A 54,535-nucleotide genomic window follows, 5' to 3' on the forward strand; every position below is an offset into this window, starting at 1 on the left:
ACTATACATTGTTTGCACTGTTTTCTAAGACTATACTGCATATTTTTTGTATTGTGTATATATATCTTGTGTATATTTCCTATCCTCTCACTGAGGGTACACTCTGAGATACTTTGGCATATTGTAAAAAAAAAAAAAAAGTACCTTTATTTTTAGTATAACTGTGTATTGTGTTTTCTTATGATATTGTGCATATGACACTAAGTGGTACTGTAGGAGCTTCACTTGTCTCCTAGTTCAGCCTAAGCTGCTAAGCTACCATTATTTATCAGCCTATGCTGCTAGACACCCTATACACTAATAAGGGATACCTGGGCCTGGTGCAAGGTGCAAGTACCCCTTGGTGCTCACTACAAGCCAGTCCAGCCTCCTACAGACCTGCTGCAATGTTATTGCGCGGCAAAGTGGGTTGTCTGGGCGAGCAGTGGTCAGGCTGTACCAGGGCCCAGAAAAGGAAGACCGGGGTCATCTTTATTGCTTTATGAACGATTCCTGCGCTCCTTGCAAATAACAACCCAGATAAAGAAGCGTGTCCGCGGCCTCCGAGAGAAAGACGCAATAAAACACCCTCTTTCTAACATTTAACTGCAGCGCCTGGAAGGGCAACGCTGCCCACTTCGTCGGCGAGGAGAAGAGCTGGGAACGCCGTGACGTCACTTTAGCCTCTCGCTGGCAGCGATGTGACGTCACTTCCACGTATCACAACTTAGGTGAGTTGTCAGTCCTTTTGACTTAGCCACCTTCACACTCGTCACTCTGCCTGGTAAATAAGTGCAATTTCAATTCTAATGGCAGTGTATTTTTCCACACTTATATTCGGACTACAAGTACCAGAATGCAACGGAGACAGCAGGAGTGCGTTTACTACTCACAGGTGCCTATAAGTATTGCAAACAGGTCGCTCACCTTACTGGGCCCCCCACACAGCTCAACACCAGTGTTTAGTCAACGACAAAAAAGTCACAACTTCAGCCAATCGTGTACAGGTTTGACAAGAACATACTGCGTCTCGGGGCTTTTAGTTTATTTTTTAATAGTGTATGCGGTTAAAATCCCACCATGTAAGAAGGGGTGTTCGCTAAAGAGCCAGGACTGGCAGAAAAAGCCAAACAAACAGCCTCACGCTGCCTCTAGGCGCCTCAAGCTTGGCATCTCTGTCGCACAGACAGGACAACAGAGAATGCCTCATAGGTTAGGGTCAGAGGTCATGAGACTGAAGAAAGGAAGGGGTTAAAGATAAAGAGAAAAGAAAGCATACTGTTCTAAAAGGAGAGAGTGAGGCAGAAATGCTTCAGTCTCATGAGGCAAACAAGAAGCCAGAGAGAGTCATGTACAGTTTCGCTCTGTGACCAGTCACCACAGGCTTCGCTATCACCGTCCCACTGGTGCCTCGCCGCAGTTAATATTTAACACCACGTTATAGATTAGCACGAGAAAAACACCCAAAGAGATGGGGCGAGACGGAGGAGGTGGCCGGGCCCAGCGTCGCTTGTCCGCACGGGCGCGAAGGCCAAGCTGCCACACAGCGCAGAGACCCTCACGGGGAAGGCATGGAGGGCCCAGACGTCGCAAATAGTTTAATCCCCCCCCTCCCCACACGGTGACCCCAAAGAAGCAGAACGACAAGGTTTGTACGAGGTACCATTGTGAGATTCGCGAGCAGAGGGGTGGATGTTTGGATGGGGTCCTGAAGAAGGGTTGGGAGAGGCCGAAACATGTCAGTGGTTGTCCTGAGTAGGTTTGGGTTTGTCCAGGTTTGTACTGCACTTGGGGCTGAAATCCGTTTACTGGACAACAGCAATAAAGATCTTTTGCATGTGGGCCTCTAATTCCAAATAAAAATGCCCCTTTCTATCTGATGTAACGCACTCCCAACTGCAAACACGAGAATGAAACAAATGCAATAAATACATTGGTTTGCATTGGAACACGCAGGTGGGTCAAGTGAAAAAGATGGATTATAACATAGTCCTTCGGTCAGAGTTATTCATTCACTCCACTCACGGTGTCCTGTCTGGATGTGTGTTCAAAAAACAGTTTGAAACTTTTTACTTCCAGTGTCTGTTTATTGTTAAAACGCAAGGGCACAGGACAGTGCGTCACTGAGCCCCTTAATCGTGTTCCTTGGAGCCTTTAATAAGCACAAACAGGACAAAAAAACTCACATGTGACGAGGACAGAGCTCCGTGAAACACCCAGACACAACTGCGTCGGTGCCTCCACTTTAAAATGTCTAATTCTGTTGTAATCTTCAACATAATTACACGAATGCTATAATTATTATAATTAATATTGTATTAGTACTTGCATTAGGATTAGAATTATTGGTAATATTATTCTTGTTGTTTTTTATTTTTAATAATGCTCAGTTACCCTGTGCAGTGAGAGCTCAGGTTCGTCCACCCTTCTCTGTTTGTAATTGTAATTGCATTTATACAGCGCTTGCTACCCATGACGAGGCGCAGAAGTTTTTTTCGGCGAGTAGCTCGCTACTCCGGAACCCAAAGTGGATTAGTGGTGGATTAGTCGAGGGAAATCTAAATTGTTAATCCGTGGGGTGGACACATGAGTCTGTTAATTGGATTTAATAGGACAAGGGAGGCACAGAGGAGAGAAGAGTCTAGAAGGTGTCATATCATAGTAGTAAAATTAGATTTAAGATGAGTCAAATGAGCGCCTTAAATCCCCGTTATTTCGTATTTTGTTGCTGGCAGGCCATGACGCACTAACAGATAAAGGTCCCCCAGAAACTGCTTACTGTATTTTACGGATGATTTCTAATGTCATTTTTTGGGCTTCAGTTGGTGGCTTGCTTCGTTTTTAGCAGGAAGAGTTCATATGTTGCACGCACACGTTCATATAGTTCCTGTGTGGGCATGCCATTGGCAGGCCCTGTGCTGGCGCGGCAGGACGTGCACCCACGTGTGACGTCACGCACCCCTGGAATCACGATGCACTTCTTCGTAGCTGCACACTGCAATCATCCAGTGTCCTCTTAATCAAGTGATGTCACCAGGCGGACTGCCGGTAAAGAATGGACGTCACAGTAGGGTGCGTTAATTACACCTACATCATCATGGAGAACCACCTTTAATTATGTGACATCACAATAGGAGTTGCCTTTAATGCAATGACATCACTATGGGAGAAACCGTTAATGCTGTAATGTCACTGCGGGCTGCCTTCAATGATGATGTCACTTTGGGGGCTCCTTTCTGTCATATTACCTTGTAATAAGGGATTACTGAATGCAGGGATGTCTTTATGGCTGATGTTGAGATTAAATCTTTAATCGTGCCCACACTCACTCTTGTTTTTTTTCTCCTAGATTTGAATTTCTTGCCTCTGCTTTTCAACAGCCCCACGGTACATTCAGATGAGGGGGTGACTACGGGTGAAAGATGTGTGGCACATGGTTATAGGACTTGGTGGAATGCGTGGCTGGTGAGTCGCAGGGTGAAGGACTCTTGAGAAAGCACTCAGTCTCCAGGGCTGAGGAGGACAGGCAGAGGCGGGTGATGGCCAAGCAAGAGACAGCCCAGGGCGGGGCAGCGAGGTGGTCCTCTCAAATGTGGCAGAAGGTCTTCGGCCAGCCCGCCAACTCAAGCTCATCCTTTGACTACTATGACAGGTCTGCCTGTGGGTCCAAAGACCAGATGGGGTCCACCCACCTGGAGCCCATCAGACGCTTCATCCCTTCATCCTGGAAAACCTTCTTCCAAAGAACCAAAGAGGAACCGGAAGAAGTAACTTGGGCCAGATATTCGACTAAAGGCCTAAAGTGCTCTCCTCCAGGAAGCCCCTTACTAAACCCACAGAAAGGCCCTGTGGAATATCACAGTGCATCCGACAGTGACTGCAAGACGTCTTTAATGGTCAACAGTGAGGATTCAGGGAAGAAATCAGGAGCTTCCCCAGCCAGCTCCACGTATGACCTCCACGAGAGGAGAAGTCAGGCATCCGTAAGTTACAGGGAGAAGGTCGAGGCTTACAATGCGAAATACTCCTACATGAAGTCCTGGCCCGGTCTCTTGAGGATCCTCGCCGGCGTCCAGCTTCTCCTCGGAGGGATGGTGTTTGCCTGCGTCTGTGCCTACATCCAGAAGGACTACCAGTGGTACAACCTCTTTGGTACCCAGATACAGACGAGCTATGCTGGAATGGGTGGGGGGTACAAGTACTATGGCCCAATGACACCCTTTGTGATGGTGGTCACAGGTCTTGCATGGATTGTCACAGTCATCTTGTTGGGCTTGGGGTTCACCATGTACTACCGGACCATTCTCCTGGACTCCCACTGGTGGCCCGTCACCGAGTTCGCTATCAACATCATCATGTTCCTGCTCTACATGGGAGCCGGCATCGCGTACGTCAACGACATCAACCGCGGCGGCATGTGCTATTCCATCTTTTCCAACAACCCCCTCATCGTGGCGTTCTGCCGAGTGGAAGGGGGGCAGATAGCGGCCATTGCTTTCCTCTTCGTTAACATGGTGCTCTACCTGATCAGCTCCCTGGTGTGCCTGCAAATGTGGAGGCAGGAGCGGGCGCGGCTGCAAAGAGAGGCCGTCGAAAGGCAGGTGAGTCGGGGGGTTCCATGCACTCAGGGCTGAGGGTGGAAATACTTCCCTGGAGTGTAGGAGTACAACACCGGGAACGTATTGTGGTGCACCCTCCTAAGGTGGGGCGTAAAGCAGACAGGAGGGTATAACACCAGTGCAGGCTCATGAACTAACATACAGGACAGTACGTCACATGGACTCTACATACAAGATACAGTAATGGAACACATATGCAAGGGAAAGAGGTGATCACATGCCCGGGGTTTAGCAATGGTATCAGTTGGACAGAGGACTATATTGCCCTGGGTTCCGGTGTGGTATTGGCTGGGGATCATGGCACTGGATTCAAACATGGCATTGGTTGGTCAGTAAAATGGATCACTTGTCCTGAGTTCACTGTTGGTATCAGTTGGACAGAGGAGTGAACACTTTCCCCGGGCTGAGGGATGGTATTAGTTAGGCAGCAGAGTATTCAGTCTGTCCTGGATGCCACACTGTGTTGTCCACGTTGAGATTTTTTGATTATGTTTATGGTCCTGAGCAGGCGTAGGTTGGTGGAAGAAAAGATCAGGAGTTCCGCTGGGATGGAGTTCACTACAATCACCCCTTGCGTGATCGTCGTTCTGAGAAGCCAATAAGTCTTCATAGAATGTGGGTGGTTGGGGCCCGTGGTGGTGGACTAGATAAGGGACGTCTGGTGGCCAGTGGTATATGTCAGATCTCTTCCGTTATTCCATGCCTGTTAAGTTGGCGACAGCTTGTTTGTTGCTGGGGACTGGTCCAGTAATGGGTGATGAACATCATCTGTAGCGGTTCTCTCTTATGTGGGCATTACGGGCCGAGCAGTACAAGCGAATGATTATGCAGCCTGTTTGAACTACAGTCAGCTGCACAACCACTGAGCGTTATAGTATTAACAAGAGCACAGAGGATTATATATAAGTTTACATTAGTATGTAATATTCAGGCTAGACTCTGGTCAGCCCTTTGCAATTTAACTAGACATTGAAACTTGTTAGGGTGTTTGCAGATGCGAGGACAGTGCAATGTTCCATCTATAGACCCAGGAGTGTTATTGTTCAAGGTTTAATCCCCTTGGAAACAGCCATGTTTCACCACTTATCTGAACTGGACATGATCGTGGCTGCTGGGGATCTTGCCTGGTAGTGAGTTCCAGAGCGTGGCGGCTTGTACTGAGAAAGCATGCCTCCTAAGGACTTCTTATAGTAAGGTGGCATCATCATTTGTGGTACAAGCCTGCCCCACAGTCTCCTATTTTGCTTATATTGCTTGAATTTAGATTGTAGGTTTAGTGGTTTTTTTCCTCCTGATTCTCTGCGGACAATTTGAAATGCCTTCAGCATCGATCTTCTAACTATAGGTAGCAAGTGGAGTGGTTGCAGGATTGGGGTCATGTGTTCTCTTGGCTGAAGTGGCAGCGTTTTGAATGAATTGCATAGTCAAGCTCAGATATCAAAAGTGTATGTAGAGATTGTAGATTTTCTTGGCATGCAAGGCCTGGAAATAGGAGTTCGAGTTTACATTTTGGAGAAGGTGCTCTTTGCGACCTTGCTAACATGTATGAAGGATATGTCTGAATCCATGTTTTGCCCTATATGTCTTACCTCTCTAGATGTGGCTGAAGTGACATCACATTTTTGGGCCATCTCGTGATAGGCTGGTGTTCGCGAAGCTGTCCACAGGTCGTGATCAGTCTTTGCAGTATTGTTTTTTTGGTGGGTGTTCATCATCTATACATGCACGGCACAGAGTACACAGTGGTCCAGTGTCTACTTGGTAAGACAAAGTCTTTGCAGTAGCATGAGGTGGTCAGTGTCCAAAGCCGCGGATAGGTTCAAAAGCAACAGGACAGCCACTCCGTTGTTGTGCACTATGAAGTTTAGGTCATCCCATGTGGAGGTAAAGGATCTGTGCCTGGTCTGACTCAAGATTGTGGCTTTGCCATCAAGTCATTTTCCTCAGTAAACGTGGAAATCTGAGTAAAAAAACAATTCTTTCAATTATTTTATCTAGGAACAGGCACTTAGATATGTGTGTAGTTTGCTGAGCTGGATGGGTGGATGTTCTATAACACCTTCTTCAACTCGAAGACAAACAGGCACGACAGAGGAATGTAGCAACTCCAAATTCAGGCGAGTTTAAACAGGCCATCCAGAGTGCGGAACTGCACACCTCAAGCTCAGGGACATCTCAGAAGGGCTGGGGCTGACACAGCCGCACTGACATTTGATGGTCATGTGGGGTTGAAGGGCAAGTTTAGTCTTACGCTTGTGGGGGTAGTCTAGGAGACCCCAGGACAGTGGCTAGTTATCAAGGATCAGAGATTCCTACAGGCCCAATCTGCAGAGGTCTCAGTCTTCCAGCAGACAGGGCACACGCAGCTCGAGGTAGCACAGACAGAAGAACAGTAATCTAATGGACATTGATGGAACAGTCCTTTTCGGGAATCATTCCTTGGTGGACTTTATTAGGTCGAGAATAGCAGCGTGCACGCGCTGCTTTTCTGATGTGTTGGTATGTATCTGAGCTTTTAATCACACCCACCTCACGCCCATCACTATCACTCGTTCGTGGGCTTGCCCTTCAAAAATCCTTTGTTATCATCGGTAAATGCTTTATGTTTGTCACTCCTTGGGGCGGTTTGGTTACCGCCTTGGACATCGACCCTGTTAAATGGATAATTGCACAACTGCCAATATGTTTGACTGCGAGCTAGCTTCTGTTTCCTTTTGTGTGTCTCCTTCACGCTCACGCCCATGGCAGCAGTTGACTTGCTTATGTGAAACTGTTTTACTTTTCATTTTCAAATTATGTGGCAAGAAAAGTCTGGTTAGGGGTTAACAACGCTAATAGCTTTAACTCGAGAAAATGCGAAACCCGTTGCATTGCAAATGCTTGTTTTTACTTATCCTCTTATGTGTGTGCTAAGACTGACACATTTCCGTTAGTAGGCAGGTAATAAGAATTAGATGCAGTTTGCTCCATGAGATGCCCCGCAGATGCCATTCATAAAACCATTCATTCATGCCTTTACCATTTTCAGAATAATGCTGAAACTTGCAGATGCGAGCAGAGTGCAATGTTCCATATATAGACCCAGGAGTGTTATTGTTCAAGGTTTAATCCCCTTGGAAACAGCCATGTTTCACCACTTAATCTGAAATGGACATGATCGTGGCTGCTGGGGATCTTGCCTGGTAGTGAGTTCCAGAGCGTGGCGGCTTGTACTGAGAAAGCATGCCTCCTAAGGACTTCTTATAGTAAGGTGGCATCATCATTTGTGGTACAAGCCTGCCCCACAGTCTCCTATTTTGCTCCCTATTATTCCTATTATTTCTGTGTTCCCATGGTTCTTGCTTTTTGATTCCTTACAGAGACCGATTCTTATGCAAGAGAAGCCAAAACACATCGCTTTCCAGGATGAGGTGACTGCATCAGGAGGCTTTTCTGGCAAAGTCACTAAAACCATACAGTTTTCTGAGCCCGGGGCTGCGTCGGAGCTACTCAATCAGCCGGTCCCCACAGGGCACATCCCAAAGCCTCGTGTCTTGCCAGACTACGTACTGTAAGTACATCTCTTCTTTAAAGAACTATTTGGGGTTTGGGAGGTCAGTGTTTAGTTTAGTTGTAGTTAAGTAGTGCACTAGGAAGTGTTTTTCGGTGCCGTTTGACAAATCTACATGAACATTTCTGAAAAAAGATCACCCACCTCAGTTCCTTCCTGAAAGGTTTCAGGGTGATCCATCAAGTGGGGGCCAAAACACAATTGTTCCATGCAATTTCTGTAGGGATTTTTTTAAAGGGCTACTGCCCAAACAGGTGAACCAATTACACCAAATTTAGCAGAAAGCTAGACGTTTACCCAGAAAACATGCTTTTTGTGAATTGGTGTAAATCCGTTCAGTAGTTTTTGCAACATTAAGGTTAAAAATGTATGTATATCTGGACGGTTGGATACACAGCGCTCCAGCAGGAGCACAGGCATGCAACTTGAAAAAAATGGGGCACTCTGATTGGCCAAGGGGGCTTTTTACCCAGAATTTGTATGGCTTCCATGATTTACCCTTTTATTTGAGAAGAACATGTGTGTGCGTTATGAATGTCCAGCCCTTATGTCCTCAATGTTCTTCCACCAACTCATACCATCTGAGAAAGAGTCTAGTGTCCCTTTTTCTCTCCAACTTCAATATTTTCTATGTTAAGATTTTGAAAGTTTTGACACCAAAACTTCCATTAACATCCTGTTTGCCTTGATTAGGGACTCTAGGAGTACATGTATCTCTTGCTCTCTTAAGTAACTTGGGATTTTCTGTGTTTTTGGAAGGAAGTACCCCAAGATTTCCTGTTTGGAAGAAAGAGAGAGGTATAAAGCGGTGTTTAACGACCAGTACTTCGAGTATAAAGAACTATTTGCTGATGTTCGGGCTACTCTCGCGAAGTTTAAAGAACTGGATAGCATGATGGGCAAACTGCCCCGACAGAGCGACAGCGCGAAGGTCAGTATGCGAGTTGTGGGCAACTCCATCTGTAAAAAGCTCCTCAAAGAACAATTTTTCGCAGGTCTGAAATTATCCTCTTTCCTCTACAAAGTAATTTGAAAGTATCCAGACAGCACTGGCTAATAACCACTTGTTTGTAATTTGAGAAAGAGAAACACGTGCTGCTGCTTCCTCGTGGTGTATTGGATGGCGTATGTTAGAGAAGCTTGCATACCTGCTGCTGGTGGTGTGCTTGCTATGTACAGCCAAACTCTAAATGACCCCCTTAGTCTCTGCTGGTGCCACAGCAAGTCAGCATTCTGTTACCTTTTCTTGATTTTCAGGCCTGTGTGTTACTAAATGTTAAATGAAAATAAAAATGTTAGTGAAGGTAATTGTCTTTTAAATTATTAATTTAAAGAAGGTTTACATGTTGTTTATTTTGATATGTATAACACATTTAATTTGAAGAGTTAATGTTCTGTAAAACGCTATTTATTATTTCCAGTTAAATAATAAATATTTGAAATAATTTACATTTATAATATACGTTAAAATATTTGTATTTGTTTTAAAAAATAAACTTGATTACATTTCTCTGTACTGGGGCAGTAGATGATTGCCTCCCCTAGTCAGTAGAATCCCATCTAAGCAGCTATCCATGGTATTTCCTTATCCCACCACTTGCAAAGTCCCTGGACTGAGACCCTGGTCTCCATCTCTACACGCCCTCCTTTCTCCCCCCACACTGACACTGTAGCCCCATATTCCCCTGTGCCACATCACATGCTCTAACCCCCTGCATGACCGCACCTGACCCCTCTCTCTCCCTATCTGCCATATCTGCAGAAATGTCAGGCCTTTGGAGGATGCAACATTCTCCAGAATGGAATGCATCCCACCTTTACCTCTCCAAGATCCCTTTTGATGTTCTTGTTGCGTTTAGTTGCATTAGCCTTCTCCGCAGGCCAAAGCTTTCTCTAGGCAGACCTAAAAAGGTCCTGGCCACTAGGAGGTCTCACCAACAATAAATCGAAGGGTCAGGAAGCCTCACCCACCAGGCTGGCTTTGAAGCAGAGCCAGGGGAAGCTGTCACAGGAAGTAGCCCTTGTAGAAGTCAAGTGAGTGCGCCTGGAATAGGCTCTGACCTCAACAGCTTCCCTTTCCTGCTCCTGGTGGTCCAGGAGGAAATGTGAGCTTCAGCAATGTGCCCTCACTCTCAAGTGCCTAGGAGAAGATGTCTTTTTCTGAGAGGGACTGGCCTACAGGGAAATCGGGAGTTTTCCCGGCAGGACAGACCCGCAGAAAGGCCATAAGGGCTGGGCTAGAGGTGGCTTCATGTTGGGTGCAACCAGATATGGTACATGCCAGGTATGGCCAGACCAGCGACTGCCCCAGCCTGACAACTCTTCAGAGGCACAAATTTGTTTGTGATTCATTTTATACCTTTTTAGGGCATTCCACGTCTATTCCAACTTACCTTTTTGGGATTTTTGGCACACTAGGACACATCTCCTCTCATTTGGCAAAATGCCCTTGCATGTGCCAATCCTCATTCACTGCTCCTCCCACCAGGGCCCATCATCTTCCACCGAGCCTTGCACACTTTCCTGCAAAGGATGTGTCTTCCCACATGGCTATTCCTACTTCATTGTTTTTTACCATAATTTAGCATGTTGGCCCCCAACTGCAATAACAAGCATGTACAAAGCCAAGAAGTCCGGAGTTGGCGAGCCTACGTATTTGTATTTACTTTTTCAAACATATACAAGAGGCTTTAACATTTTAATATCAAAATTAAGACAAAAATGGAAGCAGAGCTTGGCCCAGCAGCCCTGGCACTGAAGTGGACTGCTATTAAACCTCATGTGCATGGGTTGCGTAAAGAAACGCTGTGACAAGGAAGAGAGCCATTGGTTAGATTGGGCTGACCCATCACTCTCCAGCAGAAACAAAACGTGAATGACACGTGTACAGACCAATGCACGAAGAGGCCACCCACGGAGAGTTGGCAGGAGGCCAGCCCCACTGCACATGGCCGAAGACGTGCTGAAGCCTGCCACCATCTCTGGTGAGCCCGGCCATGGACTGTGTACTATGCGCCCATGACGGTTTGGGCACAGGGTGGGGTCTGCCCCTGAGACCAATCCCTTGGTGCACTGGCAAGGCTGTGAACTGAAGGCGTGTGTGTCTGCCATTAACGGGTGCAGAAGCTGCCCTGCCACCTATCCCTGTTCACATACCCAAAGGCCGAGAGCAGCTGTGGGTGGGACGCAGGGCCTGCAGGCTATTCATGCTTCATGTGGCCTTCAGCAGTGCGCAGCAAGGGTTGGGTGCCCAGGGCGTGTTGGGCATACGGGCTGGTCCGAGGTTACGCCCTCCATCTGACCAACCTCCTGCACAAGGCCAAAGGCTGAGCCCTGTGGGTGACGACCACCTACAATGGGTTGGGCGCAGGGAGATGAGGTATAATCCGCAGGTCACCGTTTGTAATCCTAGAGGTGACGTGTGACCTGCGGGCCACTGTTTCTGATCCTTAAGATTTGGAGTCACCTCCAGACCACTGCAGATTTCATCTGGAGGCGGAGACCTGAGGAAAGGCGCCTGAGTAGCTGGAGAATGATCACACAGGTATGAGCTCCTTCAGGGTTCAGTACTCTCTGCGTTCACATCTCTTGTACCTGTGTGTAAGTGCCCAATACACTCGTAGGAGATTCGTGACTGGGCCTCACTCTCCACACTCACTCACTGTTCACCATCCTTGTAAGTTACGTTTGTGTTTAAACCCCTATGATGCATGGAGTGGGGGTGGGGGGATGGTCGTGACTGGGCCCGAGTGTTCACAGTCACTCTCTATGTTCAGCGTCCTTGTCAGTGTGTTTAAATCCCCCACTATACTGTGATTTGTCAAAGGCCGCAGTGTGCACATTTGTGGTCCGTGGTCACCACTCCCACATGTGTTAACAAAGTCCTCCATTGCACTAGGAGGGGGGCCGCCACCGACCTCAGTGTGCACAGACACAGGGGCGTAGGTCACGTTGGTGCAGCAGGTGCAGTGGCACCAGGGCACAGAGCCCCGAGGGGTCCATGGAACAGCCATATGATCCCAGAGGCTGTCGAAGGGGGCATTTCCCCTGCTTGCACCAGGGCCCACTGCAGCCTTGCTAAGCTGCTGCCCAGACCCTCACCGCCTCCGGGAGGCAGTGGCCCGGATAAGACTCACTCAGTGAAGGTCGGAGGAGCAGAGGCCTCGCAGACACTGACGGCGTCGGGGCTCCGTGAGAAGATCTCGGCTCCCGATAAGGGATGACGCCGATGGCTCGTGTGATCTGAGGCGCCTGACAGCAAGGACATCAGCGCTATCTGTCGGTCACCGATTTCCTCCGAGTCAGCGGTGTCCGGCTCCTTACTTGGAGGTATTGATTTTAATTAGCCTTATCTCTGCCGAGCACGGGCCGTCCCTTCAATCCGGAGCCCCTTCGGCCCTGGGTGATCGACAGGCAGTGAAGGGGTAGCAGCGACGCTGCGGGTCGAAGCCAGTACAGGGTGGTACAGATGGAAAAATATGGCCAACTCCAGGGTCTGTGTGCGACGAGGGGCCGCCCTCAGGTGCGTCGCACTGAGCTGAAGTCCGCTTTGCTGACAGCATTCGTCATCACAGGTGGAACCAAAGGGGACTCTGGCAGTCTCGGCAGAGAGGCCATAGAAAGGATGGGTGTGGAGCGAGACCTGATCTGAAGCTCAAACTCAGTGAAGGATAAGAGCGTAGGACGATTTAGGGCTGGCTGTAGCCAAGTCCTTTCGACTTTACTAAACCTACTGTTATATAGGATGTTAGGTCGCCCTCTTCATTCACTGGCCTGTTATTGTGTCAATCACATTTTCCTTCCGCCAACTACAGCACACAGCATGGGGCAATGGGGCCCCTGATTTACTAAGATTTAGGCTTTGACCCATTTTACACGGTGCGCATGCACATGAAAAGTAGTTCCTGTCAGTCCCAGGAACTACTATGGCCATGTGTGCTTTTTGAGACCTAAAATACATATGTTTGCTTTTAGCACCTGATTTTTTGGTCGAGCATAGCAGCGCGCAAGCGCTGCTTTTCCAACGTGTTGGTATGTATCTGGAGCTTTTAACCACGCCCACCTGACGCCCATCACTATGACTGGTCCATGGACTTGCCTTTCAAAAATGCTTTGTTTTCATTGGTAAGTGCTTTACGTTTGTCCCTCCTTGGGGCGGTTTAGTCACCGCCTTGGACATCGCCCCTGTTACATGGCCAATTGCACTTTTGCCGACACGTTTGACTGCAAGTGAATTTCGGTTTCGTTTTGTTTGTCTCCTTCACGCTGATGCCGTGGCGCTTTGAATCGGCTCGCTTATGTGAAACTGTATTATTTTTCATTTTCAATATATGTGGCAAGAAAAGTCCAGTTCGGAGTTTACAACGCTAATAGCTCTAACTCGAGCAAACGCAAGACCCATTGCATTGCAAATGCTTTTTTTATGTTGTCAGACCCAGCAGCTTCCCCCAAAGTAAGGTTTTGTAAATACCATGAAGAAACAATACATGCCTCAACAAAGCCAATACCAGACCTATTGGCTTTACCAATTTTATTTAATCATATTGCTGTGTAACCCTCTTAAAACCTTCGATAATCACAGGGATGCTTTCTAATTCATCTCCTGTGTCAGTCACATTATGTGTATTTTGGCGAGTTCTGAACTCTTGGAGAAGTTAATTCTTTCCTATTAGTTTTTAAAAACCACCACAAGTATCGCTGTGGACACGAATTGTAGCTCTTCCGTGGTTATCTACCACTAAGAAGTATTCTGTTGTGCTTTGGGTGGAGAACCCTTGGAAACCACAGACCCCACGTGAAGATGTGTGTGAAGTGACTTGAAAACCAAGCCTGGGCTCAATCAGCAGGGGTCAGTTGAAGATGTTTGCTCCCTTCTGCTAAACTTTGAACGTCACCTCCTCTGATGGAAACATGTTTTTAATTCAGTACATAATGTGTATGACAGAGGTCCCCACAAATATTTCTTCAGGGGCCAGACAGTTGAGCCTGGCACGTAACCACGAGCCGCAGTGCTCCTGCATTAAAAAGGGCATAGCCTTAAAAGCCAGCTACAGCTGAGGGCTGAGGGAGGCGGCGTAATCATTGTTTCAAAAAACGATTAGAAAATGGTTCATTTATGAGCAGCGCTCACCCACATACCTCTCAAAGACAACTAAAAAAGAGATTGGTGATATCCTGAGTGGAGAAGTGTGGCACAATGGTTAGAGCGGCAGACCCTGATGCAGAGATCTGGCCCAGGACCAGGGTTCAATTCCCCCCCTCAGTGGGTCTTGGGCTCAATTCCCTTGGACCAGATAATTCTCGCCTCGGTGCCTAATCTAATTAATGGGTCCCACTCTGTAACTCTGGGCAATAGCTTGCTTAATGTCCACACTGGCCCTCACAGTGCTTGGATGCCTGGCTTCACCCTGGGGCTGTCCAGGAGTGGGCACCTCACCGGGAAAAGCCAGGAGGGGTTCCACAGTGGTATGCGTACAGTTCCTTGAGACCCTAACAAGTGAGTAGTGCGCTATACAAGTGCAAAGTTTACAGTTTATCCCCCAAGAAATGTTTCAAAAGATTACTAGAAAATATTGTATTTTGAGTGGCATCTCCCACCATAATGGCCAAAAGTCTGTAGGTTTAAAAGAAATCGAAAGGGAGTATGAGTGTCTCTCCCAAGAGACACTGATAGAAAATAATCTGGAAATTGTATTTTTATAATGCAATTGCTGACTATGCATGTCCAGAGTGGATAAGCCCGTGAGCCTGTTGGGGGTCAGCTTCCCCCAAGGTTTGATTTTGGGGCACAGTGACTGTGGTGAACTCACACATTGTATGCAGGAGGGAATTGAACTGGGCGGTATAGTGCACTCAGCGCACATGTCCAAGCACTGGGTCACCTGCAAAACAGTGACCTCCTGCAAAACTCGAGCATCTAACCCACACGACAAGCCACCGAACCATACATCCCAACACCGAGGCCAAATAGAATAAAAACACCCACATTCACAATGTCTGAACCCATGCACCGCTCAGCAATATCTAGAGAATCTGAGCCCTGGGTCTGCTGCAAGCAACCGTGCATCAGACTTCCAGGCCTAGCACAGTGGTCAGTAGTGCAGTCTCTGTTCTCAGTACCTGGAGGAGCCTGACTGAGAACCATCTCCCAAAGAAGAGACAGGTCTTTCCCTTTTCCATCTTACAGGGACCGGTATTTCATACCAAAAAGCCAGGACAGACTACAGCCACTCCCAGCAATAACCACTGATACAGGATGACATGGCCACTTCCTAGCAGGCACGCGAACATGCAATGGAAGAACCGGAAATACTGCTATGATGTTACACTGTAATATACATTTACCTGAATCCCTCAAAGGTCTATCATGCATTGAATGTGAAGCAGCAGCGCTCTCTAAAATATCGCTGTAAATTTAAAGGGGCTCTAGCAGATTAGTAGTGTAATACCTGGTCACTGCTATTAAATGGACAGTGCCAGAACAGGGCAGATGCTGTACTTATTGGGACAGTTTCAGAAGTATGCACTGTATGCTAGTTTATAATGTAGTACTAACAGCTTAAGTATCAGCAAAGAGGCTTGGGTAAGAAATATGATATTTACTTTTACACTACTGAGCAATTCTGGAAAATACTGTTATGGTATAAAAAAGCAGCATCAAATCTCAGCAAAGCAGTGTGCAGGGAAAGCAGATCAGGCAGGCAGACCGCTGGGGTCCTCGCGGAGAGATGGTGCATTGCATGCATGAGACCAGAGCAGCGGAATCTTCAAGGAGGATTCATGCAAACATGTTAGGTCCACTGCAGCTGGTCATCCAAGGCTCTTCAATCTAAGGTGTAAAGCAGCTGCTCTCAGCTTTGTAAAGAACAGCACACGTGCTCCTGCGAAGAAGAAGGCACTATCCACCAGGTGGCTGCAATCAGCCACTTAACATACTATGAGTACCAGTGGTGTATGACAAAGCTTGCCCTATGGCTGCCTGTGTTGAAACTCTCCTGTGTGATGGAGCCCTGCATCGCTGCTGCCAGTGCTGCTGCTTTCCTGTGTGTGAAGGAAGCTTGCACCACTGCTGACAGTGCTGCATCTGTCCTGTGTGTGAAGGAAGCTTGCACCACTGCTGCACCTGTCCTGTGTGTGAAGGAAGCTTGCACCACAGCTGCCAGCGCCGTGCTTGTCCTGTGTGTGAGGGAAGCTTGCACTACTTGTTCTATGATGGACTGAAGTTTGCTCCAATGGTCCCTGTACTGCGCCTGTTCTGTGAGTGAGGGTTGCACCACTGCTGCCAGTGGTGCTGCTGTCCTGTGTGGGAAGGAAGCTTGCACCACTGCTGACTGTGCTGCATCTGTCCTGTGTGTGAAGGAAGCTTGCACCACAGCTGCCAGCGCTGTGCTTGTCCTGTGTGTGAGGAAAGCTTGCACCGCTGCTGCACCTGTCCTGTGTGTGAAGGAAGCTTGCACCACTGCTGCCAGTGCTGTGCTTGTCCTGTGTGTGAGGGAAGCTTGCACTGCTTGTTCTATGATGGACTGAAGTTTGCTCCAATGGTACCTGTACTGCGCCTGTTCTGTGACTGAGGGTTGCACCACTGCTGCCAGTGGTGCTGCTGTCCTGTGTGTGAAGGAAGCTTGCACCACTGCTGCCACTATTGTACCTGTCCTGTGTGTGAGGGAATCTTGCATCTCTCCTGCTAGTGCTGTACCTGCCCTGTGTATGAGGGAATCTTGCACTGCAGCTGCCAGTGCTGCACCTGTCCTGTGTGTGAAAGAGGCTTGCACCGCTGCTGCCAGTGCTGCACCTGTCCTATGTGTGAAGGACGCTTGCACTGCCACTACTGTACCTGTCCTGTGTGTGAGGGAATCTTGCATCTCTCCTGCTAGTGCTGTACCTGCCCTGTGTGTGAGGGAAGCTTGCAGTACTGCTGCTAGTGCTGCTCCTATCCTGTGTGTGAAGGAGGCTTGCACCACTGCTGCCAGTGCTGCACCTGTCCTGTGTGTGAAGTAAGCTTGGACCTCTGCTACCAGTGCTGCACCTGTTCTCTGTGTGGAAAGCTTGCACCACAGTTGCCAGTGCTGCACCTGTCCTGTGTGTGAGGGAAGCTTGCACTACTTGTTCTCTGATGGTCTGAAGTTTGCTCCGATGGTCCCTGTACTGCACCTGTTCTGGGAGTGAGGCTTGCACTGCTGCTGCCTGTGCAGTACCTGTCCTGTGTGTGAAGGAAGTGTGCACTGCTCCTGCCAGTGCTGCATCAGTCCTGTGTGTGAGGGAAGCTTGCACTGCCGCAGCCAGTGCTTCAGATGTCCTGTGTGTGAAGGAAGCGTGCGTCGCTCCTGCCAGTGCTGCATCTGTCCTGTGTGTTAAGGAAGCTTGAATCACTCCTGCTAGTGCTGCATCAGTCCTGTGTGTGAGGGAAGCTTGCACTGCTGCAGCCAGTGCTTCAGATGTCCTGTGTGTGAAGGAAGCTTGAATCGCTCCTGCTAGTGTTGTACCTGTCCTGTGTGTGGAGGAGGCTTGCACCACTGCAGCCAGTGCTGCACCTCTCTTGTGTTTGAAGGAAGCTTGCATTGCTGCTGCCAGTGCTGTACCTGTCCTGTGTGTGGAGGAGGCTTGCACCATTGCAGCCAGTGCTGCACCTCTCTTGTGTGTGAAGGAAGCTTGCACTGCTGCTGCCAGTGCTGTACCTGTTATGTATGTGAGGGAAGCTTGCACCGCTGCTGTCATTGCTGTTCCCTGTCCTCTCTGGGAAGGAAGCTTGCACCGCTGCTGTCAGTGCTGTACCGGTCCTGTGTGTAAAGGGAGCTCACACCACTGATGAGAGTGCTGCAGCTGTCCTGTGTGTGAGGGCAGCTTGCACCGCTGCTGCCAGTGATGCAGCTGTCCTGTGTGTTAGGGAAGCTTGCACCACTGTTGCAAGTGCTGCGCCTGTCCTGTGTGTGAGGAAAGCTTGCACCGCTGCTGTCATTGCTGTTCTCTGTCCTCTCTGGGAAGGAAGCTTGCACCACTGCTGTCAGTGCTGTACCTGTCCTATGTGTAAAGGAAGCTCACACCACTGCTGACAGTGCTGCAGCTGTCCTATGTGTGAGGGAGGCTTGCACCACTGCTGCCAGTGCTGCACCTGTCCTGTATGTGAGGGAAGCATGCACTGCAGCTGCCAGTGCTGTACCTGTCCTGTGTGTGGAGGAGGCTTGCACCGCTGCTGCCAGTGCTGCACCTGTCCTGTGTGTGATGGAAGCTTGCACTTCAGCTGCCAGTGCTGTACCTGTCCTGTGTGTGAAGGAAGCCTGCACCACTGCCTCCAGTACTGTGCCTGTCATGCGTGTGAGGGAAGCTTGCATCTCTCCTGCTAGTGCTCTACCTCTCCTATGTGTGAGGGAAGCTTGCACTGCTGCTGCCAGTGCTGCACCTGTCCTGTGTGTGAAGGAAGCTTGCGCCGCTGCTGGCAGTACTGTACCTGTCCTGTGTGTGAAGGAAGCTTGCATCGCTGCTGCCAGTGCTGTGCTTGTCCTGTGTGAGGCAAGCTTGCACTGCTTGTTCTATGATGGATTGAAGCTTGCTCCGATGGTCCCTGTACTGCACCTGTTCTAAGTGTGAGGCTTGCATTGCTGCTGCCTGTGCAGTACCTGTCCTGTGTGTGAAGGAAGATAGCACCACAGCTGCCAGTGCTGTACCTGTCCTGTGTGTGAGGGAAGCTTGCATCTCTCCTGCTAGTGCTCTACCTCTCCTGTGTGTGAGGGAAGCGAGCACTGCTGCTGCTAGTGCTGCATCTGTCCTGTGTGTGAAGGAAGCTTGCACCGCTGCTGCCAGTACTGTACCTGTCCTGTGTGTGAAGGAACCTTGCATCGCTGCTGCCAGTGCTGTGCTTGTCCTGTGTGTGAGGAAAGCTTGCACCGCTGCTGCACCTGTCCTGTGTGTGAAGGAAGCTTGCACCACAGCTGCCAGCGCCGTGCTTGTCCTGTGTGAGGGAAGCTTGCACTTCTTGTTCTATGATGGATTGAAGCTTGCTCCGACGGTCCCTGTACTGCACCTGTTCTAAGTGTGAGGCTTGCATTGCTGCTGCCTGTGCAGTACCTGTCCTGTGTGTGAAGGAAGCTTGCACCACAGCTGCCAGCGCCGTGCTTGTCCTGTGTGTGAGGGAAGCTTGCACTGCTTTTTCTATGATAGACTGAAGCTTGCTCCGATTGTCCCTGTACTGCACCTGTTCTAAGAGTGAGGCTTGCACTGCTGCTGCCTGTGCAGTACCTGTCCTGTGTGTGAAGGAAGCTTGAACCACAGCTGCCAGCGCCGTGCTTGTCCTGTGTGTGAGGGAAGCTTGCACTGCTTGTTCTATGATGGACTGAAGCTTGCTCCGATGGTCCCTGTATTGCACCTGTTCTGTGAGTGAGGCTTGCACTGCTACTGCCTGTGCAGTACCTGTAGGAGGCTGGCCTGGCTTGTAGTGGGTACCAGAGGTACTTACACCTTGTGCCAGGTCCAGTTATCCCTTATTAGTGTAGAAGAGGTGTTTCTAGCAGCTTAGGCTGATAGAAGGTAGCTATAGCAGAGCAGCTTAGGCTGAACTATGAGACATGTAAAGCTCCTACTATACCACTGGTGTCATATGCACAATATCATAAGAAAACACAATACACAGATATACTAAAAATAAAGGTACTTTATTTTTATGACAATTTGCCAAAAGTATCTCAGTGAGTACCCTCAGTATGAGGATCAGTTATATACACAAGATATATGTACACAAACCAAAATTATGCAGATAATAGCAAAAGGAAGTAATGCAAGCAAATGTAAAATTACAGTAGATTGCAATAGGAGCACATAGGTATAGGGGAAACACAAACCATATACTCCAAAAGTGGAATTCGATCCACAAATGGACCCCAAACCTATGTGAGCTTGTAGAGGGTCGCTGGGACTGTAAGAAAACAGTGAGGGTTAGAAAAATAGCCCACCCCAAGACCCTGAAAAGTAGGTGTAAATTGCACCTACACCCCCAGAGAGCACAGAAGTTGTGATAGGGGGTTTCTGCAGGAAGAACAAACACCAGCAATGCAACAACAGTGGATTTCCGGACCTGAGTACCTGTAAGACAAGGGGACCAAGTCCAAGAGTCGCGACAGTGTCAAGAGTGGGCAGGAGCCCAGGAAATGCCAGCTGAGGGTGCAAGGAAGCTGCCACCTCTTGGAAGAAGCTTGGTGTTCTGCAAGAACGAAGAGGACTAGGAACTTCCCCTTTGGAGGATGGATGTCCCACGTCGTGAAGAAGCTTGCAGAGGTGTTCCCACACAGAAATACCACAAACAAGCCTTGCTAGCTGCAAGGGTCGCGGTTAGGGTTTTTGGATGCTGATGTGGCCCAGGAGGGACCAGGATGTCGTCACTTGGATGAGGAGACAGAGGGGCGCCCAGCAAGTCAGGGAGCCCTCACAGAAGCAGGCAGCACCTGCAGAAGTACCTGAACAGGCTCTTAGAAGAAAAGTGAACCGGAGTCCACCCGAAGTCACAAAAGGGAGTTCCACGACGCCGGAGGACAACTCAGAAGGTTGTGCACTGCAGGTTAGAGTGTCGGGGACACCGGCTTGGCTGTGCACAAAGGAAATCCTGGAAGAGTGCACAGGTGCCGGAGCAGCTGCAAATCACGCAGTACCCAGCAATGCAGTCTAGCGTGGGGAGGCAAGGACTTACTTCCAACAAACTTGGACTGAAGAGTCACTGGACTGTGGAGTCACTTGGACAGAGTTGCTGAGTTCCAGGGACCACGCTTGTCGTGCTGAGGGGTGACCCAGAGGACCAGTGATGCAGTCTTCTGTTGCCTGGGGTTGCAGGGGGAAGATTCCGTCGACCCACTGGAGATTTCTTCAGAGCTCCTGGTGCAGAGAGGAGGCAGGCTACCCCTAGAGCATGCACCACCTGGAAACAGTCAAGAAAGCCGGCAGGATGAAGCGATACAAGGTTGCTAGTAGTCGTCTTGCTACTTTGTTGCGGTTTTGCAGGCGTCCTGAGCAGTCAGCGGTCAATCCTTTGGCAGAAGGTGAAGAGGGAGTTGCAGAGGAACTCTGGTGAGCTCTTGCATTCGTTATCTGGTGAAATCCCCAAAGCAGAGACCCTAAATAGCCAGAAAAGGAGGTTTGGCTACCTAGGAAGGAGGATTGGCTACCAAGAGAGGTGAGAGCCTATCAGAAGGAGCCTCTGACGTCACCTGCTGGCACTGGCCACTCAGAGCAGTCCAGTGTGCCAGCACACCTCTGTTTCCAAGATGGCAGAGGTCTGGGGCACGCTGGAGGAGCTCTGGGCACCTCCCCTGGGAGGTGCAGGTCAGGGGAGTGGTCACTCCCCTTTCCTTTGTCCAGTTTCGCACCAGAGCAGGGCTGGGGGATCCCTGAACCAGTGTAGACTGGCTTATGCAGAGATGGGCACCATCTGTGCCCATCAAAGCATTTCAAGAGGCTGGGGGAGGCTACTCCTCCTCAGCCTTCACACCTATTTCCAAAGGTAGAGGGTGTTACACCCTCTCTCAGAGGAAGTCCTTTCTGTCTGAGGGGTTGGCAGCAGCAGCAGCTGCAGTGGAGACCCCGGAAAGGCAGTTTGGCAGTACCCGGGTCTGTGCTAGAGACCCGTGGGATCATGGAATTGTCCCCCCCAATGCCAGAATGGCATTGGAGTGACAATTCCATGATCTTAGACATGTTACATGGCCATGTTCGGAGTAACCATTGTGAAGCTATACATAGGTAGTGACCTATGTATAGTGCACGCGTGTAATGGTGTCCCCGCACTCACAAAGTCCGGGGAATTTGCCCTGAATGATGTGGGGGCACCTTGGCTGGTGCCAGGGTGCCCACACACTAAGTAACTTTGCACCCAACATTCACCAGGTGAAGGTTAGACATATAGGTGACTTATAAGTTACTTAAGTGCAGTGGTAAATGGCTGTGAAATAACGTGGACGTTATTTCACTCAGGCTGCAGTGGCAGGCCTGTGTAAGAATTGTCAGATCTCCCTATGGGTGGCAAAAGAGATGCTGCAGCCCATAGGGATCTCCTGGAACCCCAATACCCTGGGTACCTCCGTACCATATACTAGGGAATTATATGGGTGTACCAGTGTCCCAATGTGAATTGGTAAATTTAGTCACTAGCCTGTTAGTGACAAATTTGGAAAGCAGAGAGAGCATAACCACTGAGGTTCTGGTTAGCAGAGCCTCAGTGAGAAAGTTAGGAATCACACAGGGAACACATACAGGGCACATACTTATGAGCACTGGGGCCCTGCCTGGCAGGGTCCCAGTGACACATAGACTAAAACAACATATATACAGTGAAATATGGGGGTAACATGCCAGGCAAGATGGTACTTTCCTACACAACCCTCCCCCCCCCCAAACGAAGGACAATAAGACTAGCCATGACCTGATGAGTCTTCATTGTCTCAGTGGAAATATCTGGAGAGTCCATCTGCATTGGAGTGGGTACTCCCAGGTCTATGTTCCACTGTATAGTCCATTCCCTGTAGAGATATGGACCACCTCAACAATTAAGGATTTTCACCTTTCATTTGTTTTAGCCAAAGTAGAGGTTTGTGGACTGTCTGAACAATGAAGTGAGTGCCAAACAGGTATGTGTGAGAAAGTAGCCTCTTTCTAGCCTTGTTACCCCCACTTTTGGCCTGTTTGTGAGTATATGTCAGGGTGTTTTCACTGTCTCACTGGGATCCTGCTAGCCAGGGCCCAGTGCTCATAGTGAAAACCCTATGTTGTCAGTATGTTTGTTATGTGTCACTGGGACCCTGCTAGCCAGGACCCCAGTGCTCATAAGTTTGTGACCTATATGTATGTGTGCCCCGTGTGATGCCTAACTGTCTCACTGAGGCTCTGCTAACCAGAACCTCAGTGGTTATGCTCTTGTTGCTTTCCAAATTGTCACTAACAGGCTAGTGACCAATTTCACCAATTCACATTGGCATACTGGTACACCCATATAATTCCCTAGTATATGGTACTGAGGTACCCAGGGTATTGGGGTTCCAGAAGATCCCTATGGGCTGCAGCATTTCTTTTGCCACCCATAGGGAGATCTGACAAATCTTACACAGGCCTGCCAGTGCAGCCTGAGTGAAATAACATCCACGTTATTTCACAGCCATTTACCACTGCACTTAAGTAACTTATAAGTCACCTATATGTCTAACCTTCACCTGGTGAAAGTTGGGTGCAAAGTTACTTAGTGTGAGGGCACCCTGGCACTAGCCAAGGTGCCCCCACATCGTTCAGGGCAAATTCCCCGGACTTTGTGAGTGCGGGGACACCATTACACGCGTGCACTATACATAGGTCACTACCTATGTACAGCGTCACAATGGTAACTCCGAACATGGCCATGTAACATGTCTAAGATCATGGAATTGTCACCCCAATGCCATTCTGGCATTGGGGAGACAATTCCATGATCCCCCGGGTCTCTAGCACAGAACCCGGGTACTGCCAAACTGCCTTTTCAGGGTTTGCACTGCAGCAGCTGCTGCTGCCAACCCCTCAGACAGGTTTCTGCCCCCCTGGGGTCCAGGCAGCCCTGGGCCAGGAAGGCAGAGCAAAGGATTTCCTCTGAGAGAGGGTGTAACACCCTCTCCCTTTGGAAACAGGTGTGAAGGCTGGGGAGGAGTAGCCTCCCCCAGCCTCTGGAAATGCCTTGATGGGCACAGATGCTGCCCATCTCTGCATAAGCCAGTCTACACCGGTTCAGGGATCCCCCAGCCCTGCTCTGGCGCGAAACTGGACAAAGGAAAGGGGAGTGACCACTCCCCTGACCTGCACCTCCCAGGGGAGGTGCCCAGAGCTCCTCCAGTGTGCCCCAGACCTCTGCCATCTTGGAAACAGAGGTGTTGCTGGCACACTGGACTGCTCTGAGTGGCCAGTGCCAGCAGGTGACGTCAGAGACTCCTTCTGATAGGCTCTTACCTCTCTTAGTAGCCAATCCTCATTCCTAGGTAGCCAAACCTCCTTTCCTGGCTATTTAGGGTCTCTGCTTTTGGGAATTCTTCAGATACCGAATGCAACAGCTCACCAGAGTTCCTCTGCATCTCCCTCTTCACCTTCTGCCAAAGAATCGACCGCTGATTGCTCAAGACACCTGCAAAACCGCAACAAAGTAGCCAGACGACTACTAGCAACCTTGTATCGCTTTATCCTGCCAGCTTTCTCGACTGTTTTCAGGTGGTGCATGCTCTGGGGGTAGCCTGCCTCCTTCTTCCACCAGGGGCTCTGAAGAAATCTCCTGTGGGTCGACGGAATCTTCCCCCTGCAACCGCAGGCAACAAAAGACTGCATCACCTGTCCTCTGGGTCCTCTCTCAGCACAACGAGCCTGATCCCTGGAACTCAGCAACTCTGTCCAAGTGTCTCCCACAATCCAGTGACTCTTCAGTCCAAGTTTGGTGGAGATAAGTCCTTGCCTTCCCAAGCTAGACTGCATTGCTGGGTATTGCGTGATTTGCAGCTGCTCCAGCTCCTGTGCACTCTTCCAGGATTTCCTTCGTGCACAGCCAAATGTGGGTCCCCAACACTCTAACCTGCAGTGCACAACCTTCTGAGTTGTCCTCCGGCGTCGTTGGACTCCTTTTTGTGACTTCGGGTGGACTCCGGTTCACTCTTCTTCCAAGTGCCTGTTCCGGTACTTCTGCGGGTGCTGCCTGCTTCTGTGAGGGCTCCCTGACTTGCTGGGTGTCCCCTCTGTCTCCTCATCCAATTGGCGACATCCTGGTCCCTCCTGGGCCACAGCAGCATCCATAAACACTAACAGTGACCCTTGCAGCTAGCAAGGCTTGTTTGCGGTCTTTCTGCGTGGGAACACCTCTGCAAGCTTCTTCACGACGTGGGACATCCATCCTCTAAAGAGTAAGTTCCTAGTCCTCTTCGTTCTTGCAAAACACCAAACTTCTTCCATCCGGTGGCAGCTTCCTTGCACCCTCAGCTGGCATTTCCTGGGCTCCTGCCCACTCTCGACACTGTCGCGACTCTTGGACTTGGTCCCCTTGTCTTACAGGTACTCAGGTCCGGAAATCCACTGTTGTTGCATTGCTGGTGTTGGTTTTCCTTGCAGAATCCCCTTACCACGACTTCTGTGCTCTCTGGGGGTTGTGGGTGCACGTTACACCTACCTTATAGGGTCTTGGGGTGGGCTATTTTTCTAACCCTCACTGTTTTCTTACAGTCCCAGCGACCCTCTAGAAGCTCACATAGGTTTGGGGTCCATTCGTGGTTCGCATTCCACTTTTGGAGTATATGGTTTGTGTTGCCCCTATACCTATGTGCTCCTATTGCAATCTATTGTAACTTTACACTGCTTGCTTTACTACCTTTTGCTATTACTGCATAATCTTGGTATTGTGTACATATATCTTGTGTATATTTCTCATCCTCATACTGAGGGTACTCACTGAGATACATTTGGCATATTGTCATAAAAATAAAGTACCTTTATTTTTAGTATATCTGTGTATTGTGTTTTCTTATGATATTGTGCATATGACACCAGTGGTATAGTAGGAGCTTTACATGTCTCCTAGTTCAGCCTAAGCTGCTTTGCCATAGCTACCTTCTATCAGCCTAAGCTGCTAGAAACACCTCTTCTACGCTAATAAGAGATAACTGGACCTGGCACAAGGTGTAAGTACCTCTGGTACCCACTACACGCCAGGCCAGCCTCCTACAGTATGGCCTCAACTTCTTCAGTGCCCAGACCACAGCAAAGGCCTCCCTCTCTATGGCAGACCAACACTTTTCTCTAGGGGTCAACCTTCTGCTGATAAAAGCAACTGGTTGATCCTGACCCTCAGAATTCAGTTGTGATAAGACTGCCCCTACCCCTAATTCAAATGCATCAGTTTGAACAATGAATTTCTTGGAGTAACATGGGCTTTTTAGGACAGGTGCAGTGCACATGGCCTGTTTGAGCTCCTCAAAAGCTTTCTGACAGCTAGCTGTCCACAATACCTTTTTAGGCATCTTTTTACTGGTGAGATCATTAAGTGGGGCTGCTATGGAGCCATAGTTTTTAATGAATCTCCTGTAATACCCAGTGAGGCCTAAGAAGGCTCTCACCTGGGTCTGAGTTGTAGGGGGAACCCAATCCATGATTGTCTGGATTTTCCCCTGAAGTGGTGCAATCTGTTCTCCACCTACCAGGTGTCCCAGATAAACCACCTTTCCCTGCCCTATCTGGCACTTTGAGGCCTTGATAGTGAGGCCTGCTTTTTGCAGGGCCTCCAAAACTTTCCAAAGGTGGACCAGGTGCTCATCCAAAGGTGGAGCTAAAGACGGCTATATCATCAAGATATGCTGCACTAAAAGCCTCCAACCCTTGCAGGACTGTGTTCACCAACCTCTGAAAAGTGGCAGGTGCATTCTTCAACCCAAAGGGCATCACTGTAAATTGGCAGTGCCCTCCTATAGTTGAAAATGCAGTTTTAGGTTTAGCATCCTCAGCCAATTTGATCTGCCAATACCCTGCAGTCAAATCAAAGGTGCTTAGATACTTGGCAGATGCCAGTGTATCTATGAGCTCATCTGCCCTGGGTATAGAGTGAGCATCAGTTTTTGTTACCTGGTTGAGACCTCTGTAATCTACACAAAACCTCATCTCCCTTTTTCCATCTTTTGAGTGAGGCTTTGCTACAAGCACCACAGGACTCGCCCATGGACTTTCAGAAGGTTCAACCACTCCTAGATCAAGCATTTTCTGAACCTCTTGTTTTATGCAGTCCCTGACATGGTCAGGCTGCCTATAGATTTTACTTTTGACAGGCAAGCTGTCTCCAGTATCAATTGTGTGTTCACACCAAGATGTGGTGCCTGGCACAGTTGAAAAGAGTTCAGAAAACTGTCCAAGGAGATTTATGCAGTTGTCTTTCTGTTCTGCAGTCAGACAGTCTGCTAAAACTACTCCCTCCACTAGAGCATCCTCTTCAGTGGAGGAGAAGAGATCAGGGAGAGGGTCACTCTCTTCTTCCTGTCCTTCATCTGTTGCCATGAGCAGGGTGAGATCAGCCCTGTCATAGTAGGGTTTTAGGCGGTTGACATGGATCACCCTAAGGGGACTCCTGGCAGTGCCCAGGTCAACCAAGTAGGTGACCTCGCCCTTTTTTTCAACAATTAGATGGGGTCCACTCCATTTGTCCTGGAGTGCTCTTGGGGCCACAGGCTCCAATACCCACACCTTCTGTCCTGGTTGGTACTGGATCAGAACAGCCTTCTGGTCATGCCATTGCTTCTGGAGCTCTTGGCTGGCCTGAAGGTTTTTACTGGCCTTTCTCATGTACTCAGCCATTCCGGATCTTAGGCCAAGTACATAGTCCACTATGTCCTGTTTGGGAGCTTTCAAAGTTTGTTCCCAACCCTCCTTCACAAGTGTTAGTGGACCTCTTACAGGGTGTCCAAAGAGGAGTTCAAAGGGGCTGAAGCCCACTCCTTTCTGGGGTACCTCCCTGTAAGCAAAAAGGAGGCAAGGTAACAGGACATCCCATCTCCTCCTGAGTTTTTCAGGGAGTCCCATTATCATACCTTTGAGAGTTATATTAAACCTCTCTACCAGTCCATTAGTCTGTGGGTGATAAGGTGTGGTGAATTTGTAGGTTACACCACATTCCTTCCACATAGCTTTCAAGTATGCAGACATAAAGTTGCTACCCCTGTCTGATACAACCTCTTTTGGGAAACCCACCCTGGAAAAGATTCCCAGGAGGGCCTTTGCCACTGCAGGAGCTGGCGTGGCAGGTCACACAAGATTTACAAAAATCTTTTGTGTCCTCTGACATCCTAGGCCAGTGAGACAGGGGGACAAGCCTTTCCCATGTTTTGATCTGGCCCAGATGCCCAGCCAAATGAATGTCATGTGCCAGAGTTAGGAGGAACTCTCTGTACTGCAGGGGAATGACCAATCTCCTGGCTGCTCCAGGTTTTTAGTCCCTTGCCTCTGTGTACAAGAGGTTGTCCTCCCAGTAAACTCTATGTGAGTCACTGACATCCCCATTTTGCTGTTTGATAGCTTGCTGTCTGGGACCCTCTAATGTGGGACAGGATTGCTGTGCCACACTCAGCTCTTCCCTGTCAGGCCCCCCTCCACCCAAAAGCTCAGCAGTGTCTGCTGCCAGCTCATCTGGTGAAGGTTCTGCACAGGGAGGAAATTCTTCTTCCTCAGAAGGAGAATCATCTGTAGAGGGAGGGATAGTGGGTAGGGATTTACCTTTGCTACCCCTAGCTTTAGGGAGCACTTGGTCCATTGTTTCAGGATCCAAGTTACCCTGTCCTTTTTGCTTTTTGGCCTGAGCCCTTGTCAAAGCAAAAATATGCCCAGGAATGCCCAGCATTGCTGCATGAGCCTCCAACTCCACTTCTGCCCAAGCTGATGTCTCTAAATCGTTCCCTAGTAGACAGTCTACAGGTAAATCTGAGGCAACCACAACTTTCTTTGGACCAGTAACCCCCCCCAGTTGAGATTTACAACAGCCATGGGATGGCTAAGAGTGTTGTTATGAGGGTCTGTCACTTGGTACTGGTGACCAAGTAGGTGTTGTTCAGGGTGTACCAGTTTCTCTATCACCATGGCACCTCTGTCCCTGTAGGCCTGAACCTCAAAACCGTTTATTAGGGGAAGTTGCTTGTACTTATCCATATTAAGGGGACAAGCAATCAAGGTGGCCCAATCAATGGCACCTTCAGAGACTAACACAGCCTCTGTGGTCTCCCTAACAAGACCAACCCCAACTGAATTACCAAAAGTGAGCCCAGCTACTCCCTTGGATTGGCTATTAGTAGGTTTGCTCCCACCACCACCACTATTACTAGGGGCACTAGAATTTGCAGTAGGGGTTGTGGTAGTGGGAGGTTTGGTGTTTTTCTTTGGACAACTGGCATCAGTTGTCCAATGGCCTTTGATTTTACACAAATAACACCAAGGCGTTTTAACTTGATTTGAAGAGGATTTGGACCCACCACCCCCACCAGAGGATTTTTGTGGGCCTGATGAAGACTCAGTTTTACTTTTGTCCCCACCCTTGTCAGAAGACTTACCATCCTTCTTCTTGCCATCCTTGTCACCCCAGGTATGAACTTTTCTGTTCACTCTTGTTCTGACCCATTTGTCTGCCTTCTTTCCCAATTCTTGGGCAGAGGTCAGATCTGAGTCCACTAGATATTGGTGTAACAAGTCAGACACACAATTATTCAGAATATGCTCTCTCAGAATAAGATTATACAGGCTTTCATAGTCCGAAACTTTACTGCCATGTAACCACCCTTCCAAGGCCTTCACTGAACAGTCAACAAAGTCTATCCAGTCTTTTCTGGTGTCCCTGAACTTAATCCTGTATTGTTCAGTGGTTAAGCCAAAACCATCCAAGAGCGCATCCTTTATTTTTATGACAATATGCCAAGAGTATCTCAGTGAGTACCCTCAGTATGAGGATAAGTTATATACACAGGATATATGTACACAAACCAAAATTATGCAGATAATAGCAAAAGGAAGTATTGCAAGCAAATGTAAAATTACAGTAGATTGCAATAGGAGCACATAGGTATAGGAGCAACACAAACCATATACTCCAAAAGTGGAATGCGAACCACGAATGGACCTCAAACCTATGTGAGCTTGTAGAGGGTCCCTGGGACTGTAAGAAAACATTGAGGGTTAGATAAATAGCCCACCCCAAGACCTCTGCAGGAAGAACAAACACCAGCAATGCAACAACAGTGGATTTCCGGACCTGAGTACCTGTAAGACAAGGGGACCAAGTCCAAGAGTCGCGACAGTGTCGAGAGTGGGCAGGAGCCCAGGAAATGCCAGCGGAGGGTGCAAGGAAGCTGCCACCTCTTGGAAGAAGCTTGGTGTTCTGCAAGAACGAAGAGGACTAGGAACTTCCCCTTTGGAGGATGGATGTCCCACGTCGTGAAGAACCTTGCAGAGGTGTTCCCACGCAGAAAGACCGCAAACAAGCCTTGCTAGCTGCAAGGGTCGCAGTTAGGGTTTTTGGATGCTGCTGTGGCCCAGGAGGGACCAGGATGTCGCCACTTGGATGAGGAGACAGAACGGGCGCCCAGCAAGTCAGGGAGCCCTCACAGAAGCAGGCAGCACCCACAGAAGTACCTGAACAGGCACTTAAAAGAAAAGTGAAGCGGAGTCCACCCAAAGTCACAAAAGGGAGTCCCACGACGCCGGAGGACAACTCAGAAGGTTGTGCACTGCAGGTTAGAGTGTCGGGGACCAAGGCTTGGCTGTGCACAAAGGAAATCCTGGAAGAGTGCACAGGAGCCGGAGCAGCTGCAAATAACGCGGTACCCAGCAACGCAGTCTAGCGTGGGGAGGCAAGGACTTACCTCCACCAAACTTGGACCAAAGAGTCACTGGACTGTGGGAGTCACTTGGACAGAGTTGCTGAGTTCCAGGGACCACGCTCGTCGTGCTGAGAGGGGACCCAGAGGACCTGTGATGCAGTCTTTTGTTGCCTGCGGTTGCAGGGGGAAGATTCCGTCGACCCACTGGAGATTTCTTCAGAGCTCCTGGTGGAGAGAGGAGGCAGGCTACCCCCAGAGCATGCACCACCTGGAAACAGTCGAGAAAGCTGGCAGGATGAAGCGATACAAGGTTGCTAGTAGTCATCTTGCTACTTTGGTGCGGTTTTGCAGGCGTCCTGAGCAGTCAGCAGTCGATCCTTTGGCAGAAGGTGAAGAGGGAGATGCAGAGGAACTCTGGTGAGCTCTTGCATTCGTTATCTGGAGAGATCCCCAAAGCAGAGACCCTAAATAGCCAGAAAAGGAGGTTTGGCTACCTAGGAAGGAGGATTGGCTACCAAGAGAGGTAAGAGCCTATCAGAAGGAGCCTCTGACGTCACCTGCTGGCACTGGCCACTCAGAGCAGTCCAGTGTGCCACAGACACCTCTGTTTCCAAGATGGCAGAGGTCTGGGACACACTGGAGGAGCTCTGGGCACCTCCCCTGGGAGGTGCAGGTCAGGGGAGTGGTCACTCCCCTTTCCTTTGTCCAGTTTCGCGCCAGAGCAGGGCTGGGGGATCCCTGAACTGGTGTAGACTGGCTTATGCAGAGATGGGCACCATCTGTGCCCATCAAAGCATTTCCAGAGGCTGGGGAAGGCTACTCCTCCCCAGCCTTCACACCTATTTCCAAAGGGAGAGGGTGTTACACCCTCTCTCAGAGGACGTCTTTTGTTCTGCCTTCCTGGGCCAGGGCTGCCTGGACCCCAGGAGGGCAGAAACCTGTCTGAGGGGTTGGCAGCAGCAGCAGCTGCAGTGGAGACCCCGGAAAGGCAGTTTGGTAGTACTCGGGTTCTGTGCTAGAGACCCGGGGGATCATGGAATTGTCCCCCGAATGCCAGAATGGCATTGGGGTGACAATTCCATGATCTTAGACATGTTACATGGCCATGTTCGGAGTTACCATTGTGACGCTGTACATAGTGACCTATGTACAGTGCACGCGTGTAATGGTGTACCCGCACTCACAAAGTCTAGGGAATTTGCCCTAAACGATGTGGGGGCACCTTGGCTAGTGCCAGGGTGCCCACACACTAAGTAACTTTGCACCCAACCTTCACCAGGTGAAGGTTAGACATATAGGTGACTTATAAGTTACTTAAGTGCAGTGGTAAATGGCTGTGAAATAACGTGGACGTTATTTCACTCAGGCTGCACTGGCAGGCCTGTGTAAGAATTGTCAGAGCTCCCTATGGGTGGCAAAAGAGATGCTGCAGCCTATAGGGATGTCCTGGAACCCCAATACCCTGGGTACCTCAGTACCATATACTAGGGAATTATATGGGTGTACCAGTATGCCAATGTGAATTGGTAAATTTAGTCACTAGCCTGTTAGTGACAAATTTAGAAAGCAGAGAGAGCATAACCACTGAGGTTCTGGTTAGCAGAGCCTCAGTGAGACAGTTAGGCATCACACAGGGAACACATACAGGGCACCTACTTATGAGCACTGGGGCCCTGCCTGGCAGGGTCCCAGTGACACATAGACTAAAACAACATATATACAGTGAAATATGGGGGTAACATGCCAGGCAAAATGGTACTTTCCTACAGTACCTGTCCTCTGTCCTATGTGTGAAGGAAGCTTGCACCACAGCTGCCAGCGTGTGAGGGAAGCTTGCACTGCTTGTTCTATGATGGACTGAAGCTTGCTCCGATGGTCCCTGTACTGCACCTGTTCTGAGAGTGAGACTTGCACTGCTGCCTGTGCTGTATTTATTTTGTGCAGAAGAGAAGCTAGCATTTGTGCTGAATATTCCTTACATGTCCCACAAACAGTATTGCCTCTTGCCCACAAAAGTCAGTGTATTTAAGTAAACGTGCTTGAACAGTCACGTGACTCGGATGTCATTTACACCCCACAGGAGAACGCCAGGATCAACCAAGTCTTACTGGATTTGGAGAGGAGAAAGAACGTAAGTGTAGGGCGCTGGCGGAGGGGTGTATGGGAGGACGGGTGTTGTAGTTTTGTTTTGTTTAAATTGAACTAATAAACCACTCCTGAAATGTTTTGTAGATGATGAGCTCAGAATTGGAGACACTGTAAGACAGCAGTTCTTAAGCTTTGATATCTGCGCCCCCCACTGAACCCCCTCTGGTAGCCAGGGACCCCCTCCTAAGCAATTTCTATGATTTGAACCTCAAACCAATGCAAACAAATACGGAAACAAGTATACATCAAACTAGCGCAATAATCATGAATGATTTTCTTTAATTCACAAACAAAAATATAAACAGAAATGAAAATTGCAATAAGAAGGACATCGCTTTTCAAAATTTGGATTTATTTCTAAAAGACAAAGGAACTTGCAAGACTCTGGCATATCAGTTTGTGTTTTTGGTCCTCATTTCTGCTGCCTTTTGGCAGCGCACAAATGCTTCAACTGAGGTCGCCAATTGTCTGTACGACTGATTGCCGCACTTGCGATGCTCCCACAAATCAAGCTGAGTATACCAACTTATTTTTTAGCCTACAATTTCAAATTCCTTCACATTTACAAAACGATAAAAATTTGCTATTTTTATAAGCATGTAAATAATTAATCTGTTAATAATATTTGTTTTTAACAGTCGCAGACCAGAAGGGGGTCTACGGACCACGGGTTAAGAATCGCTAGTGTAAAGGGTCAACATGCTTTTGCGCCTCAAACAGCTGTTACTAGCAATTTCAAACAGCTGTGCACTTTGGACCTGATTACGAGTTCGGTGGACGGTTTTATCCGTCCGCTGAACTTCCAATGGGGAGGTTGCCTCCATTGTGGCTATGCCCCTACCACGCCCATTACGAGTTTTCCGCTAGGTCGGTGGGCGGAGACCTGAGTTTCTGCCTGCCGGCCTGGCAGGAAACAGCCTACAGCATTGTCTCTGGCTCGTAATTGAGTCGGCGGCAATGCTGTAGAGCACAGGTTGCACCAGTAACCTTGCGATGTTCACTGTAACATTGCGTCGGTGCTGGCCAGGGGGGCCCCTGCACGGCCCATGCCAAGTGGGTGAGAAGTGCAGGGGCCCCCGAGGGGCCCCATGCACCCATTCTCCACCAGCCATTTCATGGTGCCAATACTGCCATGAAATCGCTGGCGTAGAACAAAGGCGTAATCTCCAGTGCCCTGGTGGATTAGGATCGCCACGACCGCTGGGACAACTAATCCTGGTGGTGCTGGCAGTCCGACCGAGGCATGACCGCCAGGGTCATAATGTGGCGCTCGGACCGCCACATTGGCAGAGGTCCGACCGCCATCCGTGAGTCTGGTGGTCAGTAGACTGCCAGACTCGTAATGACCCCCTATGTGTTCATCCACTGCCCCGCAGATCACAAGTCTGCAAACATTCAGTGCATTCATAGACAGCCAAGATCACTGCTGAACAACCACATGCCGGGCAGGCAATGTCGAACAGGTACATACTGGCCCAGCAGTGAAGTCTTAACACGCTGTAGTCACTACTGTCTATGACATCACAAACAGCCAGCCAAGTTAGGGCATCATGACCTACACCTCTGTTTATGACATCACAGTCAGTCAGTTGGGGAAACTTAATCTGAACTGACGAAAGCAATTCATAAAAGTCTGAAAACATAAATGCTCCATATGGCCACATCACGTTTCAATAAGAAGGTATTGGCAGTAATAGAAATCAGAAAATACTTCTCAATTTTTCATTCTTAAAACACCAGATAAAAATCATGTTAAAAAGAAACATGCATGAGGGCTGGCTAATGCTTGTCAAAACAAGAGGGCAGGACGCACCTGCCTAAAGTTTAAAGGTAGGAGGAGGGGCTGTATATATTTGTAACGAAGGAAATTGAACCTAGGACCAAAAAACACGATGTGCAAAGTATCGAGGGTCGAAAAATGATCGCAGATAGGTACAGGTGACTCAGAGGCTTTGAGCCACCCATCGGCGACAGACAATTTAGCTGGGGGATCATATTTAGTCCGAAAAAAATCAGGAGCCTTGTGACAGCCAGGCATCTCAAGGGTCAAAGGTCCCAGGCCCGTCGTCGATCTGACCACAATTCATCTCCACCTGCAACATCAGAGAGCGTTTGTGCGATGCAGACAGGCAAATATTAGGGTGCCATATTCCAACAGCTCCCTGTGTACCCCTGTTCACATAGATGGGTGACGGGGCTCCATATGGAGGTCCACTCTCTACTGCTGGGGCCGACAAGTGAGGCAGGCGTTTCTAATGATGCCACGGATTAGATGTGTGTGTTTCTACCAAAATGAGGCTGATCTGTCAGCATCTTCTCTCCACAGGACCCTGCCTTCCTGGAGAAGAAGCAGCGCTGCGACTACCTGAAGGCGAAGCTCTTGCACATCAAGAAGCAGATCCAGGACTACGACCAGGCGTCAAGCAAGGGGTCGGTGTACTTCTGAGCCAGGGAGACCGGCTGTGCAGCTGGACACCACACAAGGGGCTGTGCACCTCTGAGCTGGACACACCGGGTCTAGCAATGGACACAACACAAGGAGCTGTGCACCTCTGAGCCAGGGAGACCGGCTGTGCAGCTGGACACCACACAAGGGGCTGTGCACCTCTGAGCTGGACACACCAGGTCTAGCACTGGACAACACACAAGGAGCTGTGCACCTCTGAGCCAGGGAGACCGGCTGTGCAGCTGGACACCACACAAGGGGCTGTGCACCTCTGAGCTGGACACACCAGGTCTAGCACTGGACACCACAAAAGGAGCTGTGCACCTCTGAGCCAGGGAGACCGGCTGTGCAGCTGGACACCACACAAGGGGCTGTGCACCTCTGAGCTGGACACACCAGGTCTAGCACTGGACACCACACAAGGAGCTGTGCACCTCTGAGCCAGGGAGACCGGCTGTGCAGCTGGACACCACACAAGGGGCTGTGCACCTCTGAGCTGGACACACCAGGTCTAGCACTGGACAACAACCAAGGAGCTGTGCACCTCTGAGCTGGATCCACCAGGTCTAGCACTGGACACCACACAAGGAGCTGTGCACCTCTGAGCTGGACACACCAGGTCTAGCACTGGACACCACGCAAGGGGCTGTGCACCTCTGAGCTGGACACACCAGGTCTAGCACTGGACACCACGCAAGGGGCTGTGCACCTCTGAGCTGGATCCACCAGGTCTAGCACTGGACACCACGCAAGGAGCTGTGCACCTCTGAGCTGGACACACCAGGTCTAGCACTGGACACCACGCAAGGGGCTGTGCACCTCTGAGCTGGACACACCAGGTCTAGCACTGGACACCACAAAAGGAGCTGTGCACCTCTGAGCCAGGGAGACCGGCTGTGCACTGGACACCACACAAGGGGCTGTGCACCTCTGAGCTGGACACACCAGGTCTAGCACTGGACACCACACAAGGAGCTGTGCACCTCTGAGCCAGGGAGACCGGCTGTGCAGCTGGACACCACACAAGGGGCTGTGCACCTCTGAGCTGGACACACCAGGTCTAGCACTGGACAACACACAAGGAGCTGTGCACCTCTGAGCTGGACACACCAGGTCTAGCACTGGACAACACACAAGGGGCTGTGCACCTCTGAGCTGGACACACCAGGTCTAGCACTGGACAACACACAAGGGGCTGTGCACCTCTGAGCTGGACACACCAGGTCTAGCACTGGACACCACACAAGGAGCTGTGCACCTCTGAGCTGGATCCACCACGTCTAGCACAGGACACCACACAAGGGGCTGTGCACCTCTGAGCTGGACACACCAGGTCTAGCACTGGACACCACACAAGGGGCTGTGCACCTCTGAGCCAGGGAGACCGGCTGTGCAGCTGGACACCACACAAGGGGCTGTGCACCTCTGAGCTGGACACACCAGGTCTAGCACTGGACACCACACAAGGAGCTGTGCACCTCTGAGCTGGACACACCAGGTCTAGCACTGGACACCACACAAGGAGCTGTGCACCTCTGAGCTGGACACACCAGGTCTAGCACTGGACAGCACACAAGGGGCTGTGCACCTCTGAGCTGGACACACCAGGTCTAGCACTGGACACCACACAAGGAGCTGTGCACCTCTGAGCCAGGGAGACCAGCTGTGCAGCTGGACACCACACAAGGGGCTGTGCACCTCTGAGCCAGGGAGACCGGCTCTGCAGCTGGACACCACGCAAGGAGCTGTGCACCTCTGAGCTGGACACACCAGGTCTAGCACTGCACACCACACAAGGGGCTGTGCACCTCTGAGCTGGACACACCAGATCTAGCACTGGACACCACACAAGGAGCTGTGCACCTCTGAGCCAGGGAGACCGGCTGTGCAGCTGGACACCACACAAGGGGCTGTGCACCTCTGAGCTGGACACACCAGGTCTAGCACTGGACACCACACAAGGAGCTGTGCACCTCTGAGCTGGACACACCAGGTCTAGCACTGGACAACACACAAGGAGCTGTGCACCTCTGAGCCAGGGAGACCGGCTGTGCAGCTGGACACCACACAAGGGGCTGTGAACCTCTGAGCTGGACACACCAGGTCTAGCACTGGACAACACACAAGGAGCTGTGCACTTCTGAGCCAGGGAGACCGGCTCTGCAGCTGGACACCACACAAGGGGCTGTGCACCTCTGAGCTGGACACACCAGGTCTAGCACTGGACAACACACAAGGGGCTGTGCACCTCTGAGCAGGATCCACCAGGTCTAGCACTGGACACCACACAAGGAGATGTGCACCTCTGAGCTGGACACACCAGGTCTAGCACTGGACACCACACAAGGGGCTGTGCACCTCTCAGCCACCTTCACTCTGGACACCAAGCAAGGAGTTACAGTGCATGTCTGAGCCGGCTCCACCAGGCCTGCACTTGGACACCAAACGTTAGGTTGATGTAGCTATGAGCTGGGTACACGAGGTATGTAACTGCACACCAAGCAAGTGACTGGTGTATCTCTGAGACGGGTACACCGGGTCTATGACTGAACACAAACAAGGGGTCACTGTAATCCCGAGTCGGCCACACTGGACCTTCTCTTGGACATCAAAGAGGGGTTTGTGTACATCCGAGCCGACTACAGGTCTATGACCGGACATCAAACAAGGGTTGTTGTAATTCTGATCTGGCTACACCTGCACTTCTACTGGACACCAAATATGTGATTGGAGTACTTCTGAGAAGTTACACCAGGAGGACTACAGAACAACAGTTTGGTGCACTTCTGAGAAGTTACACCAGGACTATGAGTGGACACCATAAAATTAGTCCATGTACGTCTGAAGATCCATTGAAGGACAATGGCCAAAAGTCAAAGTATGAAATTGTTTTTCTGAACCGGTTACACCAGTTCCATAAACAGAGTCTTATTAAATGTGGTGGACACCTCTGAGCTGGACACACCAAGTCTAGCACTGGACACCACGCAAGGAGCTGTGCACCTCTGAGCTGGACACACCAGGTCTAGCACTGGACACCACGCAAGGAGCTGTGCACCTCTGAGCTGGACACACCAGGTCTAGCACTGGACACCACGCAAGGAGCTGTGCACCTCTGAGCTGGACACACCAGGTCTAGCACTGGACACCACGCAAGGAGATGTGCACCTCTGAGCTGGACACACCAGGTCTAGCACTGGACAGCACACAAGGGGCTGTGCACCTCTGAGCTGGACACACCAGGTCTAGCACTGGACACCACGCAAGGAGCTGTGCACCTCTGAGCAAGGGAGACCGGCTGTGCAGCTGGACACCACACAAGGGGCTGTGCACCTCTGAGCTGGACACACCAGGTCTAGCACTGGACACCACACAAGGGGCTGTGCACCTCTGAGCTGGACACACCAGGTCTAGCACTGGACACCACACATGGAGCTGTGCACCTCTGAGCTGGACACACCAGGTCTAGCACTGGACACCACACAAGGGGCTGTGCACCTCTGAGCTGGACACACCAGGTCTAGCACTGGACACCACACAAGGAGCTGTGCACCTCTGAGCCAGGGAGACCGGCTGTGCAGCTGGACACCACACAAGGGGCTGTACACCTCTGAGCTGGACACACCAGGTCTAGCACTGGACAACACGCAAGGAGCTGTGCACCTCTGAGCTGGATCCACCAGCTCTAGCACTGGACACCACACAAGGAGCTGTGCACCTCTGAGCTGGACACACCAGATCTAGCACTGGACACCACACAAGGGGCTGTGCACCTCTGAGCTGGACACATCAGGTCTCGCACTGGACACCACGCAAGGAGCTGTGCACCTCTGAGCTGGACACACCAGGTCTAGCACTGGACACCACACAAGGGGCTGTGCACCTCTGAGCTGGACACATCAGGTCTCGCACTGGACACCACGCAAGGAACTGTGCACCTCTGAGCTGGACACACCAGGTCTAGCACTGGACACCACACAAGGGGCTGTGCACCTCTGAGCTGGCTACAGCAAACCGTGACTAGCGGGGTCTGTGTCCTTCAGAAGAGATGCTGCAGGAAGGAGCGTCTGGACCAGAGCTCCACATGGCCAGATCCAAAACAGCTACTGTGCTCAGTGGAGACCAGTAACACACCAGAGGAAATCACCCATCAGCAGGACTGAGCAACACCAGAAGAGAGCACTCATCTGGAGTGATCAACACCAGAAGAGACCATTCATGAGCAGGAGAGATCACTCATCGGCAGGACCAATCCTCACCAGAGTGTTATCTCATCAGCGGGACTGATCCACTCCAGCAGGGACTCATTCACTGGCAGACTGATGCATGCCAGCAAAGATCATTCACTGCAGGACTGATACACGCCAGGGGGCATTCCTGCTAGAAAGGAATGAGCCACACCACGAGAGACAACTCATGAGAAGGGCTGATCCCCACCAGCAGAGATGACTCACCGGCAGGACTGATCGACACAAGGGGGGATTATTCAATGGCAGGACTGGTGGGCACAAGGAGAGATAATTCAATGGCAGGAGTTATCCTTATTGTAACTGTATTTATATAGCGCTTATATAAGTCAGCCAGATAGGGCCAGGCGCGGTGGGGGGAGGGTACCTATTGCACTATATACCTTTATAGGAGTGCTTACAAATGCTCCTAGTTCTCCAGTGTGTCCAGCGGGTGCCCTACTGGCTCGGGGTGTTTCTAAGTGAAAGAGTGAACAAGTCATCAGTTTTCTGGCCAAACCTCGCTCATTCGCAGGTTCTGCATGTGTTTAGGAATGAAGTTTCATCTCTGTTTCAATTATTTGTGCCTCGTGCCAATCGCAGTGGCCCAATGAGTCTTTAAAATGATGTATTTTTGCTTGTCACGTGCATCAAGCAGGAAACTCACCGCAGGAGCTAAGAATGCAAGTCTCTGGTGCTTGGCCCAGAGGGCCTGATCTAGCCTGCATCCAATCGGAGCAAGGTTTGCTCTCCTTCAATTCTAGGAGTGTTGCTTTCCCTTTGGCACAAAAACGTGGAGGTTGAACTAATAAAACCTGGAAAATATTGATCTTACTGGTTCATCGATTGATAGTCTGGTGTAAATCACAATATGTTTGTGAAAAGGGCTGTGTTGTGTAAGGCACCGTTGCAGCGTGGATGGGGGGGATCATGTGGATAACTGTGTCCCAGTGCTTGTCGAGGAGACACCACATATTCTGCCCCAGTGCGAATATTAAGAATTAAAAGCCACTACACCATGGACCTCCCACTAAAGTGCACTGGGGCAGCTCAGTGTCAGAAGCACGATAAAGAGACGGCGGGTAATTGAAATGACACGTATGTACCCAACTAACGTCCTCCCCTTCCTGCTCGAGTCCCCTTTAGCACTTGATGCAGGGTCGTTGACAAAAAGTTATCCTCACTCAAGTTGTTTATTTATTTTTCTGGAATGAGAAATGGCGACCCGGAAACAGCGACGGTGCTGTGAAGAGTGACACGTGTCTTCATCCATGTGGCATGTGGAGCAAAGATATGTTTGCTGCTGCATTGGTATGTCATTTCAGTCTTCACGGTGGGGGGCTGTTACGCAAATAAGGGGTAATGATACCTCAGCTGCGTCTCTTCTTCGGTTAGTTGTAGGACGAGCTTGGCAGATATTGATTAGCTATTAACCAATCTATGGTTTGCTAGTGGTCACCAGTTGATTAGCAGTAAAAATAGTTTTGAATGACTAGCAAGATTTTGAACCTGAGGCGTAGGACCAGGTGATGCGAAAGTTTAAAGAGCACCAACTAAATTAGGGGGCATGTCAGGGTGGTAAGGGACAGAACTTAGAGATGCCCGTGGGGTTACAATGCCCCGGAGTCTTAGGCAAAGCAGGGAGGGACCGTGCGCCCGTGCGCCCTGGTGCCGGAGGGGTTCCCCGTGAGATGTGTGTCACGTGAAGTCAGGGATTCTTTCACTGAGTGATATCTGAAGGAGCCTGACGTTCAGTGGGTTGGATCGGGGACCCAGTGCCTGGTAAAAGTATTTTAGACAATTTTAGTATCAGTTTTATCAGGTGGAGGTGTTACCAGTGATCAGTTTTACACTTTGAACGTCTTTTTCTTTGTTTCTTACCATTGTGATGCATTCTACAGAAGTGTTGCTCTCCTTGTAACCACAAAGGCCGGATACTCCTGAAAACTCACTAAAATGCCAAATACCAACCTTTTACGCTTAGCTTTCTCGCCCTCGTTCTCTTTCTCTCTCACTTTGGGGCAAATTTATGACAACTGGCGCATCGTGTCATGATGCTCCACTTTTTGTGCGTCCCATTGCGCTCCCCCCCTAATGCCACCATGTGTGCGCCGTATTTATGATACAGCGCCCCATGTCGCACATTAGGGAAGTAGCATCAAGAATTTTGACACCAGTTTTGCGTTTTGCAGGATTAGCACCAAAAATATTGACACTAATGCTGCAAAGTGAAAGGAGGCCCATTGAAAACAACAGGAGGCTCAATGTAATGCCTGCCTCAGGCAGGCATTAAAAATGGCACTAGAAATGGCGCAGTGGAATCTCAGAGTTTCCACTGCACCACTTTTCTGCCCCCCTCTTGCATACATTATGCCTGGCGCACGCATAATGTGGCGCAAGGGTTTACAAAGTGGCGCAATGCGTGCATTGCACCACTTTGTAAATATGGCGCAGTGTTTTCTCCAACCTAACGCCACATTAGTGTAAAACAGTGATGCTAATGTGGCTCCGGGGCCTTCCTGAATCTGCCCTTTCTCTCGCGCTCTTCTGGAAAAACAGAGGTACAACTATGTCAGAAATTATACCCGAGGGCGCAAGCAAGGGTTAAAGGCGCTGGGTGAAAAGCGCGGTTTACAGGTGACGTCAAGTGTGGGGTGTAACTGCGTAAAGGATAAAGTGGGATTCAGGGTGTCTCACCCAAAAACACAAATGTAAGCAGCATTGGGCGTTGATGAGCTAAGTCCTAAATTAAGGGAAGAGGTTACAAGAGGCTCTGATATAGATTACTGCAAAAGTCCCCATGTAAATATACATGCATGCATACAACATACAATATCCATGCATAGGTACATACATACATGCTCACAATATAAAATCCCCATACATAGATACATGTATACATACAATATAAAATCCCTATACATAGACACATACATGCATGTGTACAATATAATATCCCCATACAGAGATACATGTATACATACAATATAAAATCCCCATACATAGATACATACATCCGTACAATATAAAATCCCCATACATAGATACATGTATACATACAATATAAAATCTCCATACATAGATACGTGCATGCGTACAATATAAAATCCCCATAGATAGATACGTGTATACATACAATATAAAATCTCCATACATAGATACGTGCATGCGTACAATATAAAATCCCCATACATAGATACATGTATACATACAATATAAAATCTCCATACATAGATACATGCATGCGTACAATATAAAATCCCCATAGATAGATACATGTATACATACAATATAAAATCCCCATACATAGATACATGCATGCTTACAATATAAAATCCCCATACATAGATACATGTATATATAAAATATAAAATCCCCATACATAGATACATACATGCTTATAATCTAAAATCCCCATACATAGATACATGTATACATACAATATAAAATCCCCATACATATTTACATGCATGCTTACAATATAAAATCCCCATACATAGATACATGCATGCTTACAATATAAAATCCCCATACATAGATACATGCATGCTTACAATATAAAATCCCCATACATAGGTACGTGTATACATACAATATAAAATCCCCATACACAGATACATGCATTCTTACAATATAAAATCCCCATACATAGATGCATACAATATAAAATCCCCATACATACATACATGCATGCTTACAATATGAAATCCCCATACATAGATACATGTATATATAAAATATAAAATCCCCATACATAGATACATACATGCTTACAATATAAAATCCCCATACACAGATACATGCATTCTTACAATATAAAATCCCCATACATAGATACATACAATATAAAATCCCCATACATACATACATGCATGCTTACAATATAAAATCCCCATACATAGATACACGTATACATACAATATAAAATCCCCATACATACATACATGCATGCTTACAATCTAAAATCCCCATACATAGATACATGTATACATACAATATAAAATCCCCATACATAGAAACATGCATGCTTACAATCTACAATCCCCATACATAGATACATGCATGCTTACACTATAAAATCCCCATACATAGATACATACAATATAAAATCCCCATACATACATACATGCATGCTTACAATATAAAATCCCCATACATGGATACATGTATACATACAATATAAAAGCCCCATACATAGATACATGCATGCTTACAATATAAAATCCCCATACACAGAGACATGTATACATACAATATAAAATCACTATACATAGATACATACATACATGCTCACAATATAAAATCTCCATGCTTACCTACAAACATACAATATAAAATCCCCATGCATACAATATAAAATGTCCACACACAGATGCATACATACACACATACATACATATAGAGCTCTCAGGCCCCCAGAGAGTAAGATAATGTGCCACGCCTGCCTTTTTGCCCCTTCGGGGTCGCCCTATTACCCCGCAGAAGTGAAAGGCGTGCACGCGCCAGCTACCCTGGGATGGGCACTCGCTTTAAAACCCCAGCTGACACTGGGCAGCTGGAGCCGGGCACCTCGGGCAGAGCCTGAGCTCCTCGCCCAGGCCAGGCCCACTGACCCCTCCGAGGGCCAAGGAGAGTGGGGGCCGCAGTCCGCGGGGGGCATTGATTTATAAGTTGCTCGTGACAGCCCGGCCTAGACACTCAGCTACGCCTCGCAGGAGTAGCGCACAGAGGGCGGGGCCCCAAAAATATGTGAAATATGAAAGATAAGCCCATAAACGCAAGAATCTGCACAGATCAAAAACAGGCTCACGAGAATGGATCAAGGCAGGAGGGGGCTTTGGAGAAACATGGAACAAGGCTGGGCTTTCTCCTCTCCAGCCTCGGGGAGTGCGGAGAAGGCGGGACCAGGGGTCGGGGGCTGGAGGGCTGCCACGGGCTTGTTGTGCACTTTAGCTCAAGGTGGATTACAATGAATATGGCAGAAATCCCAAAACGTGCCTCTCCCCCCCCCTCCATAGAAGTGCAGAGAGTTTACTTTGTGAAGAGGTGGCTGAGGCGTAAGGAAGGCGCGCGCACAGGCTGTTCATCCTGTAATGTTTGCACCAGGGACACCGCAGCAACCGCCGTGCACGCACTGAACACACGTGCACCTGTAGCATAACAAAGGCCCCCGCAGCCCCCAGGATCCAAGGGGCCACCTCAGCATAGTACACTGTGCACAGGCTGTTCATCCTGTAATGTTTGCACCAGGCGCTTCACGGTCACAATGACCCTGGGACACCAGGGTGCTCCCGCAGCAACCACCGTGCATGCACTGAACACACGGGCATCAGTGGCGTAACAACGGCCCCCGCAACCACAAAGCTCCAGGGGACTCCCTCAGCACAGTACACTGTGCACAGACTGTTCTTCCTGTAATGTTTGCACCAGGCGCTTTACGGTCACAATGACCTGGAACACCAGGGTTCTCTCCCAGCAACCGCCATGCACGCACTGAACACACATGCACCAGTGGCGTAACAAAGGCCCCCATAGCTCATGTGGTGCAGGGGAACCCTAAGCTCCAGCGGGTCCCCCTCAGCACAGTACACTGTGTTCCCTGTAATGTTTGCACCAGGCGCTTCACGATCACAATGACCCTGGGACACCGCAGCAACCGCCGTGCACGCACTGAACACACGTGCACCAGTGGCATAACAAAGGCCCCCAGGATCCAAGGGGCCACCTCAGCATAGTGCACCGTGCACAGGCTGTTCATCCTGTAATGTTTGCACCAGGGACACCGCAGCAACCGCCGTGCACGCACTGACCACACGTTCACCAGTGGCATAACAAAGGCCCCCAGGATCCAAGGGGCCACCTCAGCATAGTACACCGTCCACAGGCTGTTCATCCTGTAATGTTTGCACCAGGCGCTTCACGGTCACAATGACCCTCGGACACCAGGGTGCTCCCGCAGCAACCACCGTGCATACACTGAACACACGGACATCAGTGGCGTAACAACGGCCCCCGCAACCACTAAGCTCCAGGGGACTCCCTCAGCACAGTACACTGTGCACAGACTGTTCTTCCTGTAATGTTTGCACCAGGCGCTTTACAGTCACAATGACCCTGGAACACCAGGGTTCTCTCCCAGCAACCGCCATGCATGCACTGAACACATATGCATCAGTGGCGTAACAAAGGCCCCCATAGCTCCTTTGGTGCAGGGGAACCCTAAGCTCCAGGGGGTCCCCCTCAGCACAGTACACTGTGTTCACTGTTACGTTTGCACCAGGCGCTTCACGATCACAATGACCCTGGGACACCGCAGCAACCGCCGTGCACGCACTGAACACACGTGCACCAGTGGCATAACAAAGGCCCCCAGGATCCAAGGGGCCACCTCAGCATAGTGCACCGTGCACAGGCTGTTCTTCCTGTAATATTTGCACCAGGCGCCTCACAATCACAATGACCCTGGGACACCGCAGCAACCGCCGTGCATGCTCTGAACACACTGGCACCAGTGGCGTAACAATGGGCCCCACAACCACCATGCTTCCGGGAGCTCCCTCATCACAGTACACTGTGCACAGGCTGTTCTTCTTGTAATGTTTGCAGCAGGCGCACCACGGTCACAATGACCCTGGGACACCAGGGTGCTCCCGCAGCAACCACCGTGCACGCACTGAACACACGGGCACAACGACCCTGGGACACCAGGGTGCTCCCGCAGTAACCGCAGTGCACGTACTGAACACACGGTCACAACGACCCTGGGACACCAGGGTGCTCCCGCAGTAACCGCCGTGCACGCTCTGAACACACGTGCACAACGACCCTGGGACACCAGGGTGCTCCCGCAGCAACCACCGTGCACGCACTGAACACACGTGCACACCCGCAGCAACCACCGTGCATGCACTGAACACACGGGCACAACGACCCTGGGTGTGCACGCACTGAACACACGGGCACAACGACCCTGGGTGTGCATGCACTGAACACACGTGCACACCCGCAGCAACCACCGTGCATGCACTGAACACACGGGCACAACGACCCTGGGTGTGCATGCACTGAACACACGTGCACACCCGCAGCAACCACCGTGCATGCACTGAACACACGGGCACAACGACCCTGGGTGTGCACGCACTGAACACACGGGCACAACGACCCTGGGTGTGCATGCACTGAACACACGTGCACACCCGCAGCAACCACCGTGCATGCACTGAACACACGGGCACAACGACCCTGGGACGCCAGGGTGCTCCCGCAGCAACCGCAGTGCACGCACTGAACACACGGGCACAACGATCCTGGGACACCACAACAACCGCCGTTACATCCGCATGTCGCACTCTGGAAGCCCAGGGCAGCTTTGCTTGCGGAGCACCAGTCATGGCAGCCAAGGCGGCCAACCACTTAGGCCACTTTCCTGCTCAGGGGCGCCCTGCGTCCTGGCCTTCCAGTGGCCGGCTACCAGGGTGCTGGGGGAGTAATGGCCACTGTGCCACCCCTGACATCTGTTTCCCACTCCCAGCCTGCCGGCTGCCTCCTTCTCCCTGCCATGGTTCACATCCCTCACTGCAGCGACCTTTCCAGTCCCTACTGTGGGCAACACCATTACCTGATGTTCTTTGGGCCAACCCATTGCTATTGATTACTATTGGTTGTCTTGCTTGTCACTCTTGTTTGCTTGCTCCTTATTGGACGAGCTTCCTTTTTCTTCTCACACGTGTCCCTCCCATGGACCAGGTCTTCTTTACCCTCTCCATTCTTTGTAAAACTTGTATTCTTCCACTTTTCATATTCAGTGAATACTTTTTTCCTGCTCTGCGGGGTACTGTGTGTTTCTTCGAGATCGCTCCCTCTCGTGTGGCGGTCCCCTCCTCAAATCCCCTCTCCCACCAGTTCTGTGTTACTGCCCCTTCCCACATCCAGCTTCTCCACTGCTTCAACCTCACTCCCACCCGGCTATATATATATTTTTTTTATTTTGAACCCTCCTTCGCCCTGGTCCTCGCCCCCTTGCTCTCCCCCTCCCGCTCAGACACGGATGTTTCTCTCCACACCCCACTCATTCCTTCTTGCTCCACCAACCCTCACCCTCACATTCTTTCCCCAAAAATGTTTTGGAGGGCCCAGCTCGTAAATGTGCATTTTCACATATTTTTTTTTAATTTACCACTCCAAGATTACAGTCTGCTATCTTGCAACATTAAACATCAACAAGGAAAAAAGGAACTCTGTCATGTGACACATATGTATGAATACACAATGTCACATACACACATATATGATGTCACACTGCAGCTGCTGTTTTTATTAATAGCAATGCTGCCCTGAATCAGCAAACAAGCATGTTTTCTCTCTTTGATGGTGTAACGTTTAGAAATAAAGCATTGCCAAAGTATTTTCAGTGAAAGATGACACCTAAAGGCTTTGTAAATAGCTGTTTTAAGTCTGATGTTAGTTACCCAGGAAGGTATAGTTTCTTACCTGTGACTCCAGTTCTCTCGTAGGGGTATTTCCATGATAGTCATAAGCATAGAATAATTCCCCGCCCGCCTGCGGGGACCCCAGAACACTTTTTCCAATATCACTTCTTAAGTGTCCCTGTTCGCCTTACTTCAGAAAGGCCTGCCAAGACACTTAAGAATGTTCCCATGCAGCCTCTAGGAAGGGCTACAGTGTTCAAGCTTCTTCATTCAGATTGCCCTTGAAGTAAAAACATTAAAGTGTTTGACAAATTAAAGCCATTTTTCAGACAAACTACTTCAAACTTCTTTTATTTCCGAAAAACCTCTAAGAAGGAGTGCAGAACAGTGTAGCCCATAGGCTGCCATTAGTAATGAAGAAAAAGGATACTGTGCCTTTAAGAACAGCCAGCCCTCCAGTATCCCATCATGCCTAGAGAGAGGCTGTTACCTCAGTTCTTTTTTCCGGCACCTGCTGACAGGACCCTGGAGCATTGAACTCGACCTTTTTAGGTTTTTTCCTTCAAAAAGAAAGAGAAACTTTTAGAAAAAAAGGCTTCATTCGACGTCTTTTGTCTTTCTCTACTAGATTTTGAAGTTTTCTGACAGAACTTTAAGGCTTTTTTTACTCAAAATACCTTCCTTGTTTGACAAGTGCCCAAAAATGTGTCAGAAAGAAGGCTAAAACAGATCCTCATGAGGTCTGTATTATTTGTCTGCCCTCATCACACATTCCTGCCTCCTACAACATCTGCAAGACGTTCTCCAGGCGCACTTTACGTGACAGAGAGAAAATTTGCCTTCAAGGGAGAACAGAGAGAAGACGCCAAGGAACCAGTGGGACCTCTGAGCGAGGGGAAGGTCAGTCTTCCACCAGAGCTTATACCTCAGCCTCCAGTGGTCGTGGGAGGTCTGAGAGACGCTCTTCAGGGCGTAAACGACATCGGTCTCAGTCGACGTTGAGAAGGTCAAAGTCGAGAGAAGGTACAGCGCCGACATGTTCGCCGTCGAAGTCCAGTTCGACGTCGTACAGAAGTCACCAGTCGACGTCAAGGCACCGTACTACGTCAAAGACCCCAAGGCGCACGACGTAGAGGAGCAGATCGGCGTCGGAGTAGACGTCGAGTGCTCGACGTAGACGTCATGGGTCGACACCCCGCACAGCATCGATGTCGAGACGGAGAGACAGGTCGACGTCGAGGACTCCATCGACGTCGGGAAGACCATCGACGTCGAGGAGCCACAAGAGGCGGAGAATCTATTCCTCATCGGAGCGCTCTTCCTCAGTAGTGCTGCTTCCTTCGTCACCTTCTTCTCATCCTTCTCCGCGTAGGTCTCCTCCTCCAGAGCTTCCGGCAACGTCGCCCAGCCAACGGGCCAAGAGTTGCCACAACTAGCGCCGCGTCCGGCACCTCAAGTACCGGTTAATATACCATCTAGACTGTGCTCTACATCGCGCCACCGTTCACGCCATGGCCAGGACTCATCCCAATCAAGATCGCACTGCAGATCGGGGCGCAGATCAAGTTCAAGAGAACATGAGAGGGATTCCTGGACTCCACCAGAGACTACTCACCTACTTTGTCGGACTCCTCCTCCTCCTCGGTCCTCATCGGTGGATGACATTAACACCTTCCATGAGGTACTGGTCCAAGGTGCATCGAAACTCAATATACCGATGGTCGCCCCTACCCCATCGGCATCTGTCATCTTTGAATCACTACAACAGCGTTCAGCTGCCAGACCACTACTACCCCTAGTGCCTGGCCTCTTGGAGCCTGCTATGGAGGTTTTCCTCACACCGGAACCGTCCAGGCTGCAGAAGAAGTATCGCCCTCCGGAGCAAGATCCGGTCATTTTGCGCTCTGATCCGCCACCAGACTCTGTAGTTATTTTGGCGGCGTGCAAGGCTCATGCAACTTCTCCATCTTCTACCTCTCCTCCAGATAAGGAGAGTAAGCGATTGGACTTGACAGGCCGCAAAGTTTGTGGTTCGGCGGCGCCCTCTTTGAAAATGGCGAGCGCCACAGCCCTCTTGGGCAGGTATGATAGATGTTTGTGGGACTCCATCTTGCAGTTTGCAGAACATCTCCCAAGAGATCACAGAGGACTTTTTAGAAATAGCTAAAGAAGGCGCTATGGTCTCTAACCAAATCATAAGTGCGGACGCATCCCTGCTTTCAGCACATTCTTACTGCCAAGGTGTGTCGCTGAGAAGACATTCCTGGCTGCGGCTCACGTCATTAAAACCGGATGCGCAGCAAAGAATTTTGAATCTGCCATTTTCAGGATCCACATTATTCGGCTCACACGCAGATGACAAAATGGCAAGGGTGAAAGCGTAGGTGGACACATTAAAGGCAGTAGGATTGGACAAACCTAAAGAACAGCGTAGGTCCTTCCGTCCTTTCCATCGCCGTTATACCACGCAGAAGGTTCAAGCCCCTCAATGGGCCCCTATGTGGCCACACTAGCAGTACCAGCGGCCCTACCAGCACCAGCGTAAGGCACAGAGGGGACGATCAGCCCATCAGTCCACTCAGAGCGCCCGACAGCCTACCACCTCAAAGCCCTGAGAATTTCCTCCCCCCAGCTTCGTTAACTACTCCGGTGGGGGGAAGCGTCACCAATTGCCTGGTAGAGTGGCAAAAAATTACAACAGACGCTTGGGTCTTAGACATTGAACAGAATGGATATTGTCTCAGATTTTCGACACCACCTCCGGCTATACCGCCAAAACCCATGACTGCACACCTTGATCTCCTAAAGGCAGAAGTTTCCATCCTCCTCAAAAAGAGAGCAGTGGAATCGGTTCCCCTCAGCCAACGGGGGAAGGGTATTTACTCAAAATACTTTCACATCCCAAAAAAGAACAAGAACGAATTCTGGCCCATTCTAGACCTCAAAATGGCCAACAAATGGATCCAAAAGGAAAAGTTCAGAATGCTATCCTTACACCAGATATTTCCTCATATCCAGCAAGGAGACTGGCTTTGCTCAGTGGATCTACGCAAAGCGTATTTCCACATCCCCATTGCGAGGAAACATCGGAAATTCCTGAGGTTTCTGGTAGGTCAAGATCACTTCCAATACACGGTCCTACCATTCGGTCTCAAGTCTGCACCCAGAACCTTTTCCAAGTGCATGGCGGTGGTGGCAGCTCACCTCCGGAGAAAGCGAATCCTCATATACCCGTATCTCGGCGACTGGTTAATCAAAGCATCCACTTATGCAGAAGCAAAACAGCATTTCCAGATGACCTGCGACCTTCTGTACCAACTGGGTCTTCATATCAACTTTCAAAAGTCAACGACAGTGCCTGTCCAGAGGTTGCATTACTTAGGAGCTACCATAGATAGACACACTACAGGCAAAAGTGTGTCCTTCGGAGGAACGACGCTTATCTATTCTCCGGAAGTGTCGGGATCTCCGATCAACGCGTCGCCCAACAGTGCAGACTGTCTCCTCACTTCTCGGATCCAAGGCATCCTGCATTTATCTGACACCCAACGCTCGCCTCCACATGCGTCCGCTTCAGGAATGCCTGGAGGACCAATGGAATCAGTTGTCGGGGAGCTGGGAAGATCGAATTCGCCTATCCACCCATGCAATCAGATCTCTGACTTGGTGGTGCTCTCCAACCAATCTACTAAAGGGGATGCTATTCCGGGCACAGCCCCAGCGCAGACTATTGTCACAGATGCCTCTCTCCACGGGTGGGGAGCTCATATGGATCACCTTCAAATACAAGGTCGATGGACACACAAGGAATCACTATACCACATCAATCTCCTAGAGCTACGAGCGGTACATCTAGCTCTCAAGGCGTTTCTACCCTCAATCACAGCCGACAACTTGCTGGTGCAGACAGACATTACCACCACTATGTTCTATCTGAACAAACAGGGGGGCACCAGATCCAGAATCCTGTCTCAGCAATCTCAGACAATATGGCACTGGCTCCTAGCCAGGAAATTGAACATAGTGGCAACTCATCCTCCAGGGGTTCAGAACAAGCAAGCGGATGCCATCATCAGAGTTCTAGAAGAGAACCACGAGTGGGTGCTCAACGAAGACGTCACTCAAGACATTTTCCGTTTGTGGGCCACCTTTCGATGTTTGAATTAGCTGAGGTGTGATCCGGGTACACAGTGTTATCTGGGAGCTGCTGGGTCAATGGCACACCCGTGAAAGGACTCACGGGAGGGGGGGGGCTGAAACTCCCTGTGGTACTGGAGTATTATTTTGCAGAGAAGGCCATTTTCGGATTTACACACAGAGGCACAAGAGGGATGTGTGGGTAACCCATAAGTACTTGGTGGGAGGGAGAGTCTTCTGACGACAACGTCGATCGATAGCAACTTTACCTATATATTAATTATCAACTATTTTCCTACCTTCCTAAGTGGTCCCCAAAATGTTATTAACGCACTCATCATATCTATCTCATTAAATGATTTAACTTCTCACTGAGTGCGACTTTCACGCCTTAGAGCCCGGTCGCACCGATCATTTATAGGTTTCAGTTCTTTGAGAATCACTTCACTCCCTTGATGCAAATGCCATACATTGGGCGTGATCCTCACAACCTGGTGAGCAGTCTCACTCATTCAGTGGGTGTCCACACCCTGGTGAGCAGTCTCACTCATTCAGTGGTTATCCACACCCTGGTGTAGAGTCTCACTCATTCAGTGGTTGTCCACCCTGGTGAGCAGTCTCACTCATTCAGTGGTTGTCCACACCCTGGTGAGCAGTCTCACTCATTCAGTGGGTGTCCACAACCTGGTGAGCAGTCTCACTCATTCAGTAGTCTTCCACACCCTGGTGTACAGTCTCACTCATTCAGTGGTTGTCCACACCCTGGTGAGCAGCCTCACTCGTTGAGTGTGAGTCCACAAGTGCAGTCTCTCTCGTTGGTGTTACTTTACACCTTGGTGCACAGTCTCTCATTTGGTGTGAGTCCACAGCTCGGTGCATAGTCTCTCATTTGGTGTGAGTCCACACTTTGTGGAGCAGTCTCACTCAGAGTTTTAGTCCACCACTGCACTGTCTCCCTCATTTGGTGTGAGTCCAGACCTTGGTGCGCAGTCTCCCTCATTCGGTGTGAGTCCACACCTGGTGGGAAGTGTCACTCATTGAGTGTGAGTCCAAAAGTGCACATTCTCCCTCATTCAGTGTGAGTCCACACCTTGGATGCATGGTCACTCTCATTGGCTGCGAGTCCCTTGCCCTGGTTTTCGGCCCCTCTTATTGGGTTCAAACCTTACACATTAGAGCAGTGCCTAGCTAGTATAGTCTGATTTCTTGGGGTACAATCTCACTATCCTACCTGCTGTGTCCTCTTCGCAGTCATACGTTTTTAAAGTGGACACAACACGATTTTTTTAAGATTTGAAAAAAAAAAAAAGTTCTCTCGTAGGGGATTTCCATGTATAGTCATAAGCGTAGAATAATTCCCCGCCCGCCTGTGGGGACCCCGGAGAACTTTTTCCAATATCACTTCTTAAGTGTCCCTGTTCGCCTTACTTCAGAAAGGCCTGCCAAGACACTTAAGAATGTTCCCATGCAGCCTATAGGAAGGGCTACAGTGTTCAAACGTTTTCATTCAGATTGTCCTTGAAGTAAAAACATTAAAGTGTTTGACAAATAAAAGCCATTTTTCAGACAAACTACTTCCAAGCTTCTTTTATTTCAGAAAAACCTCTAAGAAGGAGTTCGGAACAGTGTAGCCCATAGGCTGCCATTAGTAATGAAGAAAAAGGATACTGTGCCTTTAAGAACAGCCAACCCTCCAGTATCCCATCATGCCTAGAGAGAGGCTGTTACCTCAGTTCTTTTTGCAGGTAATTACTGGCTGACAAGAGGGATAAACGTAATCAAGACATCTAACTGCTCCCCCGGGGAGGGTTGCTTATGACTATCATGGAAATACCCCTACGAGAGAACTGGAGTTACAGGTAAGAAACCATTCCTTCTCTCGTAGGGGATTTCCATGTATAGTCATAAGCGTAGAATAGAATACCAAGCCCATTCCATAACCTGCGGAGGAGCAGTTAGAGTAATCCGTGAATATGCTCTCAAGCAAAAAGGTTTCTAAGACAAGCCTGTCCTACTTGAGCATCTGCCCTAGCATCAGAGTCTAGGCAATAATGTTTAGTAAAGGTGTGAACCGATCTCCAAGTCGCAGCTTTACAAATTTCTGCTAAAGGAACATTGCGCAATAGAGCAGTGGTAGCCGCTTTGCCTCTGGTGGAATGGGCTTTAGGTTTACCCTGTAAGGTTTTCTTAGCTAGTTGATAACACAATAAAATACAAGAGACTATCCATCTCGCTATTGATTGCTTGGAGGTGGCTAAGCCAGTACCTACAGATCCGTAATTAACAAACAGTTGCGTAGTTCTCCATAAAGGATTGGTTTTATCTAGATACAATTTCAATACTCTTAACATCTAGAGAATGGAGAGCCCTCTCAGCTGGGTGGAAGGGTTTGGAAAGAACGTGGGTAAGGAAATCGACTGGTTAATGTGGAAGTCGGATATGACCTTAGGCAGAAATTTTGGATGTGTTTGTAGGACTACTTTGGAAGAGTGAAATATTGTGTAAGGCTTGTGTGTACAGAGGGCCTGGATTTCGCTGACTCTTCGTGTTAAAGTGATCGCTACTAGAAAGGCCGTCTTCCAAGTGAGGTGTTGGAGGGATGCCTTGCGTATGGGTTCAAATGGGTGTTGCATTAGACGTGAAAGGACTACATTAAGTTCCCATGGTGGTGAAGGGCGTCTAATT

At 49.6% G+C, this 54,535-nt stretch overlaps 1 protein-coding gene across 1 annotated transcript; it reads left to right on the plus strand.

The window, feature by feature from the left end:
- The first annotated feature begins 1,469 nt into the window (after positions 1-1,469).
- On the plus strand, positions 1,470-35,644 carry OCEL1 (occludin/ELL domain containing 1). Its single transcript, XM_069216957.1, has 6 exons — positions 1,470-1,627; positions 3,329-4,580; positions 7,958-8,148; positions 8,908-9,079; positions 32,542-32,592; positions 34,936-35,644. The coding sequence occupies exons 2-6, from the start codon at positions 3,519-3,521 to the stop codon at positions 35,053-35,055; spliced, it is 1,596 nt and encodes a 531-aa protein (XP_069073058.1). The 5' UTR covers positions 1,470-1,627; positions 3,329-3,518; the 3' UTR covers positions 35,056-35,644.
- The last annotated feature ends 18,891 nt before the right edge of the window (positions 35,645-54,535 follow it).

The sequence above is a fragment of the Pleurodeles waltl genome, chromosome 12 (assembly GCF_031143425.1).
Source record: "Pleurodeles waltl isolate 20211129_DDA chromosome 12, aPleWal1.hap1.20221129, whole genome shotgun sequence".
Lineage (NCBI taxonomy): Eukaryota > Metazoa > Chordata > Amphibia > Caudata > Salamandridae > Pleurodeles > Pleurodeles waltl.

Bases quoted from the DNA above. Each gene is read 5' to 3' on its own strand.
- OCEL1 (XM_069216957.1), top strand. From the start codon at position 3,519: ATGGCCAAGCAAGAGACAGCCCAGGGCGGGGCAGCGAGGTGGTCCTCT. The intron at 4,581-7,957 runs GTGAGTCGGGGG...GATTCCTTACAG, and splicing joins GAGAGGCCGTCGAAAGGCAG to AGACCGATTCTTATGCAAGA. The intron at 32,593-34,935 runs GTAAGTGTAGGG...TTCTCTCCACAG, and splicing joins ATTTGGAGAGGAGAAAGAAC to GACCCTGCCTTCCTGGAGAA.